This window comes from Mytilus galloprovincialis, chromosome 13 (genome assembly GCF_965363235.1).
Source record: "Mytilus galloprovincialis chromosome 13, xbMytGall1.hap1.1, whole genome shotgun sequence".
Taxonomy (NCBI): Eukaryota; Metazoa; Mollusca; class Bivalvia; order Mytilida; family Mytilidae; genus Mytilus; species Mytilus galloprovincialis.
Genome location: NC_134850.1, coordinates 26,584,461 through 26,648,781, shown reverse-complemented (window position 1 = coordinate 26,648,781; position 64,321 = coordinate 26,584,461). Strand labels below are relative to the sequence as shown.

Genomic DNA, 64,321 nt, shown 5'->3' with positions numbered 1-64,321 from the left:
GTTCATTATTCTATATTAGTTTTTATCATTTGGCCTTTCTAAATTGCTTGGTGGTATCATGTTTTCTGTCTCAATCTTTAGTAGACTCTTGTCTCGTTTGGATGTTCCATACTTTATGGTTATTGAACCAATATTTTAAATGGAAACATTGCACGAGAGTACAAGTGCAATATGACATACTGCCAGGAGTACATGTACCTGTTGCGCCATAACTCATTTAGATTATGGTATCATTTGTTTTTCTTAATTTACAGCAGATTGCAATGCACGTGTAGGTAAAGACATTATATTTGGTTAGCTTGTTTGATAGCTGAACCATGAAGTCATTATAAATTTATGGAAACTATTCTCCTTTGAGTAGAATAGTCCAACAGATAACCAATCCATATGTCTGTAGGACTAGACTACTTCGAAAGGAGGGTAGTATACCTTACCTAATAATGACTTTGCGGTTCAGCTAGAAAGCAAGCTATCCAAAGATATTACCTTTGCCTACACATTCATTACAATCGCCTGCAAAACTTCAAAATGGCCATGCAGTGTATATTCAAAGCATAATCATATTTAATTCTTTCAAAACTGTTTTGCATCAATGCTGTCATGTTTAGATGTAAAGTGTAGGAAGGGACGATACAATATCTTAAGTATCTTAACTTTATCATTATTTACAGTGATCACTCATTGATACTGTATTGTCTATTTCCGTTTTGCCTGTACGTCGTGCCTTTTGTAAGGTCTATAATTATATATGTCATAGTTTTGTCATTTTAATTAGTTATTGCGGATGGTAGATCTATCATAGACTCTTAAATTAAGGCAACATAAGTATACCGCTGATCAAGAGTCATAAATCAATTAAGGGAAAACAAACCCGGGTCACAAACCAAAACCAAGGGAAACACAACAACTATAAGAGGAAAACAACGGAACAAGAGAAACACTGAATTTCTATACAAACTGTCATTAAACTATCGATTACAAATATTTGTAGCTGAATATCAATTCTGAATAAATAAGTTATATTTAATACTGTTGAATTAAATTCGTTTTGCTTTGTAGTTACATGTGCCATACCAGAGCACACCACTTGTGCCAAACAGACAATGAACGACTGTAGAACTGGTGTCAACATTGCTGCAGTGTGTCCAAAGGCTTGTGGTAGATGCCCTTAACCAATAAAAGACTGGAGCTTACTGAATTAAACAATTACAATAATTAATCAAACATTTGTGAGGAAATTACTTTGAACTTATACATATTTATGACTACTTTTATGATAACTTTGCAAATATTGCTATATGCTCCACAAATAGTCTATTGAAGATTATGCTTTTTGACTTTTTATCTTTTTATATGAATATCAAATTTAAAACAATTAAAACAGAATAAAGAACTAAACCATCTCATCAGTGAATGTTTGTCCACAACAGACCTAACTACGAAACAACGAGTATTTCGGCTAATTTTCCCGATTTTTACTCGATTTGATAATTTCAATTAGTAGAGGAAATTATGGAAATACGACACAGTTGATAAATTTACTGATCAGACGGCTGTAATGGTATCTTATTATTTCTAAGTCCATTTAAGTCATGCAGCCCTTCACGTAATCAGGAAATTATACACACATGGCATTAAAATGTTCTGGTTTCAGCGTTTCTCACGCAGGTTAATCCCAACAAACATTAAGACACGTGTAATTTATGAAGTTTTTTTATAGCCCTGGGTCGAGGGTCGACATTACCACTATTGGACTGCTTGACCACAAGGGTATCATCAGCTAAGTAGTAAGTGCTTTAGTCCAGACAAGCATTATAACATCCCTCTCTCAATTTTTGTGTTTATCAAATTTGAAATCTTTAAAGAAACTCCTTGAGGTAAAATTGCCTCTCGATTGATTTGACTGTTATGTTTATGTTCCTTTTTAATGTATAACTCTTCACTTTTCACGACCTTAAGTATCTTTGGCTTACACATTTTAGGGTTTGAGGTATTCATCCGAATTGTAATCCCGAAAATTGTTATGGGTTACAGTTTATGAATAGTCATTTCCATTTCAAAGACGTTTGGCGAATTAGTACTAGTCTAATATCGAGATGTACTTAATAAATAAGCATTCAGACTCGGTAGGTATTGAAATAGTTGTCAACTTTAATCGTAAAGTTTCATAATTGATGTATGAGTAGACCCCTTTTTAAGGGATGATTTGTAATATAATGAAGCTAACTTGTAGTTTTATCTGAGTGTTTACCTATTCCAATAAATAATTTGTTGCACTTCTGTAAAAATAGACAATGCAATTTCTCATAGGAACGCCCTTTCCGGCTAACACTGGCACAATGTTACTATGACATTTCGTAAATCTTTAGATCTTATAACTGATAGTTTCATTTGGCATGCACTTCTATTTAATTCAAAGGTCAATACATAGGGCTGTGTGGCATATTTTCAGCATTTATATGCCCCGAATTTCTAAGGTTTAATTCTGTCCTACCCCTCTTTTCACTTGGGGTCTTTATTATAATTCATTCGTTGAGTTGAGTTCTCCTAGTGACTCTAATTTATATAATGCAACCAAATCAAAAGAGGGGCGAAAGATACCAGAGGGACAGTCCATTTCATAGATCGAAAACTGCTTACGCCATGGCTAAAAATGGTATCATTCGCCCCTCTTTTAATTTGGTTGCATTATATAAATTAGAGTCACTAGGAGAGCTCGACGAATGACCAAAAGATAAACGTATCGACTTTTCAAATGTTTTGACGGAACACGTTGTCCAAATAAAAGTACACAAGACACACCATAGAAAATTAAAGACTAAGCAACACGAACCCCACCCAAAACTGGAGTGATCTCAGATGCTCCAGTAGGGTAAGCAGATCCTGCTCCACATGCGGCACCCGTCGTATTGCTCATGTTATTACACACCCGGTATATAGTCTAATTTGGTAGGTCACATTCATAAAAAGGGAAGGGGATTGTAGTTACGACGTAAGGAACATATCCGATATTATCTTTGAAACACCACGAAAATTGGTACCCCACGAATAAAAGTACTTTCACAATATTGCATAACGGTCAATCAACTCGGGATAACGTTCGTAAAATTTACGAAGGGAAGATTTCAACTTCACCATTTGGAACTCTTGGTTTAATAGCTTCCTTGTGAGCAGCAACCCTATATCAAGGAAATTATGATAGGAAATCCAAGCCTGGGAATATCGTATCAATTGGGAGATATATACTCCGTATACGCTGCTTGAATATTGCACATAGAAATGGAAAGTTCACAAATTTAATAATGTTGTTGCTTTTTTGTAATGAAGTTGTTGCTTTTTTTTGTTTATTTCATTGACCAACCAATGCCAATTAAATTTTGCATTGTACCAATTCCACGGTTGAATTTGTCATTAGGTATTTGTATCTGTATTAATAAATTCCTATGCGTTTAATTACAACCAAATGGAATGGCAAGTACGTGTATGACGAAAGAACTACGATGTTAGTGCATTTGATAATGCCAGACTTAATATATAAGTCAGATATTTAAGATTAAAAAATCTTGAAGGGGTCTCTATGTACACAACCTATTTATGTATCTTGAATATCTTACCATGTACATGTATGAAAATTAGTACACCCTATGTGAATTATCATTTTGTTTCTTGTACGTATAGCATCACCATCAATACACTTTTCTCTTGATATTGTCTGTTCTTTCTTACTTAATTTCTTTACGGAAAAGTGACACTTTGTTCTTGGTTTAAAATTAGTCCTTATCAACTTAAATGCTTGTTCATTTGTTATTTGACATGACGTTTGCTTCGCAAGACCCATTTTGTGTTTATACCTTTTGATACGTCGTGGTTGTTTAATGAAAACAATTACCATTATTGCATGCTTGTATCAATACTTTGTCTATTACGAGTCGTTGGTATTTCATAAGTGGCTGATTTATTACGAGTCGTTGGTATTTCATAAGTGGCTGATTTGTGGTGTTTCCTGAAGGAAAAAGAGTAAAACTTACAAAATGTAAAATACACAAATTTCGAGACCATTGATAGAATTATGAATATGAATATTAATGATCGAGCTATTGACAACATTTAAGATTGAAGACTGTTTCTTCATTTTCATACCTACACATAAAAAAATGGAAGAAGAAATTTACGATCAATGATCATGACATGTTCATTGTATAGATCTACACGTCTTACTTAAAATTAAACTTATATCCATTGTTACGCAACAGTAATCAAATATGATAATGTTTTCCTTTTTTACTAGGTAAAGTTCTGATAAAACCATCCTGTGAAAAAAACAATACTGTAACAGTACAATTTGACACGTTTTTAAAGCAATATGGTATTTTACCGCTTGGTAGCATCAATTGAAAAGTTAACTGGAGATGGTATTTGCAAATTTGCAAACATCAAATTAGGAGATAAATGTATTTGTATATTTGTTCGCAACGGTTTTACCAAAAATGCTAATCCCGAATCATAATATATTACCTACAGAATGCCAGATTGTTAGATATTTACATTTATATACTGCACTGCTTCGTGTTTACTGTACCTATTGTAATGGGGGTAGCGGATGTGATTTTTATAGTATTCATATTTAATTATACGTTGCACTTTATATCAATACCTTGTCGGACAGGTAAATTAAACCTGATTCTATATTCATTTTAAAGTTAAGGTAATCGAGAATACTGAGAAGGAAGTTAAAGTTTAACTACTTGTATTCAAAATGGCGATTGCAGCAGACAAAAACAAGTAATTTGTACGATTTATTGACGTGTACCATCTGTTTGGAGACATTTACAGAACCTAAATATTTACCTTGTCTTCATACGTTCTGCAAGACATGCATTAATACTTATATTCTTTCGACCGTAAAGAAGGAAAAATCTCAAACGACCTTTAAGTGTCCGATTTGTAGACAGAATGTTTTGATGGGAGAGTCTGCAGAAAATCCTCAGATCTGGGCTGACAAATTACTTGGTATTCATTTTGTTGCCTCTATGATGGATAGACAAGCAATAAGAAGAAGGGAAAAATATGCGACTCTTGTAAAATAAACAATGAATCAAAAAAAGTGTTCTCTTGGTGTATATTTTGCGAAGAGGCGTTTTGTGAATCTTGTGAAAAGTGTCACAAATCGTTTAGAATGACAGCAAGACACCCGACCATATTAATGAAGGATATCATAAATAACAAAGAATTGGTAAACACTTCATGCTTAATATATTGCGAAGAGCATCCAGGGGAAGTGGTAAAGGCGTACTGTGTCGATCATTCTGAACCTATATGTACATTATGTGCCACTTTATCGCATAGGAAATGCAAAGATGTCACAACAGTCGAAGTGGCAGCTTCAGGTATAAAAGAATCCCAAAAAGTAAAGGAACTGTCTGCAAAACTAACAGGAATGAGCAAACAGCTGTCTGATTTAATACAAAACAGGAAAGAACATACAGTCGATTTCGAAAAGGAGGCTGATGCTGCTTTCAGGAGAGTCAGTACCATAAAGGATAACATTGTTAAGCATTTAAACACAATTGAAGAACAAATTAAGGGCGAAATAAACAAATCAAAAAAGGAAGTAGTTCTAAAACTTTCCGATAAGTCAACAGAGCTTGAGAGCCTGAAAAGTACTGTTGGCAATTGGGTTACTATATTTGATATCTGTTTACAGCATGGATCTGAACTACAGTGTTCACTCGAAATAGAATTAAAGAAAATAAGGACAACTTTAGTGATTTACCTACAAAAAGTATAAGCGGACTGAAGAATGTGTCCATGATTCTAGAGACTATTGCAATAGCGGAAGAATTTGCAGATAGGGTTGCAGTTTTGGGAGTTTTAAAGTTAGTCGATATCAAGGCAAACTGTTCTAATTCAACATCCGTAAAGAATGTTGATTTTCACACGAAGAATATAAATGTAGTCAAAGTTATTGATCTTACTGGCCAGTTTGCCTACCTGAGTGGTCTTTTTATGAAAGAAGAATTAATCTTTACTCACAGTCAGTTATTGAAAGTATTAAAATATAGTGACAACGGAGACTGTCTCGCTGAACTAAAGCTACCAAACAGTCCCTACGATATAGATAAAATAAATGACACAATAGTTGCCATATCAGCAAACTTAAATAATATGTTCATCATCAACACGTATGACATGTCATTGTGTCGTATTATTGAGAACACATATCCAGTTCATGGGTTCTCTCATGTCAATGGAGAATTTATTCTTGCGTGTGGTTATACTTTAACCTGGATAAACACTTCCACTGGTGTGAAAACCGAACAGACCAGAACAAACGGGAGCACCTATTTTATTTATTCAGAAGACCGAAAGCATTATATTTTTGCAGATGGCAAAAATACCGTGACCAAAATGGCTAATAATATAAAAGCATTTACTTACACAAATAGTAAACTTAAAAGCCCGAGAGATATAGATGTCGATCGTGAAGGGAATGTGTATATTTGCGGATATAAATCAGAAAATATACACCAACTCAGTAATGATGGCAGGCTGGTTGGAATTTTTCCAACCGGGAAAATCGGAATCAAACAACCGTGGGTTATACGTTTTAAGAAAGATAGCAACTAGTTTTTGGTCACATGCTATCGAACAGGGAAAGTTGTCGTGTCAAAATTATTTGATTATGTAGAATAACGTTTTCAAGTTCAGTTGTATTTGTGAGTTGTAATAAATATTTTACGGCAAATAAAAGGGAAGTAAACAATTCTTGACAAACTTTCTCGAATCATGAAATGGAATATCAATATTCCAAAAAAAAATACATTTTTGTTTTCGGATTTTTGAAATGTATTTCAATTTTTTTGAAAAACAACCTTTCAATTATGAATAATGATACCGTTTTCTGTCTTTATGTAGATCTTTTAAGTTAAACTTAAAATCATTATGATTTTGATCTAAATTGACGTATTCTAGCGTTTTATTTTTTTAACGCTGTCTTGCGATATTTCATTAATTTTTATTTTCTAACTAATTTGATTCTTTCAGGGAACATCACATGATAAGCTATATTTTCAATGGTAGTTAGAAAACGGCTGATAGCAAAAATGATATTGTACAGTTATGTTTAGAATATACAAAAACCGGTATACATGTACTGTGTGACCTCATGCAATGAATTTCATAATATTGTTAATAATTTTTAAAAAAGGTATATTTATGACAGATTATTTGAAGTAAAAAAGAATCTTCAAATACTGTATTAGATGTACAAAAAAACATTAGAAATAATCTATAAAATTTTAACAAAATTAAATGGTCGAAAATGGTTGGAAATGAGATATATGATATATCGACATGCACAAGAAAGTGTATCGACCCCGGACTTCCTTGTCAGTCAATTTGCTTCTTTTAGATCAATATATCCTTGTGTAGACCTCATAAAAAGGTTATTATTGTATAATGTTTTGAAACATGATATCGAACAATGCAGATTACGCTTTTTTCGCCAAAATCAACACTTGTTTGAAGAAGAGTTGTTTTCTCTAACAATGTGATTATTATCGTCACATTATCTTCATCTAGTATATCTCGATATATACATTTCATCAAATTGTTTTCTTACCTTTTTAAATTTTTTTTTTTGCTAAAGCTATATTAGACGGGTTTATATTGGAGTTTTCGTTTTTATCGTTAACATGGTTAATGTGTTTGACATATATGGAATATCTACCGGAAATCTACCTCGATTTAGGGTCATTTGATTTTAGTTGGTTAGTCCATTATATGGTTAAATTTCAAAGGTTTTTGCAATATGTTTATTTGCTACACGTGTCGAAGTGGTCTGACGTAAACTTTTGCGATTATTATGTACAAACTGTATACAGGTTGAAAGAACTTTGAGCTTATATTTCTCTTGATTTGTTGAGCTTAATTATTCATTCCATTCAGGAATTCTATCCTAGTAAATATTAAAGCTTTGTGTATTAAAATAAGAGAAATGTGGTTTTATTGACAAATAAACAAATTAAAGTATTAATAAAGACCAAAGGACAAATGACGTAAAAGTACTCGCATTTACTCACAGGTAGTTTAAATCAGTTACCTGATAGTTTAAAGGGACAATAGCTGTCAAATTCATGTTCATCGATTTGATTAAAATTCTCATATTTGGTTTATGGGTCATTATCCAAAAAACATGCACATATATGTTATTTGATCATTTTAGGTCACTGACATGAAAATGTATAAAAAATAACACTTGTATATGTTAGATATGAATTATTTGTGAAACATTATATCCAGTTAACAGTATGAAATGTAAAAAAAAACATCCTTTATATTTTCTGAAAACCTGGGATATATCCAAAATCAACTGTTATTTTTTCTATAATACTTTTCAGACCTAAAATAGGACTATTAATCATATAAGTTGTTATTAGGATTTATCACTATTTATTGCAGTTTGATACATACAAACATTTTTTAATGATTGGGAAGGTGCATGTCGGTTTTATAATACAAATTTCCACAAAAAGAAGAGTCTCATTTTTTAAGTCACTGGTGTAACCAAAAGGCAAATTGGTTGGGTTATAGTTATCTTTCTCAAGATTTCAGCATTTGCAATAGTTTCTTCCATAGCAATGCTACCTGTCAGTATTTTATGCCAAAAAAACTAACAATCTGTGTTAAAAATTAGAGAAAAAATCTTTAGAGTAAGTAAAAACTATATCGTAAATGAATATAGTGTCAATGGTGTACCCTTATATAAATCATTTTCCGAAAGCTTTCCACAACTTTGATTGAAGAAAAGATATTGATTGAAAAAACCTGCAAAAGAGACAACATATAGAATAGGGGAATGGTCACACACTGTTGTATATACTGGTAACACAAATAACATTATTTAGTAACACTAGTACTATTGACATTTTTAGTTATATGTTATACAATTTGGGAACTTTTAAGCCTAAGGATTTTTTTTCTTTTTCGGTTGCTTAGTGTTTTTTTTATTTGTGTTCAGTACTCAATGAAAGTAAAATTTGAAATTTATTGTCAATAGTGATAATTTCGTGTCATTGGAGTTACTGAAGGGTCAGTGGTGTTATTATATAAAAATGCAATAACTTTATTTTTCATTAACAAATGAAAGTGTTTTTATGTCGTATACGAACAATTAGGCATAAGCTAAGCATTCAGTATTTCACATTTTACAAATCTTCAGTTTAAGTGTACGTTTTAAGATTAACAACAACCCCAATTAGGACAGCCAAGTTTTTACATCAATTTATTTTGAAATTTATGTTTAAATAGAATGCATACCTATAAAACTAACGCCAATAAGTTCATGAAGTAGTAATTTAGACCTTAAGGAAGCTGGCTTGTCATGTTTTGGAATTTGGTCAGATTTTCGGAATCCTCTGGTTTTATCCATTTGAATGCATTAACAAATTTTGCCCGGTTACCCCCATTTTTAACCGGATTTTTGTGACAAAAATGTCGGTTATTGATTTAGGGATGCTCGGCGGGCGGCCGGGCGGCCGGGCGGTCGGGCAGTCGGGCAGTCGGGCGGTCGGGCGGTCGGGCGGGCGGCAATCAAATGTTGTCCGTGCATTAACTCATGAACCGTTCGGCCAAAGCTTTTAAAATTTTAATCTGTTGTTACTGACAACTAAATGAAGGTCAAGTTCACTAATGGCGATTTTGACTTTTACCGTTCAGGAGTTATGGTTCTTGAAAGATTGAAAAATGGAGTTTTCAGTCGTGTCCGTGCATTTACGCATGAACTGTTCTACCAAAGCTTCCCAAATTTTAATATGTTGTAACTGATGACAAAATAGAAGTCAAGTTCAATAATGACGATTTTGACCTTTACCGTTCAGGAGTTATGGTTCTTGAAAGATTGAAAAATGGTGTTTCCAGTCGTGTCCGTGCATTTTATCATGAACCATTCAACCAAAGCTTTTGAAATTTTTATATGTTGTTACTGATGACAAAATAGAGGTCAAGTTCAATAATGACGATTTTGACTTTTACCGTTCAGGCGTTATGGTTCTTGAAAGATTGTAAAATGGTGTTTCCATTCACGTTGTTGCATTTACTCATGAACCATTCAATCTAAGATTTCAAATTTTAATATGTTGATACTGATGACAAAATGGAGGCCAAATTTGATATTGACGATTTTCACTTTCACCATTCATCAGTAATGGTTCTTGTGATATTGCCAGGACACAAATAAATATTAATAAATCCGGTTTGCTGTCGTTGTGACAGCCTCTTGTTCTTTTTATAATTCTTTTATATGTATAATGATAAGCTGTCTGTTAAAGTCTTTTAAAATTTTAATTACTTTTTAATAGTTTTTGATGTCTTCAACTTGTCAATTATAAAGCTATGAAAAGTCAAGAGAGAACATTTTCCCGCCATAATTTCAATGTCTAATATATATCGAAAACGAGCACGGTGACCTACATGTATATATATTTTTTGCTCTTTGGTTTCCTTTATTAATCCCCTATCAATATAAACTAGTGTTTTGAAAAGTTGATTACTTTGAAACTGAGAAGCGAACTCCCTTTACAACATTTTAGAACAGTTGTTTGGTATTTAAAATATTTTTTGATAACTAAATGAAATGCATGCTTTTATATTGGTTACACCATTGACCTGATTCTATCACAGGATAAGCTAAAAAAATTTAAATTGAAGGAACTCTTCAGTTTTCCCATTGCATATTTCTGAAAAAAAAAGTTGCTAGTTTACTACCATATTATAGAATAGGAGGACATATTTAAATTTTTAAAACAATGATTTCACTTTCCCAAATTTTTCCTTATCGAAATATACAGGTTTTTTTCATAATGACCCTTATAACAATGTAAAACATTTATCCAAACTATCAAACGTCTGAAATAAACAATTTACATGACATGGGCTGATACTATGTAGCTTCGTTTCCTATGTATTTTTGTCTAGACTCCAACTTATTAAATATCGATTATAGATTAAGCGAACCCTAGCAATTGGATTTTTCTACGTTGTTTTAATTTCGTATTATAGATTAAAAATATATGTTCAAATCGTTTTTACCTTTGAAAGAGTGTTGTTTTTGGTGGATCGAATAAGTCAACCAAATGATTTACTTTTTTTCACTGTCAATGTTGCCATTATTTTCTTTTAAATAATTTCACACGAACAATTCAGTCGTTATCCCACTTACTAAGGGGTTAAATTGAAGTTCAAATGGAAACGGATTCAAAGAGGTTGAATTATTCTCTTGCAAGTCAATGTTTCTTAGCCTATTTTAACAACATTGAAGCAGCCTGGCTGCTAAATCGAATAATTATTTCACTATAAATGGACTTATGTATAAACAACAAAATAATAATCATATTTTTGATTTTTTATATATCTCCTAGTGCCCCTTTAATATGGATTTGAGGATGGAAATTTAAAATATTTTAATATTTAAGTTCAAGAAACGTATCTTAGATAAGTAAGTGCATTTAAAAGTGTATTGTATAACAAATAATGGTCTATATCATATCGCAGATCAAATTTATTCGTTCATAGCGTATTAATGTACGTTTTTTGATTGAGTTAAGCCTGCCAATTGATATCTTATCGTGTGTTTTTCTATGCTGTGATGTTATGCTATTGTTTCAGAAAAAAGGAGAAGTTTTGGATCCATTAAAACGTTTAATCCCGCTGCAAATGTTTACACCTGTAAGTCAGGAATCTGATGTACAGTAGTTGTCGTTTGTTTATGTACTTTATACGTGTTCCTCGTTTCTCGTTTTTTTATTTTTATTTTATATTGATTAGACCGTTGGTTTTCCCGTTTGAATGGTTTCACACTAGTAATATTGGGGCCCTTTATAGCTTGTTGTTCGGTGTGAGCCAATGCTCCGTGTTGACGGCCGTACATTGACCTATAATGGTTTACTTTTAAAAAATTGTTATTTGGATGGAGAGTTGTCTCATTGGCACTCACACCACATCTTCTTATATCTATATATTATGTATAAAGGCAACAGTAGTATACCACTATTCGAAATTCATAAATCGATTGAGAAAAAAAACAGTATGTTTTGATGGGAGTTAAAAAAATGAAATTGAGCTTAATTGCTATAAAACCAAGTTTAATTCACCCTTTTCTACATAAAGAAATGCATGTATTGAATCAGAAATTTGACAATTGTTTATCATTCGTTTGGCGTGTTTAAGCTTATGATTTGCCATTCTATAAGGGACTTTCTATTTCAAGGATTAAAAAGTTCGTTTTATGTTGTTAGTTTAGTTATAAATGAAAGATATGTGTCTAGTGACATCGTTTCAATATTCTAAGCAGTATCAAATAGGTATTTTGTTCCGATATTTGTGATCCTAAGGATATTCACTTTAATGTCTTCCATGAAGAATATAATTCAAAAGATTTCTTTTAAAATATACTATATTTATAATCGTGTTTTGTTGAAGATATAAGTATTCAAATGATAACATCTAAGTGTATTGACCTTCGTTTATCTAGCATACATCTAAATATAACTTAGATAGTTTACGTATCAATCAATAACATATCACGAGGAAGTTTAAAGCCCAGTAATTCAAAATGGAGATTGCACCGGACAAAACTGATAATTTAGATGATTTATTGACCTGTTCAATATGTTTGGAGACCTTTAGAGAACCAAAATATTTACCTTGTCTCCATACGTTCTGCAAGACTTGCATAAACACTTACATTCTGTCGACCGTGCGGAAGGAGAAAACTACTACGAATTTTAAGTGTCCGATTTGTCGACAGAATGTTTTGATGGGAGAATCAACAGGTAACCCTGAGACCTGGGCTGACAAATTACCAGGTAATCATTTTGTTGCTTCAATGATGGATAGACAAGCAATTAGGAGAAGCAAAAAAATGTGCGACTCCTGTAAAGCGAACAATGAATCTAAAAATGCGTTATCTTGGTGTATTGTATGCGAAGAGGCATTTTGTGAATCGTGTGAAAAATGTCATAAATCTTTTAAGATGACAGCAAAACACCCGATTATGTTGCTGAATGACCTTGTATCTAACAAGGAAACGGTAAGCATTTCGTCATTGGTTTATTGCGAAGAACATCAAGGGGAGATAGTGAAGGCTTACTGCGTTGATCATTCTAAACCTTTATGTACATTATGTGCTACTTTAATGCACAGGAAATGCGAAGATGTCGTAACAATCGAAGCGGCCGTTCAAGGTATAAAAAAATCAGAAAAAGCAATGACATTGTCTACAGAATTAAAAGAGACAAGCAAACAGCTATCCGATTTAATACAAAATAGGAAAGACCGCACAACCGATTTCGAAAGAGAGGCTCAAGTTATGATTACAAAAGTCAGTTCCATAAAGGATAACATTGTCAAGCATTTAATCAAAGTTGAAGGTCTAATTGAGGAAGAAATCAACAAATCGAAGAAGGAAGTCAGTCTGAAACTTTTTGAGAAGTCTGTAGAGCTTGAAAGTATGAAAAGTACAGTTGATAATTGGATAACAATATTTGATACCTGTTTACAGCATGGATCCGAACTACAGTGTTTACTGCAAATTAATAAAATAAACGAAAATAAGGATAACTTCAGTGATTTACTTACAAAAGGTATAAGTGAAATAAAGAATTTTTCAATGCTTTTAGAAGTGAATGATATAGTTGACGAATTTTCAAAACAAGTCGCAGCTATAGGGGTTGTTAAAGTCATTGAAACTGACGCAAGTTGTCCGAATTTTTTGTTAAGGAAAACAGTAAATTTCCACACGGGAAATATTAATGTGAATTTTGTTATCGACCTCACTGGAAATAATGTCTATCTGAGTGGCATTTTTATGAACAGTGAACTTATCTTTACCCACTTTAAGTTATCTAAAGTGTTGAAATATAACAACAACGGATGCTGTCTCACATATCTGAGTTTACCAGACAAACCTTTTGACATAGTTCAATTGTCTGACACGACGGCCGCTGTGTCAACAAATAATAAAACATTGTTTGTTGTTGATATACAGAAAATGATTCAGTGCCGTAAAATTGACGTGCTAAATGAAGTTCATGGATTTCGCCATGTCAATGGGGAATTTATTCTTGCATGCAACACTACTTTAACCTGGATAAATGCTTCCTCTGGTGCAAAAATTGAACAAACGTCAACCAATGGGGACACTTATTACATTCACGCAAACAGCAGAAAAGATTACATCTGCACAGACGGGAAATCGGTTTCTAAAATGGTAAATAATGCGAAAGTCTTTACTTACAAAAGCGATAAATTTTTAAATCCGAGAGGTATAGACATAGACCGAGATGGAAATGTTTATATTTGCGGGAACGTTGCAAGTAATCTACACCAACTAGATAAGGACGGTAAGCTAGTCAGAATTATTCCTGTCGATAGTATAGGAATAAAAAGACCATATGTTATACGTTTCAAGAAAAACAGCAACCAGTTCCTTGTCACATGTTATGAAACTGGCAAAGTTGTAATATGCGAAATTGATTGAACATTGCAATTTAAACTTTAATTTTACTAAAGTGATATCATATCTTGTAAATCATGTTTGCCTTCATCAGAATAGCAGAATACGTTTCATTTCAATTAGACCATATAACAAGTCTGTGACTTTGGTATCCAGCTTCAATAAAGAATTGCAAATTTAAAGTCTGTTTGAAAGTCAACAAAGCAGGACTTAGCCGGTTATTTATCTTAAGTTTTTTTAGTTGTCTTCGCATTAAAGGAGGGTAAGGGCCGATTTTGGCCTCAAATTTCGGATTCATCTAACGAAAGATTTTGGACACTTTTTGAACACTTAGGTGTCTATTTCAGTTCATTCAATTAGTTTATATGAAAGATTTTAACTGATTTGGTCATTAAAAACGCTCTGATTCAAGCTTAAATATGAAAAATCTACCAAATATGCCCGAAAAATGTCACTTTTCAAATGGTTTTTGTCAAAAATGAAAGTTGCCGCATCCGTGTTCATCCTCAACCTTTATATGTTATGTATTATCTACATATACAACTTGCATTTCAATATAAAGAATGAACACAAATGAGGCCACTTTCATTTAAGACGGAAACCGTCTAAATTTTAACTCAATGCTAAAATTGTAATTTAGCATGACTAAATGATGCTAGTACCCGATATATGTGCATTGTTTTGACAAAAACAGCCCATATTTGTGTATCAGAAGCATTCTACTTTCCAATAAATAACTAAAAGTTTACATTTTAACAATTTTGTAAAACTGCTATAGTTTGGGGCCAAAAAGAGGTCTTACTTGACCTACTCCTTTGGAAAATTTCTAACAAATTGATACTTAACTCAATATGTTATCAAAAAAAAAGTAAAATCACAAAAATACTGAAAATTACAAAACAGAAAGTTCCTAATGAAATAGCCAAATCAAAAGTTCAAACACATCAAACGAATGGATAACAACTGTCATGTTCCTGACATGGTACAAACAATTTTTCATCACCTTTATTACTACTATAAAAAGAACTTTCACTGACTCAATGTGATAAGCTAGTCTGAAATTCTGGAATATTGTCATCTATTCGATTTTTGTTTTTAATTGTTTGTTTGATACTTCATGGTGTGACCTGATAGTAGAATAAGGTTCTTTAAATTGTAGACATGATGCAAATAAGACGCTGTTGATGTCGTGCTTTTAAAGCGCTTTTCTGGATTTACCTGAATGAGAAACGCTCTAAACAAACATTTTAGAGCATTATGGTTAATCCAGAAAAGCGCTTTGCACTGACGAAGTCAATACTCGACCAAGTACTAAATAATACTTAATTTACTTACGCTTCCATAGCGTGTTGTTTTTTAGATTTACTCGCATAAGTGGTAAATCATAATGACAGTGAGTCTATTGAGTTGACATTATTTGTCCATTCGCTGCTAAACGAGATATTTACATGTATCCCTGGTCACCGACATGTCCTTTGTTAAACTGTTTATTGCTTCAGAAACTCGATAGAAACAACCATAACAGATGTCGACAACAATTGTTAAGCTCTGGTCATACCTTACTGGAGAGCGCGAACGGACGTCGAACGGATAACTTTTTTCAATCCGTTCATATCCGTTTGACGTCCTTTTTATTCGTAAGATGTCGTCAATATCCATTTCATGTCCGTTCAGCGTCCATTTCATCCGTCGACGTTTGCCATGTGCTTAATATTAAGCATGTTCAAAAATTTGAACGGACGTCCAATGGATAAGGTGTCCATAGAACGTCCGGTAATAGTCTGTTGTTTACAGTACTTGTCCATTCACTTTCCGTTTTGCACTCGTTATTTGTCCATTATGCAGCCGTTGGAGGTCGGTTAGAAGAATTCACCAACGGACATCCACAGAACGTATTACAGATAAAACTGATGATGAACGAATGAGAAAGGGATATAAACAGAAGGATAACCGATACAACGGATACGTATCGAATGTAAAACGGATAAATGTCAATTGAAAAATTTCGCGTCAGAAATGTAAATTATTGGGATGACAGATAGTTTTAGTGTCATGGATGTTTATGATTTATGATTGATCTTGCAGTAAGAGAACGTCTTCACTATCAAGGAGCTCATATTCAGGCCAAACTGAACTCAAATAATGCCAATTTAAACCTAATATCTGTTGAAAGGAGAAGACAGGTTTTAATGTCTCATGTGTATGATTGCGTCTGGCGTATATACTAAATTTAGTCCTGGTATCTATGATGAGTTTATTTACATGTTTATGAATTTCCGCCTTCAAATAACCGCTTAATTTGTTCATCTGTTTTATCCGGAACTCTTCCATTATGTATACGTTTAATCGTTATTCGTTTGTTGGATGTTCGTTCGACATCCGTCCTGTCCGACACGTTCCCGTTTCTCGTACGTAAATAAATAAAGGATGTTAGAAACTTAATACTGTCATGATTTTTGTCTATGGTGAGTTCCAATAAATTACTACGCAGGAATGGACAATCAATAAACAGTAAAACGACCCAATACAATATACAATGTGCATCGACTTTTAAATTCTATTGATTTTTTTTTCATTTGTTTAAAACAATGGCCGGCATAGATACAAGTTCCTTGTGTTAGGGTTGATAAATCAGACTTTGTGAAAATCACACTGTTTCAAACAAAACTTCTCTGAAAATGGTGCTTGATTTCTTGGTTGTCAATATATTTGTTACATTTTGTTTTATTTTAACAAACAATCCGAATTACCATGAGAAGTTGAAAGTACCCTTCGCAGTTTTGGCGGACGTCATCACGAGATGGTTAACCGATATTGAATATCTTTTTCACAGATGACGACAGATATGTTCCAATAGGTGTAACAATAATCCAATCGTCTTTACCTCTGTGATTTCCGAGTTATACTTATTATCGGATTTGTACTTACATCAACAACAAAACGGGTGTCATATGTGGAGGAGGATCTGCTTACCCTTTCTGTCCGACTTTTGATGGTATTATTTTTAGTTTTCTTTGTTGAGTTTTGTGTACTGGTGTTTCTTTTCGTCGCCATGCTTTTTTTAACATCGACGTATGAGTTTGAATATTCATTCGCTATGGTTGGATGCTTTTCAAGTTTTTTTAAATATAATTTCAAATACGAAGTCACATGTGGTTAGAATGTAAACACTATTTCGTAGTTAAGTGGTGATCTCTTGTAATAACCCATTCTATGGTACATTTAAGGCAGGGACTGTTGCAAGGCAATCATTCTGGTCAGGGTTTTGAGGAGTACGTATGTACGTAACATCATTATTCACTAGTGTAGTAATTATTCGCCGATTTGCAAAAATAATCTCCGAGCAAGTATAAAAATGTGTATCTTCTTTGCTTGTTGCTTTGTTATTCACACTGTTGATGTTTTACAAAACATTTCGGATTGTGTATTGTCACTTTAACCGAGTCAAAAAGCGAGACTTATGTATGCTGTTTCCGACGGCATCATCGGTGTCATCAATGTATACATTGAAAAGTTATGAGAACAACAAGTGGTATATCAATGTTAATTAGTATGTAGTTGTTTTATCATAGCAATGGTACATCTTATGTTCATAGAGATGACTTGGTTCTGTTCCATTAGTCATTGTCTATTACTTTGATTGGGTTGTATAATTTACATGTTAAAGTTTGCGATCTGATCAGCTTTAGAAGAAAACACTAATGTTAAGAGTCAACGGTATTTGGTATGCAGTTATATTAGTATTTGCAAGCCTTATTTCCCTTGGAGATCAATTGGCGCCACTGCTTTATCATAGATCTTTAACTTCAAAAATTTAACATTTTCTGCAAGTTTGAGTTTTAGTTTAAGTTAGTGAAACACATATGATACGTCAATGGTATTTGGTATGAAGTTTTGTAAGCATTGGCAATTTTCTTTTTCCATGATGTTGTTTGGTCCAGCATCTTTAGTCATGATTCATTGACTTTGAATGATTTGAATAGTTTACATGTTTAAATACTGACAAGTTGGTATCAATGTTGCCATTATACTATCAAGATTACAGAAAGGCGCGACATACCTCTGCATCAACAGTTTACGTTACTCTGTTGATGTGATTCCTCTCTCCCCCCACTTAACTTAACATTAAAATCATTTAATGTTAAGTTAAGTGTTTACTAGAGCATGGAGATGTTGATTTGACAATAATATACAAAACAGATTTCCAACACAAAATTCAACCCCTTAAAAGAAAGAGATGTAGACAGGCAGAATAAATTAAACGGCCATGTAATTCTTAATAACTAAATAAGCTTACATTTTAATCGTTAAAACAGCACTACGGATATCACATGTGCAGAGGGTATACTTTACCTTCCGTAGCCCCTAATTTGTCACCTGTTGTTCAGCGTGGTTTGTTGCTGCTAAGTCTGCAGCGTTCCAGTTTGACGTCATTTGGTGGTTTTTCTGTTTTTTCGCCTCTCTTTTATCCTACATTAATTAATGAATTAGACAGTGTATTATCTGATTAACGACGATCATTGATCTCCGTAGTTAATATCAATTGTTCAACGTTAATTCTCGCCATGTAAATGTTAGATAGCTGCCCAACAACAGCGGACTAATTTAACTTACACAACAAAAAGCGAAATATTCCACCTACATATTACCAATGTTATTTCAACTGATCGGGCGGAGTTTGCGTTTTAATTTGCATGAGGACAGTCGATTTGAACCTGTGTGTGATTACGATGATTGCCGTGATAGTTATTACTGATTTCTTATCACCTATCAGTTACCTCAATGGAATTTACTAAATAATGACTGGACAATGCATCGATGAGTGTATCCTAAAACACATATCTATAGATGGATTGGTTTATTATGAGCGAACTGGATAAACTCCGCCCAGTCAAGTGAAATAAATTGAGTAATACATCTTCTTTAATGAGATAATGGACGTCCACGTTTAAGATAAAACTATCCTGACGTATTCTTTGAAGTTATGTGACTGCATGGTATACGATTTCAATCAAGTGTAATGGTTACAATGGTACAGTCTGAAAGGTGTTGAAATGCAAGTATTATTCATTAAATTTCTATGTACATGATGGTTTATGCAACTTTATCTCAAGGAAATAAAAGCAAATTCATCAAACCTCGTTAAACGAATAGTATTGTTGACATAAGCATGATACAAAATAGCATGCATCAAACTTTTTTCACAAATCTACTTTTTCCGTATTTCTGATTAATGTTGAATTGTCAAAACCGCAAACTTGATACATGTCCAAATGAAAAGACTGTAATTAGTAATGATTTTGCTCTCACTGATGTCACTAATTAAACATGATGTTGAATTTGAAAACAAAGAATCCATTGCATTCTCGTTCAAAAATAGACATTTAAAATTAAATGAAATACATTTCGGATAAACTATAATAATTATATGCCAATTTCAGTCTGTAGTCCAAAGGTAACGAAGAAATGACAGTTTGTTAAGGTAATCAATTGTTTTGGGTATATACGCATAATTGCATAAGTACATTTGTACGTATTCATTCGATGATTATGGGATAAAATATAGCAGCGGATATGAAACGATATATCATTAGAACATACGCTTTGTAGCATGTGTTTCATTAGAGGTAACCGGTGAGATCACGAACCGACGAATAAAGACGAACGAACTTATTCGGAGAAGTGATTTTCTATTTGGGTAAAGCTAATTAAAATCGAATAACCAACTGAAATACCCCTTCACACCTCACAAAGTTTCCTTTATTAGAAAACAATGATAAAATATGAGCTTTCAAGTATAAGGATGGATATATGAGACTATGTATTTTAATTTATATACCGGAAGTGCCTTTGTACGGATAAAAACGAAACTACGTATAAATGTATCCTTGCGGTGATCACCTTCTACACTTTTAATAGTCACATGGAATGATAGCATGATTTAATCATGGGGACAATCTTTTAAATACCACGGTGCGGGACAAATGGGACTGTAAGGGACTAAGAAAGTTGCAATATATAATAAAAAAAATTATTTGACAACACCCCCCCCCCCATTTTCCCTGTCTTTTCCTATATATTATTGTATATCGCAGTTATAGCGAGTATCGATCATCTATCTTTGATGAGGGTATAAGGAGGCAACCTTTTGATTCCGAGGGGCCGACCTGGCAGACTTGGTCAGTCAGATTATTTATTTTAGAAAAAAAAATCAACTGCTACACGCCAGATTATTTATTACACATGTATAATTTTACTGTATAATAGAATTTTGACGCCAGGTTTTTTTTAGGTAAAAGCCAGCATATTCATTCCTATTTTTGCCTTCCCAATACATTTATTTACAAAATCTGCAAGCTCCGATTCTAGAATCAAATAGTCGTTCCCTAATCCCCATTTAGTATGCGGTATTGCTTTCATTATTTCAGATACTTGGTCCGGGAAAAAAGAATAGTATGCCGAAAAAATTACGCTGGAATTATAAAATTATATTATAAATCTAATTTGGTTATAATTCACCGTTTATTCTGCGAACGAACAAATAGTATATATGAAGTTTTCTGTTAAAGTAGGTTTTTACCGAATCAGAATAAAAAAACTAATTTCTAAAGAATATAATTGAAATTGATGATCCCGGCTCGTGTCATACGGCAAAGTAGGTGATACGTTCGTGATTCGTACGTAATTCGTGATCTCACCGGTTACCTCTAATAGTACATTCGCTAGGATGCGTATGGCTAACCAATGTATTCGCTTGGTAGCAGGTGTCTCATAATTCTTACGAGTTGTAGCATGTGTCTCATTTGGGCATGATATTCAGTAATAGGCTAATCTTAAAACATGCGATACAATAACAGGTGCAAACAATACAGCAAGGATGCATTTAAAGGATATGGTTTATAAACAGGTGTTTCAGGGAAGCAATACGGTAGCAGGTGCATTATGGCATACAATAAGCTAGCAAGTGGCTTGTACGGTAGTACGTGTCTTATGGATAAGAATACGGTAGAATATACTTTAAGGCAAACACTGCGGTAGAAGGTGCCTTATGGCAAACGGTAGCAAATGCCCTAGGCAAACAATAGGGTAGCAGATGTGTTATTGTACACAATATAGTAATTTGGTAGGTGGCAGATGACAAAGAATACGGTAGCAGATTACTTATGGCAAACAAAACAGTAGTAGACGCAAAAGGCAAACAATAAGGTAGCAGGCGAGTTTTGGCAAACACTACAGTAGAAGGTGCCTAATGACAATTAATTTGGTAGCAGGTGTGTTTTGTTCGTTTCGGTTTTATAGTCCGACTATCCAAAGAATATCGCGGACTTACTTCTACCTATTGAACGGTTACAGATCTGTTGACCGTTTTGCTTTCATTTTGCTTGAGGAGTATGGTATCGTGTGTCGGGCCGTTCAAAGATCGATATTGCTGTTGTTACTGCCTCTGGAGATTGTATTAGTATTGGCGATGTTTGTGGTGGTGTCTGGAGTAAATCGGGATCATCCAGGTCATATCCCTCGGCGTAGTCAATCCGACATCGCTTGCCTCTGTCGTTGGTTAAGAGAAGATAGTATTTGCGATGACGATCCCCTCAGGTTCATCTTGGTATTTCGTAGGAGTTATCTCCCTGTTTCCTTCTAGTGACGTTTTGGCTTCTGTTTGATGATTCTGGTCTACGCTGATGGTTTTGGTTATTACCTCAGCCGATGTTGGCATGCACACACTGGTCATAACGTTTTGCATCCCTTCTCCTGGTGGATGGGGTTTGTTCTTTTTCAGGGCCGGTGTGGCTTTACTGGAGGATGCCTCTGGTTCCTTAGCCTTGTTCCATAGTAACTGTATTGTCATCTGGTCAGTACCTGCCTAAAACACCCAGACAGGTTCTTTGCCAGACACGTTCATAGCTGCTAATAACTAGTTCAATTAATCAGGGAATTCCATAATGATTTGCCAAAGAAGTGAGTTGAGTTGTGAGTTGTAATCAGTATAGTAAACTACTAGCAGGTTCCTTATGACAAACAACATGAACAATACGGGATCAGGTGCCTCATGTCAAACAATAGAGTAGTAGGTACATTATGGAAAAAATTAACAAGAAGCAAGTGCCTTATGTTCAATGAACAGGAAGCAAGTGTCTCATCGCAAACAATACGCTGGGGATGACTCATAGTAAACAATACTGTAGTAGGAGACTTATTGTAGGATACAGTTGAACTTATGAGTCCTATGTCATGTATGTTGGCATACGATATAGAAGTACGCGCAGACAATAATATATTTTGAATTCAGTCATTTGGTTGGCCATGTTGATATAAGTAAATCAAAATGAAGTAAAAAAGATGATCAAAGAAATCAGGCATATAACTTTATTCATCAGACGTGAATTTTGTCTACATAAAAATAAATAAAGTTGGGGATAGGGCAAGCTATACCTGAGTGTCAAAAATCTTAGTTCTTTGAATAATGTAAATGTGTGTGCTCTTCTAGATTGATTGATTGATTGTTGATTGCTTCTCTTCTAGATTAATCTTCACTGGGAACGCTAAAATCCAAACATTTAAGGTGGTACCCAACACTTTCACTAAAATTAATTTGGCTCGTTTAATTTTCATAAAAGTTTTACAAAGTATTTACTTCGACCCTTTGACAAAAATATAAAAATTTTAAAATATTTGAACCAAGCATTTTATCAGAAAAATTACACTGGTTATATAGCAGGTTGACAAACACTTATTTTGATCATTTAGAAGCTTAATATTTCCTCATGAACACAACGTCATTAAAACGTTCTGCTGATTTTACAGAGTTATCTCCCTGTAGTGTTAGGTACCACCTTAACAGCCAGTGAAGTATAAACACATAGAATAGTAAGAGTTACAGGAAAAAATCAAAATCAAAATTCATCACAGGGAAAACTTTGCTTGGAGGAGTAGGTTGAAACCTACTATAAGTGTCCTAACATTTTTTTTAATTTGTAAAGAGTATTTTTTAAAAACATGTTGTAAATCATGTCAACGACGCAGTACTAACCACCCTTGAACTGATGACATTATCGGGGACCAACAGTTTACCAATAATAATAGAATCCAAATTGTAATAAATAAAATTAAAACTTCTTATATTCGTTAGCCGATGGGACAAGTGAAAACCCTATGGAAGATATTATGCCCGATCAATCCATGACATGATTTTAAAAGCAGTCACAATTATTAGAATGATGTTGACGGTTGCACGTAAACTCTAATGCATATGCATTTAATGTACGGTTTAGTCGCTGTTTATTGTTCAGCAATTGAAATGCTCTTCAACATCATTTTCTATTGGCCTTTTTAAAATCTTTTTTGTTCGAGCATCACTGATAAGTTCATGAAACGCGCGTCTGGCATACATATTAGGTTTTGTTTTGACCAACGAACTCAAATCCGCGGTTCCAGCATACTACCACGAGACCACAAGGAAGGTTCTAATGAATTTTTGTTAACTTAGAAAAATAGATAAGAAGGAAGCAATCCTTAGAAATGTTTCCGTATTTTATATCGGTGTTCACTGTTCTGGATATCGTTTGCAAACATCAATATGTAAATAATTGATATATGATAGTAATTATTATCACAAGGCTGAGCATCGCCGTTTTGTAGTGATTTATGAATTTCTTTACACAATAAGAGTACTTATTATATACATCAAATCTAAATAAAACATGCATGCATGTGCGCATTTATTTTTTGTTAGTCGACAAGTGCAAAAAGGTTATGACGAACTACTTTAATATATGTTTGAAACATTTACAACTTACAACAATAGTGTAAATCATAAGTGCACACGAACCTAACCCTTTTGACAATAATTAATTAAAATGTTGCAAAATATTATCACGCTAGTCCGCTTAACATGACAATATGACAAAGTATAAAAGCATAATCTAAAGAATTGGGCATCTATTCGAAATAGAACTTTCAACATTTGCTACGTGTATTATTGTTCTAGTTGGATCTAATTTTGCCAGTGGTGCAGGTAATTTGTGCCAGTATTGAAAGCTGTTTTAATCAATTTAATATTATTGAAAAATGCATTTAAATTTGTTCCGAATTTTAAAGTAGAAATGTTACAAAACCCTATTATGACGTAGTTGGATGTTACCAATGTGAAACATTGTTACGTTCGGAAAAATTTCCTTTTTACCGTCATCAAGTACGTCCACTATTACCGTGAAATGAAGATCAATAATATAAAACGTCGAACATTTATTTTGGTTTTTGGCACCACAAGTAATACAGTATATCCTGTCTTTCATTTCAGGACTGTATTTCAATTTCAATTTTGGCATTCTTTAAGAAGTTAATGATAAAACATGGACATTTACTATTTAGATGGACATTTCCTTTTTACAAGAAAATGCCATGATCAGTACCTATTTTAATCACTGATCCCCTATATTTTTCAGAACAGAGGTTCTGACTTATTGTGTTTGGTTTTCCATAGTTTTTGTTGTCTTCGGATTAATATTATGTCATCGATTTGTGCTTTTGTAATCACGCTCCATATATTGGTTGTACCATGTGATACATTATCAAATAAGTCACTTCATGTTTAACGCATATATGGATGTTCTTCTGATATGGAAAATATCGCATATGATGTAGACATCTGCTTTCCCTAATTTCTATCATGTAATACTGATTAACATAAATGATATATAATGACTATATTGATTGTTGATCTCCTATTTTTGTATTTTTTTAGTTCATGATGATTGGGGATACCATCATGGCATCGGTAAGTATTTTAACATTAAAAATTGTTGGTATTTGCCACATTTTTATTTTTTTTTATTGTGGGTAGATGACAAATCATAAATATTAACAAGAACATTAATGAGACCTACTGCTTCTGTTGTAGCTGATAAGTATTAACCCACAGTAGTAAATGTTACAAACATAGATATATCATATATTTTGTATTTGAATAATTTTGAAAATTTAAAGGTTAAGGGTTTTTGTGCCTGGATATTTGTACACGAATGTCCCTTTTTACCTTCTTTCTCGAAGTATTTTTATTTAAGTATTTTTTTATTAAATGCAAATGATTATCATTTTGATAGCGAATGAACACTTAAATTACTTTGAATTTTGTAATTTCTATAAATATTCGCCTTACATTTCTGAAAATTATCTAATACCCCCATATAAACAAGAACAAGATAAAAATAAAAGTAAACAAACAAAAAACAACCGGCGAGCAAACTTTTCTTCAAACTATTTACTGCTGAAAAAGAAATATAAATGAATTTCAAATAAAAAGGTATGAAAGCTCTTTGTTTTTCATTGATATTAAAGATAATTAGAAAATAAAGCAATAAACATCTCTGCATTAAAACCCTTGAAATAACACATAGAAGAATTTATCATGTCAGATATCGGAATAGATAGCTATAAATTTTGACTTCCACATGTGTATTAAGGCTACACACATGTTGAGTGTTCGGCAAATTACATGTACAATAACATCTGAATTAGTTTCATTCTCAGACAGTTATTAATATTCGTATATATAGCCAAACTTTATCCCAAACGATAGTTTCCTTATTTACTTTATTTTGTCATTAAAGTGTGTTTAAAATGGCAATGTATGTAACTTTAAACATAATTATTATGTCGTCTTACATGTCAAAGTTATATCACAACCAAACCTGTCTTGTCCAGTTTATGGCAGCCTGTTCGTTCATCAATACGATTATGATAATTTCGAAAGATTTCAATAATTTTTAACTAGGTTTACGATTTCATGTTTTTAACAATAAATCCTAATACACCTTCTCTTTTTCATTTTTATCTATTCTGCCCACAATACAGGTGATAATACCCTTTGTTACAACAATTAGATAGCGACCCACATTGATAAGGTCAAATTATTCATGCAACAGTAGAAGATTGATTGAGTTTTATTTTTATTTATCTGCTTTTATGAGGTTTTTGATCTCTATACTAGTTAATTTTTTACTGATGGATTTTTAACCTTCCATTCGTAATAATTATCGAATGTGTTTATTGAAGAAATGTATGTTATGTATCTTGCACGGTCATGAAGTTTGTTCTATGAATAATGCATACAAGGATATCTGCGAAACGAATTAAGGCCAACAGGACATTCTTATGCATTACCAGAAATTAAACCACAACATTATTAAATTTATTTTTCTTACCCTTGAACGCACTTACATGACATCTCAATTATTGTTTTTTTTTTTGTTTCACCGAAGCCTTATCTCTAATGTTAGTCATTGCCTCATTTCCCAATCTTATATTTAAACCATTAAAACCGACAATGATTGATAGATTGATTGATTAATTTTTCACATCACATTTAACACTTTTGCGATATATCGTGGCGGTCATTTGTATTGTTGAAAGACGCCGGATTGCCTGGAAATGATTGCCTGGAAATGATTGCATTTAACGTAAATGTCGTTATTGAGGTTTACATTGATATAAGAAGATTTAGTATAAGTTCTAATGAGACAACACTCTATACAAGGTACAATTTGTAAAGGAAAACAATAAAAGGTCTTGGCTCACCCCGAATGTACAGTTTCTTACATCTAACTGAATGTATAATATTGATACATGCTTTATAAAACATATGCACTATTTCAAAATAGAAAAATTAGTAGATACGAATATTTTATAAATTAAGTAAAACTGGTGTATTGTCATTTCTCTATAAAGTCTCTGACGTAAGATGAATGTTTAAAAGGTATAATTATGTACAAACTATAGTACAGAGTTTCTATAAACGTATACGAAGTTTAGACTATTGTCATATAGATGTCCTCTAACTAATCGATAATTCTTCAAAAAGTGTTGTGTAGATATCATGATTCAGTATTCGATGTTAGATATCAACAAAGTTGTCAAATACTTAACGAAATCTTTTAAAATTTAAGGCTAAAAGACCTTTGAAAATCTTAAATTTATTTTCTCCTGGTCATACAACGGAAGAAAATCAAATTTAACATCATAATATGATAATGGCATAGCACATTTGTTTATTTTGTTGTGTTTTCTCATGCAAATAAAAGAATTTCATTATCGGCACTGTACCAAGACACAACGCACTTAAAGTAAAAGAAAAATAGGTATCTTTTGAAATACCATTGAAAGCTACCTATCTGATTAAGTGATTAATATGTCAAGACTTAATTCCAGGCCCATCATACGTTCACCAGATTAAAGAAATTATGATGCACGTCAAAGGTGGTTGAGTTCTAAAGGGGAATTCAAACCCATACGTAAGAAAGACATACCACCAATAGCAAAAGAAAAAACGGTGTCGGGTAAAAGTGGTAACTCGAAACCAAACCGGAATTTGCATAGAAATTCACCGAACCGATAATAGTTAACCATTTTTGTAACTCTTCGATATCAGATTTTTGTTACAGACATTCATGTATATACATTGTAGTGTAAAATCGAAAGCTTTGTGTTATTTATGGGTACGGTATCGTTTTTAACCTACCAAAGCTTGAAACAGATTTTGTTGTATATTTAAACTTGGGTCCAAGTGTTAACCCGAACTAATGTTTCTCCATTTTCTCTGATTTCTTGACGGAAATCTCTGTGTCGAATATCAAATTCTATCACATATGGACAAATATTTTCTTTTTCAAATTTTATCAAAATCATTCAGTTTACCGAAATCCGTGGCAACTCAAATCCCGAGAGAAAGACAGCTCGTAAAAATGTTAGATCAAAGCCTATTTAGGAATTCTTCTTCCCAATTTCTCTAATTAGTTATCAAAGGTACCAGGCTTATAATTTAATACGCCAGAAGCGCGTTTCGTCTACATGAGACTCATCAGTGACGCTCAGATAAAAAAAGTTATAAAACCAAAGAAGTACAAAGTTGAGTAAAGTAATTTTGTATTATGGTTTTGCATCAATTTGCATCCAGTTAAGTTTTTAATTTTCTTAATCATACAATGATTATGCATTTGAATTTAATTTATCTAGGGCATGCTATGCCTTAAAACTTTTCCAGATTCTCAAGTTTGTCTGTGTTCAGAGTAAATTTTGAGGTGAAAACACAGCCATTTTAGCCATAGGGTCCATATGAACCTTAAAACGACGATGAAGGGTATATTGCATGTTTTTATGGTAATATTTATTGAATTTTATTATTGCTGCTGCTTTCAACTTCAATTAATAATACTGTCAATATTTTGCCGTAAAACAGGGATATATTTAGTATGTTTAGGGTACTTAATTTCGCGATGAGCTTTTTTGAGCAAACTACGCAGCAATTTATTGTCGCAGTTTTTAAACTTTCTTGATGTATTTCATTATGAAAAGACCTAAGTGTTTAATTAGTTTAAACAAATTTTTATGTGCTTAAATGTGCAAAAGGGATGAGAGACAAGTTAATCAAACTTGTATGTGTTATATATGCACGACGATGTAAATATGTGTTATTACTTCTACTCGCGAACGTCGAAAAAATAAGTCTGATTTCAGTTCTGTATTTATCCTTGTGATTATGAATCATTTGCAAAGAACTGACATTCGCTTTTGTTTTGTCACAATCAAAATCTTCGTTTTTGTTTTGCTTTCAATTAGACCCAGAGCATTGGAAGAAAGAATTCTCCGCATGTGGTGGAGAGCAACAGTCTCCGATAGATATTAAGACAGACAATGTCAAGTTTGACCCAAGACTACGAAAATTCAATTTTACTGACCTTGTATTGCATAGAGATGTTAAAGTAACAATCCAGAACAACGGAAATACTGGTAAGTATAAAAAATAAATAATAAAAAAGTAAAATCACAAAATACTGAGCTCCGAGGAAAATTCAAAAAAGGAAAGTCCCTTATCTAATGGCAACATCATAAGATAAAACACATCAAACGAATTGACAAAAACTGTCTTATTCCTGACTTGGTACAAATATAGAAAATGGTGGATTGAACCTGGTTTTATATAGCTTATCCTCTCACTTGTACGACAGGCGCATCATAATGTTGCCTTTTTTTCTTTATCATAAACATTAACATCAATGAATGCATTTGTGTCATGTTTACTCATTAATTGTAAAAAATCGACTAGATTTTTTTAGCGTCAAAATATTCACAGCCATCCGTTATACTGTAAATTTTAGATTAAAAAGAAGTGAAAATGATCCCCGATAGACATAAATTTGGGCAAAAACTAGACTTATCCGAAAGTTTTAGTGTGCGTGTTGCTGATTGTATGTTTATTCAACATTGGCTAAATGTATAGGAGAAGGTTGAGATCGTTCGATCACTGTCTTAAGCCAGCAGTCTCTAGCCTTTATAAGTATTGAGTGGTATTTAAAAAAAAAAGTTTGGTTAATTTATAAATTGCAGAGTTTTAGTGTGGCGTTCATTTCGCTGAACTATACATATTCTGTTATACATTATTGTCCCGCGGCCAGCTGAAGCCTGCTTCTGGTGTGGATGTTTCACTGTATTGACAACCCTTTGACTGCATTGGGTTGTTTTCCGCTTTTTGGTCGGTTTATTGTCTCTTTGACATATTCCCCGTTTCCATTCTCTATATTAAATGCACACCTACCAATCATTTATGACACAGGATAAAGTAACTTATTATATCTAAAAAAATTGACATAATCAAACACACTCAACGTTGACGAAATAGCAATGGTTAGGATGTCAAGGTAAGATGAACCTTGTCAAAAATATTCATCGTACAATTATTCTAAAAATCATTTATAGTTGACCTATTTCTTTTGAAGTGATGAGATTATTATTGTTTTGCATAAACGAGAAACTGAACGATGGATCTAGCAAAAGGGCAGTTATCCAAGTCGGACGAAATTATTTCATACACCAAAGCATTCATCGTATCAACGCAAGTAGAATTTATCAAACAAGAACGTTAATCAATAATGAACCAACTAATACGGTGCATGGGCAACTGACACCTTTTGTGACAGACATGATTATGCACACTAACTATCTAGTTTATTTGTTTCTCATTAAATCTTAAAACTGACATAACCATGAAACATTTACGTTCATCAATGAACCTTGAACATTAGATGGAAGTCAGATGTTAGGACTGCAGATGGATATGTACATCCTACAATTGTTATATTTGCCTATATATTTTTTTTAATATTAAGGGGGCTTGCGGGTCTAAATCGAAATTTGTTTTTAATTTAGGATTTTGCTATATTTTTCTATGAATGAACCTAATCTTATACTAAATAGGAAAATGATATAAAAAATGGGGTCACCTTTCATTTACGCTCACACTCTGCCTTCGAAAGAAGCATACATTTTTGTACAGGTACTTTTTTCTGTTGAACTAATAGGAGAAATATAGTTAATATCGATATAAAAAAAGAACTTAATTACAGAAATCGCTCAAATTTTACAAAAGTTTAGTTTTAGTACAGCTTATTTGAAAATAATAATAATAAATATAGGTCACCGATGAGTTAAAAGAAATATTTCAATTTTATTGCCCAAAAAAGGTATTTTTCACCAAAGGGAGATAATTTGGAGCTTTTTCAATGACACATACATTTTAAAAGTCATCTGTGGCCAAAACGAATTGATTTTATTAATGATTTTTGTACAATATGATAAAGTTACAATTAATAAAGGCAATAAATAAAATTTGTAATGAAAAAAAAATTATAATTTTTTCCCGAAATTTTTCTACCCTCTTGCCTTCTAGCCTTCTTAATAGCATCTTATATACTGACCTTATCATGCTTAACGCAAGAAACAAACCAAGGCCACAGACAACAGATGGATGACAGACTATAAAGCACCTCTATATTAAATACAACAGTTTGATGTTGGGATATAAAACTATATGGCGAGAATAAAATAAGGCGAATGTAAATCGTCTCGAATTTGTTAAAAACGGAAACCCTTTCATCAATATATCAATTTTTTTTTAAATCACGAATTCGGTTAGAACGGGCTTTGCGCGAAATAAAATAAAATATCGGTAGATAAGTTGGTTTCTAGTAATATGATAATCATTTCAGTACAAGTTGACATGGAGGGTCATACGATAAAGGTGACAGGGGTGGACTGCCGGGAACGTATATTGTAGACCAGTTTCATTTCCACTGGGGATCAAATGATACAATAGGATCAGAACATGAAATTAATGGAAAAAAAATTTGCAATGGAAGTGAGTACCAACCTATAGATCATTGTTTTTATTAAATTTTGATTTTCAATTAAAATGTGTACAACGGTGCCTTAAAAAGGTTTACATTTTATCAAAATCAATCGAAAAAAAAGATTGATGTGCAACTTATTAGAGTGTTACCCACATATTGGTATACTGTCAAAAAGCATTAACTTTTGCCTCAGATAATTTAAAAAAATATTGAAATTATAAAAAACAATTTTGAATTCTGTTTATGAGTACTTCCTCTTTTTACATTTTTCTCTTTTCTTTATCTAGTTTGTCCGTATTTTGAGTCTACAGTAAATTCTGTAAACCACGTCATGATCTTCAAATGGTGCCGACTTCAGTGCTTACAAGTGTTTATTTAATAAAAATCTGGTACGAAACATTAAAAAATCGGGAAAATCACAAAACGTCTAAAGCATCAACACTACAATAAACCCAGATGCAAATATGAATTTTACTCTCATAAAACGAAAGGGTCAACACCAATGCCATTCATTGGGTTACCCGGTGACTTTAATATATAGATGTCGAACTTAAAAGTATTGATTTAAATTGTTAACATATTACCTGATTTATTTCACTTGACTGGGCTGGGCTTTACTGGTTCGCGTATTTAAGACCAGTGCATCTATACACAGGTGTGTCGGGATAAACTCATCAATGAAGTGTCCAGTTTTTCCTCCCATGTCATACACTCAGTTTATTTGTATATCCGTTTGGTTACACTGATAGGTGATAATAAATCAATTATAAATATAACGGCCATCATCATATCACACACATCTTCAAATAGACTGTCCTTATGCAAATTAAAACGTAAGCTCCGCCCTATCAGTTGAAATAACATTAGAAATACACAATAAAGGTAAGAAGATGTCAGTTTTCTACTTGCAGATGTATGTGTATGTACTCTAATAGATGCTCCAATGTCACGTGCACTGATGCTATGTAAAGGACACGGGGTCTTTCTGTCTTTGGATTCTTGATTGTAATGCATTTCTGACGCCAAACAAAGTTTTGATGATGCCAATTAGTATTAAAAACAGCTATCTACACTAGTTTCTACTTTTTTATGCATGTTTTAATGTATTTCTGACACCAAAACGTGCCAATCGGTAAAAAAAAAAATATGTCAGAATATTCACATCTGTTTGAATTATTTTCTACTTTTAGATGCATATTGTAATGCACTCTGACATATTCTCCGACTTAAATAAAGCTATGAAGACTACACGTGGTCTGGCTGTCCTTGGCTTCCTGGTCGATGTAAGTTTAATTAAGGTGGTACCCAACTTCTTCCCTAAATTTTATTTGGGTCGTTTAATTTTCATAAAATTTTGAAAAAAAAGTATTTACTTTGACCCTTTGACAAGAAAATAAAAATTTCAAAAAATTTGAACCAATCATTTTATCAGAAAAATTTCACTGGTTATGTAGCATTTTGTCCAACACTTATTTTGATTATTGAGAAGCTTAATATTCCCTTACCAACACAACATAATTAAAACGTTAAGCTGATTTTACAGAGTTATCTCCCTGTAGTGTTAGGTACCACCTTAAAAAGTAAAATCACAAATACTAGGACGAAAAATCAAAACGGAAAGTCGGTCCCTAATCAAATGGCAAAATCAAATGATAACTAAAATGACTGAAAGAAACACCATGATCAAAACAAAGCAGTCCCTGCGTATAAAAAAATGTGTTAACGTTGAAAAAAATATTTATCTGTAATCTGAAATCACAAATGAAAGCATTGTATGATTTTATTGGCGTTTGTTTATTAGATACTTAACGCTAATGGTATAGGTTTATTCTAAAACAATTTCTGGCAACTGTAGTTAACTGCTTTTAAAACCTCATAAATCAATTAAGATAATTATCATCAGACGCCCGTGCAAGACTCTAATGCGTAGTCAAAAGAGTCAAGAGCTTCCCTCGTCGATCCACCATACGAATTAATGAAATTGGTTTAGTGTGGACCTGCACAAACTAAACGTATCAAATAGAAATATGTAAACGGCATAAGGTCATGGTGAGGCAGAGGATATTGTACTTATGACAAATCACTAATTGACGTGCCAGATCCAAAGTCCACACGAAGAACCATAACTACGGAGACATAAAATCTTACAACAATCCTGCAATTTCTTCCTCCCAATCTTACATATCAATTGCCTACCATATAAGAAAGAAATGACTATTAGTAAGAAATTGGGTTGAACCGGCCGAGAATTGAAACCAAATATCCTGCACTCAATATTATTAAGCTAGTACAAGACCACAGAGAAGGTTTCAAAATCAAATCAAAAACCATCAATGAATCTTTTTGTAGAATTTTGCCGTCTGTTATAGAAATAAAGTAGAAACATTTGAAGTGATTGAAGTTTGTTTACTTTGTTTTTCCTTTCTTCTTTTTTTATTCAAAGTTGGTATCATGTTCAAAAACTGAAATAAGGATGTGGTTGAGTACACGTTGTTTTAATTATTTTGTTGTTCCAGGTTGGTCACCATAATCCACATTTTGAAAAGATCATCAGTCATCTAAACGAGATTGTGCATATAAGTAATTATGAACATATTTGATTATATTCATTCTGAAAAAAATCATGTTGATACAATGGTATACAAAAAGACATAGACGTACTATTCAGAAATAATTGCGAGTATTACTTATTGTGATCTTGCAATTTTAGAGTAAAATGCACGGTTAAATTTTCACAAAGCTCACAATATTCATGAAATTTCGATGCCTTTGATATCATGAAAAACAATTTACTTTTTCGCTGCAGGTAGATATAACGAAATACAGTCATTTCATCCCGTAAACATAATCGTATGGACAAGCTTTATATAGATCACTTTTTCATAAAACTTACACTAAGGAAGTATTCCAATTTTGAATAAATTGTTGCAATGGTTTAGGAATAGTTTGTTCTTGTAAAACACAAAAGCTGGCTATAGAAAAACTGATGCTACTGTGAGTAATATTGATAATGCAGATTTTACAAAGGAGAAGGTCCAGTAAGGGTCAAATTTGGCCTGAAATTTAACACAATAACAACTAGTGAAAAACATCGTGCATTTTAGACTTACATGGTGTTAACAATCGTATTTGGAGATCTCAACTCTTTAGAAAATATATCATGTTGTAGATATTACAAGAAACCATTTTACTTGGTTTCTACAAAATCATTTTAGATTTTGACTAGGAAGTAATCAGTAACAATGACGAGGAAAGGTGTTCTGGTCATATCCGTATTTTCAATACCAAGCAGTGCAATTTGAGCCAAAACCAGAGTTATTGATGATTTTTAGTTGAATGAAAAACATTATGTCCTGAGTCAGATTATTAAAAAAACACTAATTGAGGGACCTCTGTTAGATCATATTAATATATCATGTTAAATATTGTTCTTTTTTAAGTCTATATTGGATTTCAAATGCGGTGAGTTTTGTTTCTCAGTGATGAGACAGCCACGTGTGTAGTAGAGAGAGAAACTTCAGCATCATTCGTTCAGAATTGCATCTATTTTTGGTAGCTGACGTTGATGCTAAAATCAGAACTTGCAAATGTTAACTTTGCTACATATCTTTGAGCAGTATGGAAGAATTTTGATTTTCATTTCTATCCTTCATTGCCATAGTCATACGTACAAAATAGAAGATACATGTTGATTGCACCACTAAAAGCAGTTTATAAGGATATTTATGCACTCTTGATAGTTATACCCCCCCCCCCCCCCCCAAAAAAAAATAAATAAAATAAAACAAAAATAAAATGAGATGTATTTTTAGCATATTCAATTCGGCAATCCAATTAAACAATCAATCAAGAGTTTAGTAATGCAAAATGTATACTGTGGATTTATTTATTTTCGTGGGTACCAATTTTCGTGGATTAAGAAAAACTCGCATATTCGTGGATATTAAATTTCGTGGTTTTGCTGAAGTCTGCATACAAACCTACAGAAAAATTATCATTCGTTGAATATCTAATTTCGTGGTTTGACTGTTCCCACGAAATTTACGAAAATTGGTATCCAACGAATAATAATGAATCCACAGTAGTATACGGCTAGATTTTGTATAATACTGCACTCTATGTTGGAAAGGAAGGACTTTGTGAAGCTTATTTGAATAATTCCCGGTGTGTTTGATTAAATAATTCCCCAACAGGATAGAATCTGTTAAACTGAAAAACAATGTAGAAACTCTGTATTTATATTTTTTGAAAACAGAGGACAATGTCACTCTGCCAAAATTCCAATTGGCATCGCTGTTTCCACGAACAAACTGCTACTACAGGTACTATGGAAGTCTAACAACACCCCGCTGCTATGAAAGTGTTATCTGGACAATATTTAAAGAACACGTCTATATTTCTGAGGATCAGGTTTGTTTTTTACTACAATATGAATAAAAGATGTAGGTTATACATCAATTGAGCGGCAACAACACTCCGTGATTAAAGTTAAAAACTTGGCATGGTAGCCCACAGCTTAAATTTTGTAGCCAATAAAAATGTTCTACAAAAACACAGAAATTTAGGTAGCCCACACCAACTGTAAGGGGCCAATGGCAAATGGGCCCCTGCTAATTTCAAATCTTGACACTTATTACCAAAAAGAGTTAAAGAGGGACACAACCTGTCTTAAACAATAGGTATGAACCTTAATAATATAGAAGTTTGAATTCGACAAAGGTAACAGAAAGATTTAAATGATATACGCAAAAAATAGCAAATTCCTAAAATAAGAAAAAAGAACAAACAAAAAAAAAACATATCATAGTTATTTATCTGACATACATCTAGCACTGATGAGGTTCTTTATTTCGTATAGGCTAAAGGAATGCTTTCAATATTATATGAATGGCTTTGTTTTGAAAGACATTTTTCTCAAATACTATGCAATGCAAATTAACACATAAATATGGGTTTGAAATGCGTTAACAGAGAAATCATACCAGATATTTTGAATTCTTTTAAAATAAAAGTGTAAATATGTCAATGTACAACCACTTAACCCTTAATCCTTGATCATTACGCATCCGACAATGAATTTCGATGCTATGGATGTGTATGCAATTACTGCCCCATATTTGGACACAGTAATGTTGGTCGATATAGGGCACATTATAGGTCGCTGTCGTTGAACCATCAATGAGGAAACTCATAACGGAACTATATATACAATGAGACCATCTGTGACAAAAAATATCATATAATTGCCATCCACATTATGTAAGCCTCCATTAAACATGTGCAAAAAAATGGCTTGCTCTGTTTAAATACGATATTGACCGGTGAAGCTCATGTTATACTTATAACTTAAAACGAGTTTAAATTTATTTTACAGCTTAACAAATTCCGAGCTTTAGGGAAAACACATTCAACCATTGATCTGATTAACAACTATAGATATCCTCAGCCACTCAATCATAGGGTTGTTACCACCAACTGTATTGAACCCATTCCATCTGATTGTGGTGTTGGTTGGAAGACTGTAAGACAACGTCGTTGCATACATTTAGTCAAAAAATACATAAAGGATATTATCTCGATTTTCAGACCGATTATCAAACCGATTTTCAGACCGATTTTTCAAAATCAAGAAAATGACGATTAATTTGTTCAAATGAAACGATTTATTTAGACCTAATAAATGTGTTTTCGAATACAAATAAATATGAACTAACCATACATTTTTTAAAAATGAATAAGATTTGTCTTATGAATAAACGCGATATACAAAATTTACAATAGACAGTTTTTAAAACGCTTAAGGACTGTAATATTTTTTTCTGTCTATGAAAGAATAACATCAAAATGTGGTGCACACAGAATAACGCGCGTAACGGGTTATTGAAAAGTGTGCTTCACTTTTTTATGTTATTTCGAATAGACCGAAAATGTATATCAATCATCTCTTATAATTAGGTCTTTCCACTTTTCCACCCTTATAGGAGTTTTCTCCCCTTATGTATTTGAAATCAGTATTACTCCACAACCATAAAAGTGATTGACCTGGGTTCTTTTGATTTGAAATCACTGACCTATGACCTTGAAATTTAGGCCAAGGTCAGAGGTAAATTTGACCTTCTATGTTTTGACCTAAAAATTCTAACTGGTTCATTATAAAACAATTAAGTCTTCTGCATTTAGATGTAGACATTTCATCATTTATCATGTCAACCTGAAATAACCGTATTTTAACCGGAAGTAGTCTATTTCTGACTAATCATATGAAAAAAAATTCTATCAATCTTTTTTTTTCTATATCAGTTTGAAGTACAAAAATAATTCAACCTGGAGTGACATTTTCCAACATGTTTTTTTAATTTCATTCTTATATTATCGAGGTGAAAAGACCTTTAATTGTTGTCTGAAGAATTGGTTTTTCATTAATTCTGAATTCCATTGTAAGTCGCAGTAAATCATGAAAAAACGTTGATGAAGTCACGATCACATTACAAAATTGTGCATATGAGCTGATAAACAAAACACTGTCAGCCAATCAGAAAATGCGTTACATCAAAAATTAAATTATTTCTGGATAACATCATATCATTTCCTGTATTGATCGATTGTTTGTACATGTAGTGTCAAAATCTTACGTATGTCTTTGAAATGCGTTTCGGGTTAGCTAGTATTTGTCATTTTGTTGGTGAAGTGGATCTTTCATACTCTTCACTCTTTGTTTTCTCTCTAATATTTGAAGGGTGTTTTGTTTCCAGTATTATTCCACATATTTCCTTTTGGTAAATATAGGATAAAATTGAGAATGAAACTGGAGAGTGTGTCAAAGAAAAAACAACTCAACCAAAAAGGAAAAAAAACCCATCCCAAATGCCACCAAGGGTAGCTAATTCATTGTTTATTATACAATATCTCGATATAGTCAATATGTATTAATTAATTTGTCACTATTTCTTGGAAGATATCATCTAATTTTTTGATTGTTTTTCATTAATTCATGTTGTTTTAAGTTTGATTTGACAATTATTAAAAAAAAAACATATTTGGTAGTGCCATTTTTTACAAACGTTAGTCAACTCCCGAGCTTCATGGCTCAAAGCTTAACTTAGCCTATTGGTGGCTCCAAATGTCGATTTATTGTCTCCAATTTTCGATCTTGTGGTTGTGTACTGATTTTTCGCCGTTTTATGTTCTTAATGGTTTGAAATATTCTCTTATAAAAGAGGGACGAAAGATACCAAAGGGACAGTCAAACTCATAAATCTAAAACAAACTGACAACGCCATGGCTAAAAATGAAAACGACAAACAAATGTGGCCTTTTTTTTTTGCTTCCAATAAAACCAAGTTTAATTCACAACTTTTTGTGAAAAAATAAACACTAAACTTAGTATTAGATGTAAACATATCAGAGATGACTTTGCCAGCCTTATATCAAAAATAAAAGTAGAAGTTGTGCAAGTGGTGTTGCTCGTTCTCTAATTGCATGTATATCTACAAATTAGAAGTGTATTGTTGCCAGTGACACAACTCGCTTCCAGAGACTGTAAGACATAGCAGCTAACAAATAAAGGACAACGTACGGCCTTTAACAATTAGCTTAACTCATACTGCATAGTCAGATATAATGGGGAAAAAACTTGAACGAGAAAACTGATAACCTAATTTCTGTTGGAAACAATAAACGAAACAAATCTGATAAACAGCAACAAACGACAACCACCGAACAACAGGCTCCTGACTTTTGAAATGCACATATATTATGTGGCGGGGTTAGACATGTTTGCGATCGCAAAACCCTTATCTTAACTTGGGATATTGATGTAACGCATACTAATACATTCCCACAACAAGAACGACACAGAATACAAATCTACGAGTAATTGCAGTTACCCACAGCTGGTTCTAAACCAATAACAACTTTTTAAAGACATAAAATCAATCAGTACACACCTCAAACAATTTTGATTCATTTTTCATACGCCATTAACATTCAGAGAAAAACACTGCCGTGTTCAATGCTTTAATACAGATATCGACAGATTGTATGAACGTTAAAACACGTACTGTATCAAAATCATTGAGTCCAATAATAATTAACTGTACTATTTCATTTGTTGCATTGCAAACTTTAATGATATGATCTTTGATAGTTAAATATTCAAGGAACTAGTACTGAGAGATAAGAAGTAGATCACCAGAGGCCGAGATTAAACTAGATTTTAGGGGAAATATTTGTTAAGTCTTGTGTAAATGAACTTATGTGTTATATAATTTGCAGTAAAAGTACAATAATTCAGTTCATTGCCTTGTTCTGCGTGCCATCAATAAAAAGAAAGAGCAACGAACAATTTAATAGTTTTGAGAAATAGAAACCTACAATTTTTACGTATTTAAAACGGTCATACATATTAAAACGATTACACCTAAAACAATGGTCACAAATACTTTACAAAATCAAAAAAATATTGATTCTATGTAGTTCATGAGCTAATTCATTTTAAAATTTCAAGAAGTAATGTTCATTTGATAAGGAAAACAAACTTTGAAATTCTGAATTTCATCTAACCAGTTATATCTGCATTAATTGATTTTGATTAGATGTTAGAAATCAATTAAGCTTGCAGTAGAATGATTTTAACGTTCATAAAATAATCCTGGAATTACCGTTATAGTGACAATTCCTTTTTATGTGAATGTAGTGTAATTACTTAGTCACAATTTCAACAAAATAGTCATGAGGATAATATTAATACTTACTTTACTTCCATGGTATTTCTAGAAACTTTTCTATCTCGCTAACATGCGCAGGACGTTTATTTTATTAATTTTGTTTGGCGAATTTCACATATCTTCATCCTATAAAGAAGGTTTTTATCATTTATTAAAGGGGCTAAGTGGAACTGCTTCGCCAATTCGGACAATAAATGGAATAACACATATTCGTTGTTCATATTTATGCATGGAGACTTCTCTATGTAGTTCTTTGGAATATAATACTTTAACATTTGATTGTAAGATGTATAATGAGTTTGGAATTAGTCCATCTACAAATGATCATACATCGATGTTTGGTGGTAAGTATACATTTGTTTAAAATTAGATTAATTCAATTATCAAGTAAGATAAAACAATCCACACTTTAAAAACTTTTTGTTCATTTACAGAAATTAAAACTAGAGAAAAACTAAGATAGGTTCCACATGTGGAGCAGAATATGCTTACCCTTCCAGAGCATATGAGATCACCTCAAGTTCTTGATTTAGTTCATGTTGCTTTATCTTTAGTTTTCTATGTTGTGTCTTTTATTTGTCTGTGTTTTGTTATATTTTCTGTTTAGCTATGGCATTGTCAGTTTGTTTTCGATCTATGATTTTGAATGTCCCTCTGGTATCTTTCACCCCTCTTTAAAAAAATTGAACTGAATTGTAGATGTCTTCATAGACTTTCATTTATTGTTTTAATAATAATCATTTGACCTCAGTACCTTTCTCCGAGTGAAAACTATACTGTCATCCTGCAAATTTTACCAGGTAGAAAGATACTTCGGGTAAAATTAATCGTTGCAATTTCTATATATATAGTTTATCAATTGAATTAAATGGTTGAAACATCCGACTAAAAATGTATTTTTTACAACTCATATAAGCCTTTTTCTGTATGAGACGGACAAATATGATAAATATAAGTGTAATACCACCAAATCATGGTACGTCACATCCGTTTGTATACGAAAATAGGTAGAAAAGAAATATTCCCTTAAATTTGACGGTTGTAGGTAAGTAATCCTATATTTTATTGTAGTAAAAGATTTCTGTGTCACAAACATATGTCGTGGGTATTTCAAAGCACCATTATTTTTTTATTTGGGATTTCTATAGAATATTTTACAATCTTGAGGTTACATGGTGACTAAACCTTGTACAAAGATAAAATAAGGGGAGAAATTTGATTGGTTAACTTCCAGTGATGGTTATTTTCTTATATGCAATGGAATGTTATGTGAATTTTTTTTTATAGTACTGGACAAGATAAAACTTTACTCATGCCAAGTATTTCTTTATTTGAAACAAAGATAAATTCTACAGATTTTTTTTGAAAAGTGCAAATTTAACAAAGACTAATAGGGGAAAATCAATGGTGGTATTACACCTAATATGGGAAGCTGTACATTCACCTTTGACCTTGTGAGTAATCTCATGTGTTAAAATTTCTTGTTATTTAAGTGAAATATTACAAAAAATGAAATATTCTGAGTGAATTGAGTCTCCAAAACACATTTTATGAGAATTTTTACTTGAAATAGGACTATTCCATGAATAGATGTAGACATTTCATCATTTATCATGTCAACCTGAAATAACCGTATTTTAACCGGAAGTAGTCTATTTCTGACTAATCATATGAAAAAAAATTCTATCAATCTTTTTTTTTCTATATCAGTTTGAAGTACAAAAATAATTCAACCCGGAGTGACATTTTCCAACATGTTTTTTTAATTTCATTCTTATATTATCGAGGTGAAAAGACCTTTAATTGTTCTCTGAAGAATTGGTTTTTCATTAATTCTGAATTCCATTGTAAGTCGCAGTAAATCATGAAAAAACGTTGATGAAGTCACGATCACATTACAAAATTGTGCATATGAGCTGATAAACAAAACACTGTCAGCCAATCAGAAAATGCGTTACATCAAAAATTAAATTATTTCTGGATAACATCATATCATTTCCTGTATTGATCGATTGTTTGTACATGTAGTGTCAAAATCTTACGTATGTCTTTGTAATGCGTTTCGGGTTAGCTAGTATTTGTCATTTTGTTGGTGAAGTGGATCTTTCATACTCTTCACTCTTTGTTTTCTCTCTAATATTTGAAGGGTGTTTTGTTTCCAGTATTATTCCACATATTTCCTTTTGGTAAATATAGGATAAAATTGAGAATGAAACTGGAGAGTGTGTCAAAGACAAAACAACTCAACCAAAAAGGAAAAAAAACCCATCCCAAATGCCACCAAGGGTAGCTAATTCATTGTTTATTATACAATATCTCGATATAGTCAATATGTATTAATTAATTTGTCACTATTTCTTGGAAGATATCATCTAATTTTTTGATTGTTTTTCATTAATTCATGTTGTTTTAAGTTTGATTTGACAATTATTAAAAAAAAAACATATTTGATAGTGCCATTTTTTACAAACGTTAGTCAACTCCCGAGCTTCATGGCTCAAAGCTTGACTTAGCCTATTGGTGGCTCCAAATGTCGGTTTATTGTCTTCAATTTTCTATCTTGTGGTTGTGTACTGATTTTTCGCCGTTTTATGTTCTTAATGGTTTGAAATATTCTCTTATAAAAGAGGGACGAAAGATACCAAAGGGACAGTCAAACTCATAAATCTAAAACAAACTGACAACGCCATGGCTAAAAATGAAAAAGACAAACAAATGTGGCCTTTTTTTTTTTTTTTGCTTCCAATAAAACCAAGTTTAATTCACAACTTTTTGTGAAAAAATAAACACTAAACTTAGTATTAGATGTAAACATATCAGAGATGACTTTGCCAGCCTTATATCAAAAATAAAAGTAGAAGTTGTGCAAGTGGTGTTGCTCGTTCTCTAATTGCATGTATATCTACAAATTAGAAGTGTATTGTTGCCAGTGACACAACTCGCTTCCAGAGACTGTAAGACATAGCAGCTAACAAATAAAGGACAACGTACGGCCTTTAACAATTAGCTTAACTCATACTGCATAGTCAGATATAATGGGGAAAAAACTTGAACGAGAAAACTGATAACCTAATTTATGTTGGAAACAATAAACGAAACAAATCTGATAAACAGCAACAAACGACAACCACCGAACAACAAAAAAATGAAATATTCTGAGTGAATTGAGTCTCCAAAACACATTTTATGAGAATTTTGACTTGAAATAGGACTATTCCATGAATATAAAGTTTTTTGGGTTTTTTTTGTTGTTTTTTTTTTTTGGTTGGGGAAAAGTGGGGGGGGGGGGCTTTTTCTCCTTATTTCTTATATTCTGCTATGATAGAACCTTTTCCTAATAAATACATAAATAGATATATATTTATAAGTTAATGAAATTATTTTTAATGCAGTAACGACAAATTATTCATTAAAAGAGAAGCCTTTTATGTCCCTCTCTGGAATGCGGCGTAAATTTAATTTTGACTTAAGGACTTATTGAAACCTCCTTGGAGACAGTGAATTTGTATATAGATTGTTCATTCTGCTAAAATACTTCAATTACTCATTTCTGATAATATTTCTATCAAAAATAAGTGAAAGTTACCCCATTATTTTTACTTATTGGCCTAAAAAGTTGAAATTGTGAGGAAATGAGAAGTATAAATTGACCAAAAGAGACCTTATAAAGAAGACAAAGAGGTCCATAAGTGGTATTTATCTTCCTAAAATCATTTGGGGGATCATATTCAACTGTTTATAGGCAGATAAGATAAATATTTGATCATTTATTGGTCCACACTATATTCTATCTTGATGCGGCTTGGTTTGGATTTGTCGAAGAAATTTTGCTGGAATCGCTGTAGATGTCGTCTTTCATTATACTAGATTTTTCTCAAACTATTGAACTGATTATGACAAAGCTTGACAGAAATGCTTGAAATAACCAGTTTTACAAAGGAAAAAAGTCACAATCAGTTTATTAAACCATAATGTCTTCTTTAGGTGTAATACCACCAAATTATGCAGGGTACGTCACATCCGGTTGTATACGAAAACAGGTCGAAAAGAAATATTCCCTTGAATTTGACAGTTGTAGGTAATTAATCCTATATTTTATTGCAGTAAAAGATTTCTGTGTCATAAACATATGTCTTGGGTATTTCAAAGCACCATTATTTTTTTTATTTTGGGATTTCTATAGAATATTTTATAATCTTAAGGTTACATGGTGACTAAACCTTGTACACAGATAAAACAAGGGGAGCAATCTGATTGGTGAACTTCCAGTGATGGTTATATTCTCATATGCAATGAAATGTTATGTGATTTTTTTTTATAGTACTGGACAGAATAAAACTTTACTCATGCCAAGTATTTCTTTATTTGAAACAAAAATAAATTCTACAGATTGTTTTGAAAAGTGCAAATTTAACAAAGATTAATAGTGGAAAATCATGGTGGTATTACTAAATTTAGTGCTGTTATTACCAATGTTATTTCAACTGATCGGGCGGAGATTACGTTTTAATTTGCATAAGCTCAGTCTATTTGAAGGTGTGTGTGATAAGGATGATTGCCGTTATAATTATTACTGATTTCTAATTACCTATCAGTGTCATCAAAGGAATTTACAAATGAATTACTGGACACTTCATTGATGAGTTTATCCTAAAACACCTATCTATAGATGGACTGGTTTATCATGAGCTAGCCGGTTAAACTCCGCCCAGTCAAGTGAAATAAATTGAGTAATATCTATAATGAGTTTATTTACAACCACTAGGTCGATGCCACTTCTGGCGGAGATTTATTTCCCCGAGGGTATCACAAGCCCAGTAGTCAGCACTTTTTGTGCTGACATGAATTGTCTTTGATATGGTTATATTTATAAATTAACTGTTTACAAATTTTTGATTTTTTTAAATACTAAGGCTTTTCTACCTCAGACATAGATTACCTTAGCTGTATTTGGCAAAACTGTTAAAAATTTTGGTCCTCAATGATCTTCAATTTCGTACTTTATTTGGCCTTTTTAACTTGTTTTGATTCGAGCGTCACTGATGAGTCTTGTAGACGAAACGCGCGTCTGGCGTACATACTAAATTTAGTCCTGGTATCTATGATGAGTTTATTTACACCTATACGTATTGGAATTGTGATAAAATTTTCTCCTTGACAACATCTCTTTACATTTAGACAATAAAGTTTAACGACGGGTTGTATGTACTCCAATTGGCACCAATTGTTCCGTGCCAATTGTTCTCCTTTACTAGCTTTGTTCTTGTACGAGAATGTATGGTTAATTTCTATAAAGACATGTTTTAATTACCTTTATCTTGGAGATATGTATTTGTTGAATATTCTCTAGATATACTGCCAAAATTGACAAAAGGACCTAACACATAATAAATCCATAATGAACAGCAATAACTGTCCTTGTCCTTGATAACCAAATCCGAGTTACAAACTAAAACTGAGGGAGACGTATCAAATATAAGTGGAGAACTACGACACAACAGAAACACAAAATTAAGATGTAACACACACAGAAACGAACTATAATAAAACAATGGCCAGTTTCTAATATTTACAGTGATAATGTATACCGAGTCAATTAGTCTAGGTACAATCCGACTAAACTTATCGTTTCGTGATAAACTAATGCCTTATTTATTCGGGTTTGTCGTTCGTTAGATTTTTTATTAGAATTGAGATACAACGATTTATCTACTTACAAATACTGCTGCTATTCTATAGATATATAAAGACAAACACATTATAACCTTATGAACTCTAATTTTGAAATCTCTGTATTTGTATTGTGTCCATACACTTCAATTTATAATATCTTTATTTTAAGTCAGTTCTCGTTTCATGATGCTTTTAAAATACAGCACCAATGCAAAAATAAAAAAGTGTATTCAATAAACTCACAAATTATATCAGAATTGTCATTTTGTATCAATTTAATGGGTCCATTGATATAAATGGTCGTTTGAAAAATCTGATTACAAAATCTATTTGCTTCAATTCATATTTTTTTATCTGAGAAATGCAAATATGATAGAAACACTCACTGGAGTTGTGATACATTTGCTCCTTGACCACGTCTATGGACATTTTGGCAATAAAATTTATCTAGTATGTATTTCTATTGGCAAAAGACACAAAGTACTAATTACAATCATATAGAGTTATGTTTTAATTTTCTTGAAAAACCTTACATAGCCCAAAAGTACAGGAACTAAAAGACAAACAACAATCTCAACTCATCACACGGAAAACTATGATTTATAACCGGGAAATAACACGATATTTTATTAACGCCAATCGTTCTTCTCTATTCCATTATTTTGAATAGAAAAAGAGATCATCAACCTCTTCACTTTTCATTCATAACTGTAACATTGATATAAACGATACATTATTATCAACTATTTAAATTGAATTTCAAATTTGTTTGAAGATCTTCATCTTCCTGCTATCTCATGAAAGTTTAAAAGAAAAACGAACTTTGAATTAGACTTTTTTTCTAAATATAAAGCATAATGAATAATCTGAAATAATTATTCAAGTTATGCTCGACTTAGGCTCTACTTTTTTTTTACTTTTTGGATTATAGCTCTTCAAATTTTTTTATAAGCTTTGGATTTTCAATAGAAATATAGAACTAAAGTAAATTATCGAACACCACTAATAAAGTCTAGACGTTATACATATATAAAAAGCTACATTAATTTTCTTTGGTTGTGTGTAATCATTATACAGTGTATTTAAATATGCATGTATATTTTTTTAATGAACCAAACATAAAATACAACCGGTATTCTGATATATATGTTTCGACCTGTGATACCAAACCCTCGATTCCTTTATACTATAAATTAAGGCAAGCGATCAAATCTCATATCAATGTTGCAAACCAAAAAATTCAACTTATTTAATGTAATATTTGGTTTTGTTGTTGATTTTCGTTGTACAGTATATTATATTTGTGTGTGCACATATTTTATTCATTAGAATTATTCAATATGTTAAAAAAACAACTTCCCCACTTCCATTCCTAAATCTTATTTTTAGACATGTTTAAGCAATGTATGCTTACTTTCAAAAGTTTTCGTCCTAAACGTCATAGGTGGTGTTTAGCCATGTCAAAAAAGTGTCATCGGCATTGCAATTCAAAACAACACTTATTAATTACATACACTACAAACCATTAAAAGTCTGAAATGGCCTATATCTGTACTCGACTGTACTGAGTTTTACTCGACCAGTCTGAATTCGTCTGAGATTTACTTGATAATACTCGACTGAATTCTGAACCATACTTAACAGTCTGAATGTGTTCTTGACCAGTACTTAACCGTTTTATACGAGTCTAAACTGTACTCGACCAAGTCTGAACCGTACTCGACCTAGTCTGAACCATACTCGACCTAGTCTGAACCATGCTTGACCTAGTCTCAACCATACTCGACCAAGTCTTAACCAAACTAGACCTATTCTTTGTATCTATTAACTGAATTTTATCAATTTAGGATTTTTTTTAATAAAAATGAAATTTAAACAACAACTTGAAATTAAAAATGTATTCAATACAGTATTGAAATTAAAATTTCACAATAATCAATCATAATATAACTTCAACTCAATATTAATCAACACTTACATAATAATATATATCAACTTTTAAAATATAAATGAAACAAGCTGATCAAATTATCTAAAAAAATGAATTGTGACTAATATTTTCAATATTATTCTAATCTTATGAATATTTCGGAAGTATTTTATGGTAATTGGACTATTTTCACCATTAACTTAAGCCTAGTATAGATTTATGTTGTCTGTTGACTTAATGCAGTGAATGTTTTTTTATTAAGATATATATAAAATAGTATATAAAACAACTTAATAAATTTTTAAAAAATGAGAGCTTAATTGTTTTGTTTTATTAAACCAAGAATTTAATATAATCATTATAATAGAATTTCCCTAGCAATCCTTGATAACCTTTTTAAAAAAGGAAATGTATTCCAAAGTAACAATAAAAAAATTTTTAAATTAATTTTAGTATTTTTTGTCAAATTAACATGGCATACATAAAACACTTTAATATGTTCTAATTAACTCAGTACATGTGTGTTTTACAGGTAAAAAGAAAGCCCTATTTTCTTAAATTCGTGTATTACTTATCTAGTACATACATGTATATTCGAAAGGCCTTGTTATTTAATTTAAACAGGATGTTGTAATTTTGAATCAATGTTATTTAGAATTTAAAACCTCTAACCAGGTGTGATCTTATTTATGAGTTTGCCCCAAGCAGAGGTTATACTTTATATTTCACCACTAATCAGAAAAATAATTTTATTTATTTATTCAATTTTATCCCTTTTTTGATATAAGTTATATATAATATATTTTTTTTTAACCTAAATATAATCAGAGATATATTTCTTATATAAGGTTAAAATCTTTTATAAATTTTGTTGGCTGTTGTTATATATATGTCAGTTAAAAAAAGATTTATTTAAACAGTTAAAAAAGTAGAGGGTTTTTGGTCTAGTATGGTTCAGACTGGTCGAGTATTGTTCAGACCTTTGGTTAAGTATGGTTTAGACTGGAAAAATAGGTCGAGTACATGTCAAGAATGGGTTAAGACTGTTTCAGACTGGTCGAGTAATAGTTCAGACTATTTTCAACAGCAAAGATAAGGGTCAAGTATGATTCAGTACAGTCAAGTATGGTTCAGACTGGGGTCGAGTAATGTCAAGTAAAAGTCAGACCAATTCAGACTGGTCGAGTAAAAATCAGTACAGTCGAGTACAGATATAGGCCATTTCAGACTTTAATGGTTTGTAGTGATATAACTGTTATATATCTTCAAAATTTAAAAGTCGTGTTTAATCTATAAAACCTAAATCAATCTACCATTTTCTATATTAGAAAATTTCTGTACCAATTCAGAAATATGAATATGACAGGGGTTGCTTATTCATTTGATGTGTTTGAGCTTTTGATTTTGCCATTTGATAAGGGACTTCCCGTTTTGAATTTTTCTAAGAGTTCAATAGTTTTGTGATTTTACTGTTTAGTGGATTTTGTCAAAAGCTGACACGCCATTTTCTTTCTTGATTAAGCAGGTGTGGAAAATTGTAGCAACGAGGTTTGATACAGAGTCATGTCTGTAAAATTTTCCATTATGGCTCTACATGCACATAATGAAGATAGTGTTTGAAATGTTTCAAACAACATTCACCCTTTTCACTAATGTTTCTTATTAGATCAAATCTGCATATATTTTTCTGACTAAAGTCATTTGTTCATGGATAATATAATAGCGCAATTTTGGATTTCATTTTGAGGAAATTGTGTGAAAATTAGTAAATGGACAATAAATATATTTTTAAAGAACAGAGTTTGATTCATAACACTTGAAAAAAAGAATATAGTCTTTCGGGTAATATTTTTACATAAAAAACCTACATGTATATTCATAGCATAGAAAATGTTTAAAATAAAATAATACAAAAATATAGTACAACTTCATAGGCACATTATACAGATGTACTTATAAATGTTTTATTGTATTTATATAAGGAATGACTTTAATATTTTTTCTGTCTATGAAGAATTAACATAAAAAAAATTGGTTCACACTGAATAACGCGCGTAGCGCGTTATTTAACAGTGTGCACCACATTTTTTATGTTATTTCGAATAGACAGAAAACATATTACTGTCATTTCTTATAATTTAATTCTAAATTCCATTTTAAACCGTAGAAAACCACGAAAAAACGTTGACGACGTCCGGGTCACATGACTAAATTATATCTAAAAAAAATATATATGTTAACAAAAAAACGTCAGCCAATCAGAAGACGCGTTACATTCAAAATTAAATTATTTCGTGGTTACAGGCAAGAATTCTGATTTATCAGTGAATACAACTCATCTGAAACACTCTAGGCTAGGTTAGAAAAAAAATCATGTTCAGATTATCATTCCACTAGTTAGCAGGATCAACCTTCCTTTCCGGAGAACACGAGAACCGCAGTTTTAGTCGAATTTGTTTAATTCATTCCTCAGTTTAACATAAATTATTTGTAAACTTGTTGGTTGTCTCATCATCGTCTTTCGTGTTTAGCTATAGCATTGTCAGGTTAACTTAAGGGTATAAACCTTGGTTCAGGTGGATAACTCTTTAAACCAGTTATATGTTTGTAAAAGTCAAGTTTTTAAACACAAAACAATGAACATACAAAAAATAAAATTACACAAAGTAAGTGACGACATCAAAAGTTCAATGAAGGATAACAAACTTAATTCACATAGTTTTTTCACTGACCCCCACACCCCCCTCTTAACTTAATTAGGGAAAAATTGATTGACCAATAGGGATATATGTAAAATCAATTTTAGATTAACAAAACTTGCAGCAATGTTGACCCCCCCCCACCCCCCCTCCACCCCCAAACTATTTGATTAAAGTTTTTTTTTATTCTACATCGATCTTTTGATGTCGTCCCTAATTATCTAAAAGTACTTACGATTACTGAAAACAAGTGCAAAGATGTCATCAACAGTCTGAGAAAAATCATCAACTACCTTGTGCAATGTCAAAATATAAGTACATAATATCGACAGTGTATACGACCATAACTAGCTGTTAATCATAAATGTAAATCATTAAAATCATATCTTTTTATGTTTTAATTTTTCTCATAAAAACCTTCTAACAAAATTGATATAAGTGCCAATAAAATGATATTCAATTGTCCTAAAACGGTTTTAAAATTATATCTTTTAAGAATGAGTTAATTCAAGTTTGTTTGTCATTATCTTTTGTAAGAAACACTGATGATGATGACGCATAAGCTTTTATTTAGCTGCAACTTATGATAGCAGCTGAATGGAAAGTAAGTTGCAGTCCCTAATCATGTCCAATGATGAGCGTCACTAATGAGTCTTATGAAGACGAAACGCGCGTCTAGCATATTAAATTATAATCCTGGTATCTTTGATCACTATATATTGATTACCAAATTCCTATCATTGTTGTATTGGTCAGAAATATTGAGGTAACATATTTCTCTATCTAGTAGGAATATAAAAGAAGTAGCTATTACTAGCTTTTTCCACTTGTACCAATACAGCATGTAGAGGATATTTGTATCAATACATTGTTATGATATTGTAATTATGTTATATAAATGATATTGTAATTATTGTATTTATTTTATGTTGGCCTGATTTGTGTTGTGTGACCTGATAGTTGTTTACAGAATGATTGGAACTTTCCAGAATGATCCTAATAAAAGATGCGTTATATAAACTTCTACATTTTACTAGAAACTTCCGTTGTAACTTTCTAGGATGTTCCATTATAGACTGTTCTAGAATTTTCCGTGACAACTATATATATATACAGACACTCAAGTTAAACTCTTAAGACTTAGACTTAGACATCGATAGACATTAGTATTCACCGCATTTGGATTGACACTTTAATTCTACAAACAACATCATACTGGATTGTGACCGTAGTAGTGAACGTAATATTCAGATTGGATTTCGAAAGATATCCGGATACAGACAAAGATAAAAGATTGGACTCATATTTTGACAGTTAAGTTGACAGTAATATTTGTGTAATACTTCTTGTAAACTTTTGTATAATAAATATTGTTTAATTTTATTATTGATTTTGTTGGCTACAATTTAAAGGTAATTTCTGGCCGTAACTACATTAGAAGAAGTCGACGAAGCCAACACAATCGTCACCACTTAAGGATGACATCACAAATTAAAGAATCATGTAGATGATCCGCATCGAAACATCTTCAACTTGGCAAACTACTGAAGAAACATCAACAGCTGTTAGAGTAAGAATTATTCAATATTCGGCAGGTCGTAAACGTCGTCCATGTAAAAGAAAAAATATTGAAATTTACAAAAGGCTAGATGACCTACACCAGAGACTGCAAGATAATAACATGACAGCAGTGAAGTTTGCAAATGCAGTATCCTATCTTCTACATATGAATTAGTGGGACATTCGAGAAATCTTAGTGAACTTTATCTAATTCTGTAATTGTGTTAATATTGTAAAATTTCTTAGGGAACATTCAGTATTGGTATTTTACATAAGTCAATATTAATAACATATGTGTTTCGATAGTGATTGTGTCAGTATGTCAATGTATCAAAAGGATTTAATTTATATTATAATTAGATGTTCTGATCATTATTGTATTTTATTTTAGAGATTTAAACTGATACATATTTGATATGAATAGATGAAAATCCCTATAATAAAAATAACTTAATCCTTTTATATTGTTTTATTATATTTATTCCTAATGAAATGGAAATCATCAACACATGCAACTACCTACATTTTCTAGCATGTTTATCTATTGTCTTACAAAATTTAATATCTAATAAAACTAGTACATTTAGCTGACCAAGTCCTTATATTTGAATAAAGTAACATTTGTTTTTAGTGGAAAATTATTTAATGTTAATTAAACTATAATTTAAAATTGTTTGCTAAACCCTCTCTGTGATTAATGTACGTAAGATAACTCTGGTCAATTTCCCCAATCAATCTTTCATTAGCAGTAAGGGCCTTTACTTAAACAAGTAACAATTAAAATTAAGTAATGTTGTAAACGAGGCTATTTTAAATATTACTTATATAAGTAACTTTTCGGAATATTATTTTTATAGGTGTCCAATAATATAGATGTTACTAACTTTAATAAATTTTGACAGTCATCTGATTATTTTTCTCATTAAATATAAAGTCTAATTCTTCTGAAACACTAATTAACTCTCTGACGCACTTATCTTTCATACCGACGCTTCTGGGTCAAAGATTTTTCTCTTTTTTGGAATACTTTATTCTCTTAAAACAATTGTTACAGAGAACATATACATATTAACAATATACAAACTTATATATAGCATGTGTGAATTACATATACATATATAAAGTGATTCTAAGAAGTTCTAACCTGGAGGAACGACCTTCTCTTGGACGTTCTTAATAAATTTACATAGTTTTTCTAATACAATTACATTGTTGGAAGCAAATACCTGTTCAAACTTATATTGTTAACATTTTCGTGACAAAAAGGGGGAAGCAGATTTATTCTTTCATTGATAAAGTATCTACATGTCATAATATAGTGATATTCATCACCGATATCCATAGAGAGCACACTCTTTCGCTTCTTGGCACATTGCGCCATCTCCCGGTCTCGACTGGTATTTGGTGACTACCACATCTGAATTTACAAAGGATGTACATATAATAGGGTGATAACTCTTGAGATATATTTTTTAACAAAAATGAGTTTAAAACAATCTATAGCACAATGCTTTAGGAGACTTGAACATTTCTGAATACCAAAATTGTATAAATTGATCCTTAAGTTTCTGTTCAATACACTTTGAAATCCATAATGACGAAAAAACAGTTTGGTTTTGGGACTATTCATTTATCATTTTCCTACAAAATCTTAAAGGTAGACTGATATAAATAGGCAGATACTTGTGAATTGATTAAGACTTGAAGTTATTTATAATTTGTAATCCAAATCAATCATATATGTTCCTGAAATAAGTGTAATCATATTTTTTTTCAAAAATGTATAAAAAAACTTATTCAAGTAATACAAGCCTTGAGGAAATCTAGCATTTGTTGAACATTTAATTTTGTGGTTCATCTTTACCCATGAAATCCACGAATATTGGTATCCGACGAATGATAATGAATCTACAGTATGATATTATTAATTTGGCTCACCCAAAATATGCATGTTTGATCATGTTTCTCATTAAGCTCAAGTCTTTTTTATTTATTTGTATATGTTCACTGCATATTATTTTGTTTACAGAACGTTGCCCTAAATCACTTGGTTATACTTATGAAAAAAGTATGGACTTTTGTTACTTAGTACATGGACAATGGCTCACCTGGTTCGTTGCCCAGGGTATATGTGCTGGAGTGCGAGGTCAATTGGTTAAAGTAGATACCATGGAGAAGCTAATCTATCTGAATAGTTCTGTTACAGGTAAATGACATAGTACTGATGTTTGGGTAATTGAAAACTGACAATCTCCCATACAGTCAGAGTTGTCGTCCTTTCCTCCTCATTGAAGAGGAAAGGACGACAACTCTGTCTGTATAAGAGATTGAAAAACTGATGGCGAATCTCTGATAGTTTTTAAATATATTCACAACTATTCTGAAATAGCGACAAAGAGCTTGATATATTTTATATACAGTAAACTATTTTAATAGATAAATTTAGTTTGACGTCATTGATTTCAGATCTAGAGTTGTCTAACTTATAGATTTTTCATTTGTCATATTTTACCCTTCATCACCATCAGATGTTTAAAATTAATTAGAAGCGTTTGTAAATTTGACATGTTAAAACAGAGACAATAATGAGACATTCAAATTCATAAGTCGAAAATGAATTGACAACCCATTACAGAAAACGACCACAACTTAGAAACTAAAGTCAGAGAAATACGATCTCCCACCAAAAAAAGCCGGCGTGATCTCATGTGGTGCTCCGGAATTGTAGGCAGATCTTTTTCGACATCTGGCACCCGTCGTATTGCTTATGTAAGTACAAATCTGGTGATAAGAAAACGACCATTTATCTTCAAAGGGAGGATGGGGTTATGGTTTTTTTTTTCTAAAAAAATATATTCTGATCTCTAATTTGATGACAAAATATTGTGGTCAAGGTGTAATACCACCAAATCATGGTACGTCACATCCAGTTGTATACGAACGTAGGTCTAAAAAAAATATTCCCTTGAATTTGACAGGTGTAGGTAATTAATCCTACATTTTATTGCAGTAAAAACATTTCTGTGTCATAAACATATGTCTTGGGTATTTCAAAACACCATTATTTTTTATTTGGGATTTCTATAGAAAATTTTGTAATCTTTAGGTTACATGGTGACTAAACCTTGTACACAGATAAAATAAGGGGAGACATTTGATTGGTTATCTTCCAATGATGGTTATTTTCTTATATGCAATGAATTGATATTTGAATTTTTTTCTATAGTACTGGACATGATAAAACTATACTCATGCCAAGTATTTCTTTATTTGAAACAAAGATAAATTCTGCACATTTTTTTGAAAAGTGCAAATTTAACAAAGACTAATAGGGGAAAATCAATGGTGGTATTACACCCCAAGCAGATAACAAGAAAAAAATTCTGAATCCATATTCTTCCCATTCCTTAGTGTTGACTTTAAAAAAGAATGATGACGGATAAAAATTAAAAGAAAAGGTAAGCGTCTGCCCGAAAACAAATTTTTGACTCAAACAAAAAGCCATAATATCCCATAAAACTACATGATCGCTTCCCTGCTCCCTAAGTTAGTTTAATTCGGAAGGTCAAATTTGGGGGAAAGAAGATGGGGTTGTGGTTACGACAATTGTTACATATTGTCATTAGAAACTGTATATTCAATAGTATTGACGACTAGAAATATTTGGTTGTTTCGTGTCTTATTAGATTGTTGTACTATTGATGTACCCTGCTTATTCTATTCATATGACTGATTGGCAATTAAAATAGTATGTTCATACTCTTTTCTAGACATGAAAATTCTTAAATATAGACTAACTTTTCTCTCAACGCATCAGTGTACGTCTACATCAATGTTTGACCCAGATCCCTCATGTAATGATTTCCCTTGTTTCTTTCCTTCTATGCATAGCATGAGTAAAATATAGGTACCTTAAACCCTCCCATTATAAGCCCATTGGCAAGATATCCTAACTCAATGAATTGTAGTTACTGCAAGATAATCTTCAATACGAACTCATGCATACGCTCAATGTTGGTCGAGATGACGTTACATTGTTAATAATAGGTTATCTTTTTTTCCTCACTGTTTTCACAAATTTTTTTGAAAAAAATAGCAAGCCTCGACTTGTAATTATAAAAATCTCAAATCTCAATTATCGTACACACGTGTTGCAGTGGTGGAATTTATATGTCTCTATTATTTACAACACTTTGAATTTTTGGAAAAACTAAGGATTTTCTAATCCCAGGTATAGCATTATTTGGCACAAATTTTCTAATCCCAGGTATAGCATTATTTGGCACAATTTTTTGGAATTTTGGATCCTAATGCTCTTCAACTTTGTATTTGTTTGGCTTTATAAATATTTTGATATGAGCGTCACTGATGAGTCTTATATAGACGAAACGCGCGTCTGGCGAACTAAATTATAATCCGGGTACCTTTGATAACTAATTACTATCTAAGACTTGTGAGTGTTTCTCTTTATAAATGCATAGATCTGGATATTAACAAAACAAAAATGTTTATCAATTAACTATATTGATTCATTGCTGTCAGAGAATAATTGCCGACAATGATATACAGTGAAACCTGAATTAAGCAAAAACCTGTATCATGATACCATAAATTTTAGATCTCTCTGAAGTACATTTCATATAGTTTGAACCTGTATTTAAAAAAAGCTGTCTTAAGAAACAACTTTTTAGATCTCACTTTGGTGGTATTTCAAAACAGGTTTCACATATATACTAGTGAAATTTCATATACGGGTCTCTGTTCCATTATTTCACGGGAGTAGACAGTTATTTGAATTTTACTGTAAGATAATTTCTCCAGTTTGAGTATTCTTTTTCAGATAACACAAAGAATTACTGGACAGGAGCAAATGACCAGGTAATTGAAGGAACATTTGAATGGAGAGATGGAACAGTATTAGCAGACGATAACGAAGTATGGGGACTAAATCAACCTGATGATTGGGGCGGAGAAGACTGTTGTGAAATAAAACCAGCTCTAGGGTGGAAAATACAGGATGACAATTGCGATTCTACGCTTTGGTTCATATGTGAATACGTTATTTCATACTGATATTTGATATGAATACAGCATTTTTGTTTTGACAGAAATATCATTGATATGGTTATTTTAGTAAATTTACTGTATAGATTACTTTAGCTGTATTTTGGCAAAAATTTTAAGAATTTTTTGTCCTCAATGTGTTTCAAAATTATCACTGGTGAGTCTTTTGTAGAAGAAATGCACGTTTGGCGCAAAAACAAAATTTCAATCCTGGTATCTATGCTGAGTTAACTTCAACTTATAAAGGGAATTTGTTTAACCACCAAGTATAGGGACTGAATCAACCTGATGATTGGGGTGGAGAAGACTGTTGTAAAATTAAACCTGTTCTAGGGTGGAAATTGCATGATGACAATTGCAGCTCTACGCGTTGGTTCATTTGTGAATATGTTGTTTGGTACAGATATTTGATATGAATCAAATATAGCATTTTTTTGTTTTGGCAGAAATATCATTGATATGGTTATTTTAGTAAATTTACTGAGTAGATTACCTTAGCTGTATTTGACAAATTTTTTTTTGTCCTCAATGCTATTCATCTATTGTACTTTATTAAGCCTTTTTATTCAAACATCAATGGTGAGTCTTTTGTAGACGAAACGTGCTGCGCAAAAACAAACTTCCAACACTGATATATATAATGAGTTCATTTCTAACATATGAAGGCAGTGGCGGATCCAGAGGGGGGGTTCCGGGGGTCCGCACCCCCTCTTTATTTTGGCCGATCAATGCATTTGAATCGGGACATATGTTTGCACCCCCCCTGCACCCCCCCCCCCCCCTTTGCCCTGGGCTAGCACCCCCCCTTTCGAAAATTCCTGCATCCGCCACTGGAAGGTTATTTGACGAACTACAAAGTATGGGGACTAAATCAACCAAATGAAGGGGTCGAAAAGACTGTTGTGAAATAAAACATGCTCTAAGGTGGAAATTACAGGGTGGGAATTGCAGCTCTATGCCTAGGTTCATTTGCAATCACGTCATTTGAGACTGATGTAAGATATAAACAATATTCTTTTGTGTTGACAGAATCAGTAAATTTGCTGTTTCTAAAATGTTAAATCATTCGAAACGATACGTTTTTCTACACCTAGGTGTACGTGCAATTAGTCATATTAAGTACCTGTGTTTGTATTGATTTTGTATTTTTGGTTGTTAAAGAAAATCGTCGAATTTGAATTATTTTCATACTTTTATCCGATCATCACTGAGGATTTTATGTAGACGACATCCGCTTCTGTTGAATTAAATTATATCAGCATTGTCTCTTTGTTGAGTTTTTGCATAAGCTATACGTAGTTTGAGTTGAAACGTCTTTATGTATTTGTTATTCAAATCAGACTATTGGATCTTAATTAGTATATAACCTGATTACAAAATCTAAAAAATACAGTCGCTCGAGTACGTACACCCTTTGGTATACGGTTAGACCTTTGGTATACGGTGAGCTGTTTTAATACACCGTTAAAAGATCCTCCCTAAAAATTTCAAATAATGCAACATTTTACTTTTTGGACAAGAAAAAACTAATCTGTTGTAAATATTTGTTTATCAGATTACCTGACACATTGTAGCGGTAAAGTATAATACAGGATCGACAGAAAATTTTTGGGACAATGGGAAGAGTTGTGATCTCAAAAAAATATGTTTAACCCGCCTCATTATGCGCCTGTCCCAAGTAAGCCTCTGGTCTTTGTAAGTCTTGTATGATTTTTAATTTTAAGTTCATTTTTCGGAGTTTAGTATGAAGTAAAATTGAGAAAGGAAATGGGGAATGTGTCAAAGCGACAACAACCCGACCATAGAGTAGACAACAGCCGAAGGCCACCAATATGTATGACGTCCATTATCACTGAACTAGTACACTTTTTTGAGGGGACAACTGAAGCACGCATCCCGATGCGGGATTTTCTCGCTGTATTGAAGACCACTTTGTGGCCTTCGGCTGTTTCCGGGTTGTTGTCTCTTTGACACATTCCCCATTCTCAATTTTAATACATACGGAAACCAAAAATTTAATATGCATTTTTTTAATTATGTATATCATGCTCATTTTTTTTTTATTTATCCATTCATCTAATGTTAATTTTAATTTGTGAACAAACAATACAATAACACATATTTTTTTCTATTTCGTTAGCGGCGAATTGTGTATGTGTAGATGTTTTGGTTTCTTATAATACAGATATGTCGATGAACTGTAAAGACAACTGACTCTGGTAAACAATTCATATCATATCCAATATCTTCTAATTTCTAAATTGATGATAAAATGTGAATTTCATTCGTTTGATCTTCTTGAAGCATGCCAATAGACTGATATTTGTTTCTTTGGGTTTCAATGGTATCTATCACTTAACATGGCAGTGCCCCCTTGATTTGACTCATTTTTATAAAAAAAAAAATTGTATACTGCCTGTGTGTATATTTTATACATGTAGCTGAATTAAGTGGTGATTACTGACTTCTTTGTCGAAATTAAATATTCTGTATAGTAATAATGAGTAAATAAAAGACAGATGACACTGATGCGTGAACAGTTATGTTTCCCATGAGATTTCCTATAAGAAGATAATTATTATATCTATAAATATTCAGTAGTACACAAAGTACATTACAGTATAACATGCATCCGGGTGCAGGATTTTCACGCTGTTTTGAAGACATGCTAGTAGCAATTTTTTTCTTCTTTGAACGTGTTGTTGTCTCTTTGACACATTACCCATTTCCATTTTCAATTCTATTCAAAGTCATTTGAAAAAAAAAATCCCAAAGTTCACAAACTGCATCAATTAATTGTAATATCTATTTCTAACTGCGCAAATAATGTTATTGGTGTTTCTGCATAGATTTTTTCTCTTCATTTAGCAAACATTTCTAATTAAAGTTGTACTTCATGGAAAGCAGATCATTCCGAAACGAATTTGCATATCAATTCAGAAAAAAGCAATGTTTGCATGTCGAGCTTAATGCAATGTAACCAAGATAATCAGACAATTAAGTCAAAGTTTTTATTAAATAAAAACATCCTAAAATTTATTCATGGTTTTCAAACGAGGTTTTGTAGTTTCATGTTTTCAAAGTATTTAATTCAGACAGCATTAGCTTTGTTGGTGCTGTTTAATGTCAAATTCTAAGAGAAATTCAATGCTAATGATAGTTTGGCGTACGCATATATATATATATATAGGCATTAATTAAAACTTATAAAGAGTTGTATGCAAATATAAAGAGACCAAATTATTCGTCTCAGACCAGCTTCAGTTTTAAAAATACAAATACCATGCACGCGATTTTTATAAGTTTGATATGCACTAGTAAAAATATTACTTCCTATTTCATAGAAACTGATGACTGAGTTTAATTGACATTTTTAAATATGATAGAGTTGTCCCATGTCATTATATCTTTCTAATTAAACAATGAGTGAGAGGGAGGTCCGGAAGATACCAAAATATATTCAAACTCTTCAGCCAAAGACAACAGACAACGCCACGGCGGGAAGACAAACAACGCGATACAAACTAAAAACATAGGAACCAAAGACTGGGCAATTCTATCCCTTCTTATAAGAGCAAGGTTGCATACATCTTAATATCATTCTAATGGTCTCTTTGCATTTTAGGGGCTAGGGTAACATTACTTGACGTATGCTTTTCCTGTGGCCTGTTTTGTTTTCATTCGGTCTTTGTCTTAAATATTCAATTTTTAATTGAGGGCTTAGATATTATTTAACTTTTATACCATTTTTCTAAACAACAACAAAACAAGATGATGTGTCCAAAGTACACAGATGCACCACTCTCACTATTATTTTCCATATTCAATGGACCGTGAAATTGGGAAAAAATTCTAATTTGGCATTAAAATTAGATAGATCATACCATAGGGAACATGTGTACTAAGTTTCAAGTTGATTGGACTTCAACTTCATCAAATCCTACCTTGACAAAAAACTTTAACCTGAAGCGGGACAGACGGACGGACGGACGAACAGACGGACGAACGGACGCACAGACCAGAAAACATAATGCCCCTCTACTTTCGTAGGTGGACATAAAGAAATAACAAATTCATGAATTTCTATAGATTTTATAAATTTGAACAGAAGTGTGGGATAAGTTAACGACACTGAAACCTAGGGACAAAAATAACAAAAGGACACCAACAGGAGAACATAATCTTTATAGTACTTTAATCTATAAGTCTTCCGTAGAAATCAAACAGAAACAATCAAAGACTATTTTCAATTTACTGAAGAATTATTTTGTGTCGGTTTTTTATATCTGGGAAAAGAAGGAAATTCTGCTTCTTTCCTTTTTTTTTTTTTACCTCAACCGGTGCAAAGTGATTGGTGCCAACTTCCCCTGACTGTATTTTACAGCATTGGAATTTACAAAAAGCCTTTCAATGTAGTATACCACTGCATAAGTTTTGTGCTATAATAATGAAAGGTTTCTAACAATGTGACTCTTCAATGTTGTCTTTAAATACATCAAAACAGCAATATAAAGCTATGTAGACTCTTCATTTACATTTTCAAGTAGGAGTGAACAACTTTTAGATTGTAAAAAACATATGGTGTATTATTTCGTTCCCTTTTAACAATGACCACTTGAATTGAGTTCATTGAAAATTAGAAAACTACGCAAGAATTCAAAACCTTAAAGCTCACCAGTTACTAACAAAATTCGGTATAAGTCATATTTGTAGCATTATGTCTATAATAAAGATATAGAGATCTTCGAACTCCTTCATTATACAAAATTGAATTAGTTTTGGATGAACCGTTGTGAGGAAGACAAATTTGCTTTGCTTTGCTTGGAATAGCAAAATATATTTTTTTCGAATAATTCAGATCACAATTAAAGGCTTTGTTTATGCAATTTAATCCTTTCATCGAAGTTCTGATTTCTAATAGAATGAAATTCAAAACAGTGTAGCTATGGCCATTGATTGACACATTAAAATCATCCATTGACTGGGACAATTTACGTGAACGTTTGTCTGTAACGACCACTGTTCACGACGTACCTACGATAGACATTTAAACTGTGTGGTCACCAAAGGTTTCTTAGCGCCTTTAATTATAAAATAATTCGAAAAATTAATCAGGAATAACTTTTGTGTTTTGATTTATATAATTGATATAAATCAAAATATCGTGTTATTTATGATTAATTTTTCGAATTACTTTATTTAGGTGTTGAGAACCTTTGGTGACCCCATAGTTTAAGTGTCTTTAAAAAGTACATAGTGAGCATTGGTCGTTACATACAAACGTTCACCTAAATTGTCCCAGTCAATGGATGGTTTTAATGTGTCAATCAATGGCCACAGCTACACTGTTTTGAATTTCATTCTAAGACCTCTTATGAATCTTATATTTTATGGATGAATCACCGTATTTCGATTTACCGAACCATTTACATTTGTCGGAAAAACACAAAACTGAGCCGCTGGACTCTGAAAAACAGACAACATATCAAAATATCAAAATCACAAGCTCTGTTTTCTTAAAGTATCATGTAATAAATATAGATATTCGTAAAAAGTCTGTTGAACAAACTTCTGTAAACATTTAAGCATTTTCTTGGCATATTATTAATTTTTATTAAAGTTGGTATAAAATTATGTGGAATAATGTGTGAAGATGCTGTGATACATAACTAGTCCTTAGTCATTGGTTGTCGTTTGCCCTATTGGTTCATAGGTATTTCTCGTTTCTCGGTTTTATTTTAATCACGATTAGACCGTGTTGAGTTTTCTCTTTGAATGGTTTTACACTAGTCATTTTGGGTCCATTTATAGCTTCTTGTTCGGTGTGAGCTTAAGCTCCGTGTTGAAGACCTATAATTGTTAACTTTGTATACATAATGATTGTGACTTGAATGGAGAGTTGTCTCATATGGCTGTCAGTTTTCTCTATTGAATTATTTTTCATTTTGTCAGAACCTTTTATAGATACTGTATGTATTGGTTTTCCTCAACGATTAAAATGTGAAGTATAGTTTCTTCCATCCACGTCATTTTGTATCTGTGGATAGTTGTGTATTGACAATAATACCACATCTTTCTTTTTATAGTTTTATCTTTGATAAAACTTTTTTTTTTAACTTTTAATCGAGGAAAATCGGTCTCCATTGTTAAGTGCATGATTCAAAGATGTCCAAGAATCTGAAATATATTTGCATTTTGCATCGCTTAATACTCCATTCTAAAATACACATTAGTAACATTTATGTATGTTATTTCAATTTTCTTAGGTTTTCGACATTTTCCAGGTGAAAATCCTAGTCTGTTAGAATCTGTTATTCTTGCGGTTGTTCTATTGCAAAATAAGAAGATGTTGTACTTTTGCAGAGAAGACAATCTCCACCTGAGTTTGGCGGATATAAGCAATTTTAGGTCACCGTGTGACCTTCAACAATGAGGAAAATCTAAATAAGCCAGGTTTTTTAAACATGCATCAAATACACAGAAAACTAACAATTTGTTTATGTGTGAAAAGAAATAACCCAACTTTAGAAATTGTCAAACGAAACTGTATATACATGTTTGTTTAATATTATTCAATTTATATAATACAACATTGAATTTGCGAATACAACAGCGTAAAAGAAAAGGTTACTTACCAGTCAAAATATATCTTCACAACTTCTTTTAGGAGAAAATCTTTCGGTCACCGGCAGACTCATTATTTCTGCCATCTGTCTCGATGAATCAACTTAGGGAATGACCATTTACCTTCAAAGGGGGATGGGGAGGTGTTATTGTTTTCTTTCTTAATCTATTTCCCAAATTAATAAAACAAAATATTCTGATCCAGATATTCCCCATTCCTTATAGTCACTGTGTAAAATTTTGAAACAACTCATGTGTTGATATGATATTCAAGATCGCAAAATTTGCATTCGAAAACGGAGTTGTACCAGAAACTTGGAACCAAATCTTGATCAATCCGATTTTATTTAAAA

The 64,321-nt window shown here is 32.1% G+C and overlaps 4 protein-coding genes and 1 pseudogene across 4 annotated transcripts in view; all 5 read left to right on the top strand.

The window, feature by feature from the left end:
- LOC143055998 (cysteine-rich venom protein TEL1-like) overlaps nt 1-1,334 on the top strand; it is an 8,138-nt gene extending 6,804 nt beyond the window's left edge. The window contains exon 9 of the mRNA XM_076229067.1: nt 1,060-1,334. Within this exon, the coding sequence (XP_076085182.1) occupies nt 1,060-1,172 (113 nt within the window). The 3' untranslated portion in view covers nt 1,173-1,334. The remainder of the gene's footprint in view (nt 1-1,059) is intronic.
- A 2,129-nt stretch (nt 1,335-3,463) lies between these two features.
- Nucleotides 3,464-6,533, top strand: LOC143057451 (E3 ubiquitin-protein ligase TRIM45-like). Its single transcript, XM_076230759.1, has 3 exons — nt 3,464-3,475; nt 4,770-5,084; nt 5,126-6,533. Exons 1-3 carry the CDS (start codon nt 3,464-3,466, stop codon nt 5,786-5,788), a joined length of 990 nt encoding a protein of 329 aa, XP_076086874.1. The 3' UTR covers nt 5,789-6,533.
- Nucleotides 6,534-12,609: 6,076 nt separating this feature from the next.
- On the top strand, nt 12,610-14,694 carry LOC143057066 (uncharacterized). The gene has a single exon (XM_076230297.1). It carries the CDS (start codon nt 12,611-12,613, stop codon nt 14,534-14,536), a length of 1,926 nt encoding a protein of 641 aa, XP_076086412.1. The 5' UTR covers nt 12,610; the 3' UTR covers nt 14,537-14,694.
- Nucleotides 14,695-23,521: 8,827 nt separating this feature from the next.
- LOC143057449 (carbonic anhydrase 1-like) lies at nt 23,522-37,410 on the top strand (annotated as a pseudogene).
- Nucleotides 37,411-40,600: 3,190 nt separating this feature from the next.
- LOC143056075 (C-type lectin domain family 4 member M-like) lies at nt 40,601-57,710 on the top strand. The gene is made up of 3 exons (XM_076229154.1): nt 40,601-40,762; nt 54,310-54,486; nt 57,121-57,710. Exons 1-3 carry the CDS (start codon nt 40,648-40,650, stop codon nt 57,351-57,353), a joined length of 525 nt encoding a protein of 174 aa, XP_076085269.1. The 5' UTR covers nt 40,601-40,647; the 3' UTR covers nt 57,354-57,710.
- Nucleotides 57,711-64,321: the final 6,611 nt, after the last annotated feature.

Excerpts from the sequence above, each read along its gene's own strand:
- LOC143056075 (XM_076229154.1), top strand. The coding sequence starts at position 40,648 with ATGGAGACTTCTCTATGTAGTTCTTTGGAATATAATACTTTAACATTT. Across the intron at positions 40,763-54,309 it reads TCATACATCGATGTTTGGTG|AACGTTGCCCTAAATCACTT; the intron begins GTAAGTATACAT and ends TTTTGTTTACAG. Across the intron at positions 54,487-57,120 it reads TCTGAATAGTTCTGTTACAG|ATAACACAAAGAATTACTGG; the intron begins GTAAATGACATA and ends ATTCTTTTTCAG.
- LOC143057066 (XM_076230297.1), top strand. The coding sequence starts at position 12,611 with ATGGAGATTGCACCGGACAAAACTGATAATTTAGATGATTTATTGACC.
- LOC143057451 (XM_076230759.1), top strand. Across the intron at positions 5,085-5,125 it reads AATATGCGACTCTTGTAAAA|TGCGAAGAGGCGTTTTGTGA; the intron begins TAAACAATGAAT and ends TGGTGTATATTT.